This window comes from Carettochelys insculpta, chromosome 11, assembly GCF_033958435.1.
Source record: "Carettochelys insculpta isolate YL-2023 chromosome 11, ASM3395843v1, whole genome shotgun sequence".
Taxonomy (NCBI): Eukaryota; Metazoa; Chordata; order Testudines; family Carettochelyidae; genus Carettochelys; species Carettochelys insculpta.
The window spans coordinates 20,704,887-20,763,638 of record NC_134147.1 but is presented as its reverse complement, the minus strand read 5'-3'; the positions used below and the strand labels follow the sequence as shown (position 1 = coordinate 20,763,638).

Sequence of the window (58,752 nt, the reverse complement as noted above, 5' to 3'; positions counted from 1 at the left end):
CCCGCCCTGCAGCCGGGCGTGGGCAGACTCGGGGTCACGCTGGGCTCTGGCTCTCTGAAGGGGGGTGCGGCGGAAGGAAGACTGAGTCCCCTGCTCTGGCATGCAGCATCCTGGCTGGCAGGAGCCGCCATGCACAGACGTGCAGGCTCCGCGGGGCAGCACCCTGTTGCAGCCCCGCCCCCACCGCGTGCCCCTTCCCACCTGTCCACCGCCCCCCCCACCGCCGTAGAACCCCGTCGGCCACAAATCCGCATGCGCAGCAGTCGACTGCTACACATCCCGCCTTCCAACTTTTCATTGGACCCAGAGTACTGGATTGATACCCCCTAGCCCAATCAGCATCGCGCGTCGTCCAATTCACGTGGGCCGGCGGCCAATCGGAGCCGGGGGGCGTGTGGCCGGGGACGTGGCCGCTGCCGGGTCTGGGGGTCCGCGACTGGGCGCCCGCCGCGTTCGAAGGGAAGCGCCCGGGGACACTCCCCCCTCCCCCCGCCGCTCATCGTTATTCATACCCACAAGGCCGCGCGCGGAGCCCGCCATGGCCTATCCGCAGGGCTACGGGGGGCAAGGTGAGTGCGGGGCGGGCTCCGGCCGGGTCGGCAGCCCCGGGGCAGCGCCCGCTGCGAGCTCCGCTCGGGCCTTCCGCCGGCCCGGCTGCCTCAGGGCCGCCTCCCCTGGCCCGGCGGGGCTAGGCCCCAGCGCTGCCACGCTGTGTCCAGGGGGCGCGGCGCGGCGCGGGGCGTGGCCTGAGGGGCGCCCCCGAGACCCCCCCCCCGGGAGCCGGGGCAGCCTATAGACTCGCAACGTACTTGCTGGGCCAGGAGCTTTGGTGGCCGGCCCAGCCCCACGCCCCGCCTCCCCGCAGCAATGGGGGGTGCATAGCAGGGGCGACCAAAGAAGACGGAAAGGGGGGTCACCTCATTCCAGGAGCCCTGGAAAGAGCAAGGGAGGGGCCCCGGGCTGAGTGCAGGCCGGGCACGGCCCCATCGTGCGCTGGCCGCCCTTGCGGGCTGTGTGGCGAGGGGCACCGAGGAGCTTGACTTGAAGGTGGCGGGAGCCGTTCAGTGGTGGGCAGGTGTGTTGGGTGACGAAAGGGGTGTACACGAGCTGGGCAGGGAGCCTCGCTGTGGCCTTGGGCGGCACCGGGCCCTCCCCGTACCAGAGTGAACAATGGCCCTGCCTGAGCTGGGCATGGGGAGCCCACATCCTGCTCTGTGTGGGGAGGGGGCCAGGCCAGCCCAGCTCCAGTGTTGCACGAGTTACTGTTCTTGTCCCCGTCACTGCCTCTTCTCCCTGTGACTCCTCTGCAAGTGGTACTTGGACGCCGGGAATAAATCACCTCTTGATCTGCTCTTCTGGAAGTTAAACAGCTGGAGCTCTTCGAGTGGGGCAGGGCTGTGTCCCCAAAATGCAGCTAACGCACGCCCCCTGTAAGGTGCACGGTGCCGCTTGATGGCTTCCTGCTGACAACATCAGACCCTCCCCGGCGATGGGCGGTAGCTCTCTTGGCGGGGGACGCTCTCCCCGGCACAGAGGACTGTCCAGACTCCAGCTCTTTATTTCTACAACTTTTCTCAAGTGTGAAGATGTTTTCTCACACCCTGACAAAAGGTTTGATTGTACAAGTGCAGTGTAGACACAGGCTTAGTCTCCAGCCTTCAGTCACTTGGAAGGCTCCTTTCCATGTCCTCTTCAGTTTTTCAGCCTGTTGCCCCAGGACTGGATGCGCTGGTCCAATAAGGGTCTCTCCTGTGTTGTATGCTCCTCTGTACACCTGTCCCAGTTACAGATTGGGTGACTCCATGGGTCTCCTTAGTCCTTTCTGCCACAGCATCACACTGGGGGCTTATCATCAGTTGTTTGTCCACTATGAGTCCTGGATGCTGTCCAGAGTGTCTGCTCTCCAGGAGACAGTCTCAACTCTGAGACTGATCCCTGTTTTCCTAGAAGGTGACTGTATATTTGGCTGGATTACAACATGTTGTGTTGGAATGGGCTCTGCTCCCCGGTCAGTTCAACTCAGTTTCTGTGGCAGCCCTTTCCCAGTCATTTTTTACTAACCCACATGTCATCTGCACATTTGATCAACGTTGATTTCACATGTATTGCAGGCTCCAAGCACCGAGGCCGGGGTCCCCTGGGTCCTCCAGCCCCAGACCCTCACCAGCTCTTTGACGACACCAGTGCTGGCTTCCCGCATGCACAGGGGGCCTCTGCCTCTGGAATTGAAATGGGCTTCAATTCCCTCCTGACTGACCCAATGGCCAATGTGGCTGTGGCTTATGGGTCATCCATTGCCAGCCAGGGAAAGGATATTGTCCATAAGGAGGTAAAAGGTAGAGGTGGGTGGGATGACCACAGAACCGAGACCCCTGCATTCCACAAGGCTAGAATGGGGGCTAGGGCAGGGCAGATTAGGGGGTGCTGAATGCTGTGCAGTCTATGAATTCTGCATACCCTGTGCCTTGATTGTGGGGAGATGCCTCGTCTACTCTGGCAGCTCCCCTTTGCAGGGTAGAGGCAACTTGAGTCTACGTGGCCCTTTCACAAAAGGGAGCACACTCGACGAGTTAAAATGAGTGGTCTCGGAGTCAGGACTCCTTGGCTCCCTCGCTGTCTCTTTGCCTCAGTTTCTTTATAAATTGGATCAGGCCTGCACTGGAGAATGTCGCTAATTGACCGAGGGGCTTTGTTTGTCAGGACGCACTCCCCACAACGCAGTAAGCCCCTGTCACACACGTTTAATTTTGCTCAGTGCAGTAGCCCCCTGGTGCAAGCCCCCACCCAGTACAATACTCCCATATATGATAGCGTGATATGCCTCACAGCGCAACCCCCTGCTCTTCCTGGCGAGTAGCTTCTGAGCCCCCTTTCCAGTGCCATAACCCCATCGTTCTCCCTGCACAGATCCACAGGTTCATGTCTGTCAACAAGCTCAAGTATTTCTTTGCCGTGGACACTGCCTACGTGACCAAGAAGCTGGTTCTGCTGCTCTTCCCCTATGCACACCAGGTACATCCTCATGTGCAAGCTATGTGGGGTTGAGAGCCATGACCTCTGGGTTCCATCCCCAGCTCTGGGAGTCGTGTGGGATCTAGTGGGGTAGTGAGAGGAGGCTGAGAGCCAGGACTTGTGGACGCTGTTTGCAGTTCTGGGAGGTGATTATGATTTAATGGGCTTGTTGCGGGGGCTGCCGGGGGTGGCGGGGGTTGTCTAAGTAGCCATGACTCCTAGATTCCACCATTGGCTTGGTTCCATGATGATGCTTTTGTCTTTGCTTCAGTTTCACCTGTTTCTTCAGTAAGGATCGCCAGTCCATATCCGATCACTCTCCCTTCTCTTGTAGAACTGGGAGGTTCAGTATAGCAGGGACGTGCCCCTCACACCCCGGCAAGACGTCAATGCACCCGACCTGTACATCCCCAGTGAGTACAATCAAACAGAAGAATCTGCAAATAGTGATGGGGAGGGGCCTCTGCTTCAAGCCCAGGTTAGTTAGGTCTGAGGTCCTCTGCTCTCAGGCCAACCACCCACTTGCAGCTCCAGAAGCAAGATCCCGATGACCCTTCTTCAAGGACTGGTAGCCCAAGGATCCCCTCTTTCTGTCTGTATTGACGCGAGAGAGAGCAGTTGGTGGATGTGAGTGGGAGCATGTATGGGAATGAACAGATGAGGGATGAGTGAACTGGGATGCCTGGGTGATGGTAGGTGGACGGACTGCTCAGTCACTTAGGCCACAGGTTGTCAAACAGGGGGTTGGAACCCCTTGGGGTTATGATGTTATTACATGGGGGCGGGGATCACAAGCTATCAGCTTCCACCCCAGCCCCCACTTCACCTCCAGAATTTGTAGTAGTGTTAAATATTTAAAAGGTGGCTTTAATGTACAAGGGGGGTGTCACACTCAGACGTGCAGCGTGAAAGGGATCACTAGTGCAAAAGTGCGAGTAAAATGTCCCTGAGTTAGGCAGACAGACGTTACTAGAATTGCACCCGGGAGGTTGATCCCCGCCCTACCCATTCCCTACCCTGCCTATGGGCCTTGTCCTGCCCTCAGTGAAAGCCCTCGCTCCCACCTCAGCTGTGTGTTTGTTTCAGGCATGGCTTTTATCACCTACATTCTGCTGGCTGGCATGGCCCTTGGCCTGCAGCAAAGGTGAGTCCTACGTCTTTGGAACCCCATAACCTCTGAGGCCACCGTTGCCCCTCTGGCTTTCTCAGGGGCACTCGCCTCGTGCCGGCAATGCTGACTCCAGTGCCCTAGCGTGGTGGGGCCTTGTCCTGGTGATTCCCAGGTATGTAGGAGCCCGTTTTTTTCCCCCAAAAGCTTAAGTGTGAACCCAGGTGTCCCCTTGGCTAAGTTCCAGGTTGGGAGATTCTCCTTGTCTGTAAATCCCTACTACTGTTTCTGTCAGTTGCAGGTTTTGCCCTCATTTCCCCACAAACTCAGGGTAGCTTTGCTGTGTGCTGGTAAACAGCTCCCGTGCCCCACCCCTGAGCTGGCTGTGTCAGCCACCCGGCAAGGGATCCCTGTCTAAATAGCCTCTGCACCCCACGCCAGCGGCAGAAAATATAAGGCTGGCTTGCTGTTGTGGTTTGTTGGCAGGTTCTCTCCGGAGGTGCTGGGCATGTGTGCCAGCACCGCCTTTGTGTGGGTCGTTATTGAAGTCCTCGCCCTGCTGCTGAGTCTCTACCTAGTGACAGTGCAGAGTGACCTCACACCCTTCGACCTGCTGGCCTACAGTGGGTACAAATACGTGGGGTGAGTCTGCACGCGGGGCAGCCCTGCCGCAAGCCAGCTGTGGGGACAGCAGCCCCATGCAGCTTCCCGGGGAGGGGAGAGCAAGGTTACAAAGATGGGGCCGGGGTAACAGAAAACTAGGTGGAAATGAAAATAATGGAATGGAACCAAAAACAAGTTATCCATTTTTTTTAATGGAAAATTTGGTTTTGGGCAAAAATTGCAATTGTGGTCGTGTTTCAGTTTTGCTCAAAATTTATTTGGGAGTAGCTGCTGCAGGGAATCATGGGAGTCGTGGCCCAGAAGCCTCAAGTCGCCTTGTCCACTGTGTGCCAGTGTGTCCCCTGCTCAGACTTTGTATCCCAGGATGCACCAGTGGGTTGGGCCTGGGAGGCTTGCTGGAATGTGGGGGTCTGGATGGCGTGATGCTGGGATGGGGATGCTGCCACGATTGGAATGGCCGGGTGAGATGAAGCTGAGGCTGGGTGGGGTGACACCAAGGTGAGTCTGAGGAGTCCCATGAGAATGAGGGAGCAGGCTGGATGGCGTGATGGTGGAGCAGGGGTGGCTGGTGCCTCTGTTCAGGGAGGGGAAATGTGGGGAATCCCCCCTCACTGCTTTCACCTAATTTCTGTATCCTCCAGGATGATCCTGGCTGTACTGGGGGGGCTGCTTTTTGGCAGTGATGGGTACTACGTGGCCTTTGCCTGGACTTCCTGTGCTCTCATGTACTTCCTGGTGAGTGCTGGGCCCTAAAGGGGCAGCTACAGCCTCTGTAACCCCTAGGAACAGCCCCTATAGAGGTACCTAGAGCCCCAGGAATGGGGGTGGCCTCTGGGCAGCAGCTGTAGCCCCTGTAAGCTGACAGGTGGGAGGTGTGGGAGTGCAGCTAAGGGAAGAGCCTCAGAAGTGGGTGAGAACCTGCTGCTTCTGGCCCCACACCCCCCCCCACGGCCATCCCATGGGCTTGTCTCTAATGCCTGATCCCCACGTGGTGGTATCTGCCAGTCTCAGATGCAGGGAGGTGGGGACACTAGTCTTTGAACATGGAGCATCAGCCCGAAGGTATCATGGGACTTGGTAATGGCTCCTTCAGCCACTGTAGCTACAATGTTCAACTGGCCCTATCAGGGCAGCCCACTGCCCACAACCCTTGGAGGAAAAGGAATGGAGGTGGGTGGTTACCAGTTCATTCCCCATGTCTAATGATGTCTCCCCACAGGTGAGGTGGGGGCAGGGAGCAGAGACAGCAGGTGGAGTTACCGGGCCAGACTTCCCCCTACAGTAAACCCTTGAAATGGCAGCACCAAGTTGTGTGTGACTCACTTTAACGTGAGTTAAGCACCACTTGAAACTGCTCTGTGGCCTCTTCCCCCGGTTGTGGGGCTGTCAGGCTGACAGCCCCTGGGCTGGAGGAAGGCAGGGGGAAGGCTTTTAGCTTGCGTACCTGCCCACAGCTGCAGGCAGCTAGGCAAGCTAAATGCCTTCTCCCTGCCTTTCTCCAGCAGGGTGGTTGTCAGGCTGACACCTGCACGGCTGAAGGAGGGTGGGAGAAGCAGCCAGGAAATTGACGAGACCTGGTGGGCTGTTCAGTTCCCTGGCCTTGCAAGCAGAGGCGAGCTGGGAATCAAGTGGCAGCCTGGTTCCCAGGTGCCCTGCGCTGGCAGAACCAGGAAACTAACCAGCCGTGGGATGGTCAATTTCCCAGGTCCCACAAGCAGGAGGGAGACAGGAACCAGGCTGCCCCCTGGTTCCCAGCTGCCTGCCACTCTGGGAGCCAGGAAAATTACCAGCTCTGTTGGGCTGTTCGGTTTCCTGGCTCCCGCAAGCCCAGAGGAGCTGGGAACCGGCTGCCACCTGTTCCATCTTCCCCCCCAGCTTGTGTAGAAATTTGAGTTACACAGGGGTTGTGTTGTTTGAGGTTTTCCTGTATAGCTAATGTCTTCCCCCAGGCACGCTCCCTGCGGATGAAGCTACACCCGTCACTGGCACCAGATGGGATGGGGCATCCCCGCAGCAGTGGGCGTGGCCAGACCTACGTCACCCTGGGGGCTGCTGCCTGCCAGCCACTCATTGTCTACTGGCTGACCTTCCACCTTGTCCGCTGAGCTGTCTGTCCCAGAAAGATGGATTCCTGGGACCTCCCCAGACACCGAGGCACGCAGGACTCTACCAGCCAGTGCACAGCTGCCTGAGACCACACGCATACCCAGACACCTCAGAGCCCTGTCTGGAGGCAAGCAGCCAGAACTCCTGGGTTCTATCCCCAACTGGCTGGGGAACCTGAGTGGCGTACTTTTCTCCTGCCACCTGTGCCTCAGTTTTCTCCTCACTATGAAGGAAGGATGATAACACTAACCAGCTCTCTGGGATTCACCCACCCACATCACCTTAGGGCCCTAACCCGCACTCCCTTTACTGTTGGATATCTGGTCCCCTAGTCCTCTGCACTGGAAAACACCCCCCACAATCAGTATTTCCAGCATATCAGTGTTTTTCTGGAAAATACCCGTCGGAACCCAGTGCTGTGGGAGTAGGGAATAAACAGTCCTGACTAACCCCCGGTCTGTGTGTCAGTGCTGGGCCCTCGGTGCCAGGGGGAGCTGTGCAGCAGGGAGCAGAGCAGTAGCCCAGGAGGAGGCACTTTGCCCTTGCAGCTCTGGCTCCGGTGCTCCGGCATGGCACTAGAGTGGGCCGTGCAGCAGGAAGCAGGGTGGGGACTCAGTACGGGAAAGTTCTACCCTTGTGGGCATTGCTGACCCTTCCCCTCCACACACACGCACGTTGTGCCAGCAGTGCCCCCAGATCCCAGCCTGACACCACTGTGGAGTTTGTCCTATTCATAGAACTGTAGATGATACATCACAGAAGCGTAGACGGGTGGGGCTGGAAGAGACCCCGGGACCAGTCTGCTGATCGGAGGAAGGACTGAGTACACCAGGGATCATCGATCGTTAACTCTGACCCATATGAGACAGGCCAGAGGACTGCCCTGAATTCCTGTTTGAACTAGAGCAGATACTTTGGAGCAGATCCAATCTTGATTTAAAAATTGCCAGTGATGCAGCCTCCACCACAGCGCTCAGGACATCATTCCATAGTTAATTATTAAATGGTTAAAAACCTAGTGTCTTATTTCTAGTCTGAATTTGTTTAACTTCAGCTTGGTGCCTTTAGCTCCCATTAGATCTTTGTCTCTGTTGTCCAAGTGCTGTTCCCCATGTAGGTACTGTTGGAATGAGACCAAGTAACCCTTCAGCTTTCTCTCTGTTAAACTAAGTAGATCAGGTCCTTGGAGTCTCTCACCATGAGGTTCTGTAAGCAGCCCTTAATCATTTTCATGCCTCTTCTTTCGGAGCCCTCCATTTTATCAGCCTCCATCGTGGCCACCAGAACTAGATGCAGGATTTCGGCAGCACTGGCCTAAGTGACATGTACGGAGGTAACACAATCTGCCTTCTCCTGTTCTGCTATATCCTGTTCATACATTCCAGGTTTGCATTAGCCCTTTTGGCCACAGCTTCATGGTGAGAGCTTGGGTTCAGCTGATTACCCACTATGACCTGCAAGACCTTTTCAGAGTCCCCAGCTGCCAGGGTGGAGTCCCCCATCCTGTAAGTGTAACCTGCATTCTTCATTTCTGTATGTACAACTTTACATTTTGCCCTATTAAATCACATATTGGTGGTTTGCACCCAATTTACCAGCTCCTGTATCCCTGACTTGTCCCCTTCATTGTTCACTGCTCTTCCCGTCTTTGCTCTTGTACAAATTTCATCACCAATTATGTTGTGCGTTCTTCCATATCACTACTAAAAATATTATCCAGGATGGGGCCAAGAACCAAGCACTGTAGGACACCAGTGGAAACGTGTGCCCAGGGATGATTCCCTGTTTACAAGTACAGCGTGAGAGGGATCAGTAAGCCAGTTTTAATCCAGTTAATGGTGTGGGCTGTGGTGATTTAGTATTTATCTTATTTCTTAAGCTGTCCTAGCACTCAAAGCATAAGAACAGCCATACCAGCTCAGACCAAAGGTCCCTCCAGCCCAGTGTCCTGTCTGCTGATGGGCCAGTGCCAGATGTCCCAGAGGGAATGAACTGAACAGGTAGTGGTCTCTTCTGCTGTCCATCTCCAGCTTCTGACAGAGGCTAGAGACACCATTCCTTACCCAGCCTGGCTAATAGCCATTAGTGGACCTAACCTCCATGAATTTATATAGTTCTTTTTTAAACCCTGTTATAATCCTTAACAGAAATCTAGGTGTACAACACCAACACTAATCTTTGACTGACAAAAAGAAAAGCAGGTAGTTTGGCAGGCTCTCTTTTCCTGTTGTTTGGCTTCAGTTATATCACACGCCTTCAATTCTAGTACACACTGTGTCAGGTGGTCCATTATTGTGTTCTGGGGAGATGGAGGAGGGAGGTTCTTTAGGATTTGGTATCTTTGCAGTGTGGGGTTGCAGGGGGAGTAGAACCCATGTGGGGGTCAAGTACAGGCAGGCCCTGCTCCCTGCCAGGCGTAAAGTAACCTAAAAAAAGGAAGGAGAGGAGGGATTTCATCTATGATTTTCCATAGCTACAGATGTGACTTCACAGCTGCGTGCCCTCCACTCATGTCCCATTAACTTCACCCCTCCTGCAACTCCCATTTCCTTCTGCTTCCTTGGGGAGGAGCTCTGCAGCAGACTTGATTGGCTGCTTATACCCCAGCAGGAGGGGGTGAGCCGCCCCTCGGAGGGGGTTTCCTCAGACTTGGCTCCAGCAGCCAGTCAGCGTTGCAGCAGTTGTGTGCACGGTAGGGACTGTGCCCCTTTGCCCAGCAGGGGAACCCCTTGCGTCCACTGCAGCCCTGGGCTGGCTCAGCCTGCCTCTAAGGCTGCTGCTGTCATTCTGTCTCTTGCAAGCAGGGGTTGGTGCAAGAGCCAAGCACACAGGACCCTGTGCTCAGGGAGCAAATGGGGGCAGCTGCTATGAGATCGTCACAAACTTTCCTCAACAGAGGCACCCAAACACTGTAACCCCACTGTAGGATGGAAACCCCTTCAGAACAGGTTGCAGCAGCAGGCCCAGCATGTGTGCGCCATGGATGCTCAGGCGCCCCAGGGCTGTTATAGACGGCTGCCCCAGCTCGGCCAGTGCCCCTTAAGCCTGACTCCCAGCCTCCTGCTAGCCTGGCCTCGGGCTGCCCTGCTCTGTTTGTCACCATCCTGCAGCCACGCCCTGCAATAGCAAGTAATGCTGCTCTGCGCGCCTCAGCAGGTGGGCAGGAGACCCCCCCCCCCACATCACCGCCCTTCCTGTGACTCCTCAGTGAGCGGGGCTGGGTGGGGGGCAAGTGAGACAGATAATCTGCACCACCTCCTCCAGCTCCAACCCCCCCCATTCACTTCAATGCTGACAGCTCTGGCAGGCATTAGCGGCTCTCATTATACAAAGGTTTTGAGGGTGGGGGGGGGAGGTGAATGAGGTGTGACCCCCCCCCGCCCCCCCAAGCTGGGAACTGAGACCGAGCCCAACATCCTGGCCCCCAGCTGTGCTCACTGCCATTGCCTCTCCCACAGCGAGAACAAAACCCCAGCATGCCTGACGCCCAGCCCCCGCCCCCCCGGGCCCCTGGGCAAACGCGCCGTAGGGTGTCCAGGCATGGTCACACATTTCCCCCCCTCCCCCCCAACAGCTGTGTGCCCCATGGCCCCACCCCAGTTAGGCTGGGTCCCCTGCCCTGGGGCTCGATTGGCTCTGGCACCCCCCCAGTGGCGGAGGACGGACGGACACACACTCATTTGTGCCCCCCCAACGCAGTCTGAGCTGTCACACAGGAACTGGCTCATTTTGTTAAATGGGGAAATGATTCAAGCACAAACTCACTGGCATGGGGGTGACAGCAGCCCCAGGCTGAGGGACTGGCAGCTGAGGGGGTGGGGGGGGGGAGGTCTGGTGGCTGGAGGTGGAGCCAGCTGGGGCTGGGAGCGTCAGGTGGTAACTCACCTAAGCCAGTGAAATCCATCACTGCCACAAGTCATGGCTAATGGGCAGGAGCAGATAGAGGGTGATGACCCCTGGCCATTACATAGCAGTGCCCAACCCTCGCCTCCCTCTGCAGCCACACCCTCCCAAAGGCTGACTGGGCAAGTCACAGCACCAGGCAGGGCAGGGGAAGCTGTATAACCAGCCCCAGCATGCCACCCCAGAGCCAGCTGCCACTCACTGCCAGGCAAGGGAATCCCTGGATAAACAGCCACCATGCTCCTTGCTCGCGGCAGCTGCAGCGCCGTGCCAGGCCTGGGAGTCCTACCTACATGGCTGCGATGGCGCACGTTCCCAGCAGATCAAAGCCTGGGGGCGGTGGCGCTGCGCCAGGGTAGGGTTCTCGTTCCCGCTCGCATTCGCTCCCTGGCAGCACAGTGACAAATCTGAGCTAAGACAGGAATTTCCCCGCTGAAAAAATGTTGAATAAATGGGCCAGGAAAACAGCAGCTGCTGCTTAGTCTCCAGTGCTTTGCAGCCCTACACCTGCCCCAGGAGAGAATTTTGCTGTGCTCATTACAAAGGAGAATCATGAGCAAAGCGGATAGGACCCAGGAACCCTGCCTGACAGCCCCTTCTGGCATGCTGAACCCCACCCTCCCCCCCGGCCCATTCTTCCAGTGGACTGACAGCGTCCGCACAGGTGTTCCCTGGCCCCGTCTCCCAGCCCTGCCCAGGATCCAGTTGGGGGGGAGGGGACTGTCCCATGCATGGACCCCCGGGGCGGGGGGAGGGGGGGATAGCATTTGTGTGGGTAGTATCGTGTGAGGCTAGTGATGGGGCAGGGTACTGCATGGGCAAGGGCTTGCCCAGGCAAGCCGGGCTGCCAGGCTGAGCTAGTGAGTGGGGGGTGGGGGGAGCACTCCAACAGCAGTGCCCAGCCTTGGGGTAAGGCACACAGCCCACCCTGGAAGGCTTGCAGGTGGGGAGTGGGCCCTTGGGCATGGGGGTGGGGGAGGGGTAGCTGGGACACCGTGCAGCAGGGCTGCCAGCAGGGCCTTAGCACACAGCCCAACCCTTCTCGTGTCAGCACCGTGCAACCAACGCCGGCGGTGCTGAATGCCGTGCAATGTGACGAGCGGCAGCTTCGTGCACGCACAGGGGTGGGGGCAGGGAGGGGGGTGTATGGCGTCTCGCTGCTGCAGGCTCAGTCTGCCATGAGGCACCCGCTTGGGCAGGAGGGCTGGGAAAACAGGCCCTTCCTTTTGGCGCACTAAGTCGGCAGCCCTGGAAGGTGCCTGCGCTCTTGCAGTGCAAAGCAGCTCTCGGTGGTTGGGGGTTTGGGGGTGGGGGGGGGTGCTGAGCCCAGGGCCATGTCCCCAAGCGGCCTTGTGGGGACTGGCTGCCCAGCACCTGCACAGAGCCCGTTACAACATGCTGCTTGCCATTGGGAGGCAATCAGTCTGAGTCTACACAGCCCTTCTCTGATGGCTGCTGGGGCTGGCTTGGGGGGGGCAGGGGACAGAAAGGAGTAGGATGAAGCAGAGGGGAGGGTACTGGCTTGGCACTGAAGCCCCTTTGAGTGGAGGCCTCCTCCTGCCCCCCCCCCCAACCCCCGGAGCAGCTTGGTGCCTGCGTGCCCGGCTGGCCCCATGGTCCATGTGCAGCCACTAGGCGAGGGAGGGCTTTTTTTTGTTTTTTTTGCAAGGTTTTATTTTTGCCACAAAGTTGAGGATGTTTTATCCAACGCTTCATTTACACACAAATGCCCTGTAGGGAGAAGGGGAGGGCCAAGGAGGAGCAATGCCCCCCCAACACCTGTAGCTAGCTCTGCACCTAGGTCCCTTTTGGGGTGCAGCTTACCCCAGATGGTGTGGTGGTGGACTCCCCTTCCTCGAAGACTCCAGGTCCCACTCCCCAGCACCAGCAGCACTAAGCCCAGAACAACTGCCCAAGAGCGCTAATGGGGAACTCTGCACAGGGACCCTGCCCCCAAATCAGGATAACAGGGGGCCCTCAAACATGGTGACCCCCCGACCCCACTTCTCCTGGACCTGAGGCACATGTGAGTGCCCCTCACCTCCCCCCCTGCCAGCTTGGTAATGAGGAGGCAGGGCTGCGGGGTGCCTGACTTTGGGGGCCGGGTGACCTGGTGGTGGTGGGGGGGGTTGTCATTGTTCAGCCTTGATTCCCTCCACCCCGGGGCCTAGATAAGGCACCCCTGGGCCACCAGCCCCCACGCCGGACAATAACTCCTGGTAACGCATTAAACACTACAGACACATAGAAATACCCCTGGCGTGGGTGGGGTTTCAGACCACCCTGGGCTGGGGGGGGCCAGGGACTGTGCCCCAGAAGTGGTGGGAAGAGCCTGGGTGGATTACACCCACCGGATGAGAGGTAACCGTGTCCAACAGAATAACCCCACTGGCCCTGAGCTGGGGCACCACCTTGACAACCTTACCCCCATATCGTGACACTGCAGGGGAGGGGCTCCAGCACCCAGCCCTCCCTGCCCTCTAAAATGGGTGTTCCTGTGCAGCAGGGTGCCCCAGCCCTCAACAAACCGGCTCACAATGGGGAGTGTTGCAGCTGCAGAAAGGGGTCCCACCTGCCCTGGCCCCCACAACAGAAATGGGGAGGGTTTGTCTGGGAGGTGATGCTCCCTTCCTCACGGGCACTGCAGCAGGATACACGGAGTCATTCAAAACGAGGGGTGGCCCTAGAACGTGGGGTCCTGCGAGTCGTCCAGCGATGGGGCGCAGTCGCAAATCCATGGGGGTGGCGCTTCAGGCCCATGGGGGGATTGGGTTTTCAGGGCCTCCCTCCTGCGTTCCCAGCATCTCTTGCACTCGCCTAGGAACAGCCGGTTGGGGACGAACCCAGGAGTCCGGGAGCAGCCACTGAGAGAAATGTAGGGTCCCCCACTCAGTCCTCTTAGAAACTCACCAAAGTATAAACCATACTGGGGAGAGAAAGAGACAGAGACACCCTGAAATGCAGCAGCGCAATGGAGCTGCAGGTCAGGAATGAGGTGCACAGGGGCTCAGCAGCACCCCACCCCACAGACAGTGTATGGGGACAGGGGTCCCTGCATAGCCTCCCCATGTCTCACACCAGAGGAGGCAGCATCTCAGCCCTGGTCAGCACACCCTAGAGACTGTGTCACAGCCCTACCTGTACAAGTAGTAGAAGAAGGACAGCAGATAGAAGGCTAGTTTGCACCATGACTCCTTCTGGCAGTAGTTGAGGATGTCAGCATTCATGATGGAGACAGCATCGTACATCACTTCGGAGCCGTCTGCCGGGCGGTGGAAGTACCTGGGGGGCAGTGGGGCAGGAGTTCACACAGTGTCTTTGTCCTCCCAAACCCCACAGGCAAGGGGGCTTCCTGTAGCATGTGCTTGAGAAAGACCCCCTGCTAGGCCAGCCATGCCCCCAGCTTTGCCACACCCCCCATAGCCCAGCCACGCCCCTGACTCTGCCACTAGCCCAGCCACGCCCCTGACTCTGCCACGCCTCCTTCTAGCCCAGCCATGCCCCCAGCTTTGCCACACCCCCCATAGCCCAGCCACGCCCCTGACTCTGCCACGCCCCCGGCTTTGCCACACCCCCCCATAGCCCAGCCACGCCCCCGACTCTGCCACGCCTCCTTCTAGCCCAGCCATGCCCCCAGCTTTGCCACGCCTCCTTCTAGCCCAGCCACCCCCCCACCCCCTTCAACCTTGTGCAGTCCTGCCCCAGTTCTGTCTATGCCCCTTACTCCCTCCCCCCAAGCTGCCCTCTCCAGTGTTGGCTCCCAGGCCCCAGACCCTGCTCACCTCCAGAGGTGGTAAAAGAGCAGAGGGATGTTGAGGCCCAGAGTGACCCACTCGGCTGCACACAGGAACATGAGGCAGAAGAGCCCGTGGATGGAGTACTCCGGGACCACAAGCTGGAAAGGAGAGCAGGCCCTGGTCAGTGCAGAAACAGAACCCAGGAGCCCTGACCCTGTGGTTGCCAACCCTCAAGGGCTGCCCTGGAGTCTCCAGGAATTTAACATTAATCTGCAGTTAAAGATTGTGTCAGGTAAGGAAACCTCCAGGAACACATCCAGCACAGGCTGGTAACCCTACCAGCCTCCCAGCACCACTGGCGGGTGCTCCCCACAGCAGCCCCATTAGTGTGCTGCAGGTTTGCTAGGGCTGGGCCCTACCACAAGCAACAGCACTGCCTCAGGGGCAGCAGCTCCCATCCGGCCCCAGCATCAGGGAGCTGGCTGGCTCAGGTCAGAAGGGAACAGGGACCTTTGACTGGATGGGGGGGCAGCTCTGATCTGGCCCTAAGGCAGGTGGGGACTGGCTGGAGGAGGGGTGAGGGTTCAGGGGGCCTGTCAGAAGAGTTGTGGGGGCGGTGGGGAAAGGAGCCTATGAGGGGAAGGGGTCAAAGGTGGTCTAGGGTGTCAAAAAGCCATGGGTAGAGGTCAGGGGGAGGTGCAGGGAGCCTAGGAAGGGAGGGGGTGGGAGCAAGTGAACTTGAGTGAGGAGCTCAAGGCCCCAAGGATGGGGGAGGGAGGTAAAAGCAGGTGAGGGGGTTCAGGAGGCTATGGGAAGGGGGCTGTGGGGAGGAAGCGCAGGGGGAGGCTACAGGGAGGAGGTGCAGACCTCCCAAGAGGCTCAGAGAGGTGCAGGCACTGAGGGGGATGGAGGGTGCAGGTGCTGCCAGTTGGCCAATCATTGACTGTTCTGGAGACTGGAGTGGCTAAAATGCAAGAGACAGAGATTATGGGGCCATGGGGACAGGAGGGACACAGAAACAACAGGCAGGGACAGGGACACATGGACGCACCTTTCTCAGGAGGCAGCAAATCCGCTCAATGTTTTTCAATCGCTCTCGCTGCAGGTGGGGAAAGAAACAGGGAATTAGACTCAGAGTGGCACGGGGTGCGGGGGAGAGTGGCGGGAGAATGGAGTGAGGCAGGAACAGAGGGGAGTATCCAAGCAATGTGGGGGAGAAGGTGACCGGGACTCAGGACTCCTGTGCTCCATACCTGGCTCTGGGATAGCGGTGGGAATGTTAAAAAAAAACCCAAGAGTTGTAACCTATTTAGGAAGGATCAAATGGGCAAAAGGGCAAGGGGTGTGTCACAGCTGGGATTACGCTGGTCTGGGTCACCCACAGCTCTGAAGGAAATTAACTACAATGCTTCAGGATCAATGTTCTAGCCATACAGCAACTGATCGTGTTCTAGATGGTGTCTTCTCTGTGCCACCACACCCAGTAGGGAACAGGGTGTCTGGTTCCCGCCACAGCTCTTTTTAATTAGTAAAGGGGGAGTAAACGGTATGCTCAATGAGGGTGTCGGTCTGAGTGACATATCCTGCAGGTCTCCTGCTGTCAGTGCTAAATCATCCTTTGCATTTCTGTGTTATAAATGACAATTTCCTAACTCAGCATGTTGCATCCAACATGAGGGAATTCCATGTGAGACCTCATTGGGACTGATAAAGAGGAACTGAGCACAGAACTAAAAATTTGTTGTTGCATAGATGCAAGCAATCATGACTTGTTCACATCTGTTATGTATAAACAGAATAGACTCCAAATGACCAATGTATTCACTTAAGCTTTAAAAGGTCTAGTTTCACAAGGCTGAAAGCTAAAAGGAACCAAATCAGCTGGGAGGAAGAATTTAATGAGCAGAATGTGAATACTAATTAGGAGTCGTTCATGAGCGTTTTACTAGAAGCCCAAAAAGCCACAATCAAGAATGAACCCACCTATCTAACAGATGAAAGGAGGGCAGCTGTACAACAAATGAATTAGACAGATAGAAATGAGAAAGAAGGGAAATCAATAGCAATGAACCTAGGAAGCTAGGAACCGTGGAAGATTAATAAGGGAAGCAAAAGGACACAAGGAGTGATGTTTGGTCAGCAGAATTAAGGACAAAGAGAAGGAATTATTTTCAATAATATTGGGGGAAAAAACAATGGCATTGGTCCATTACTAAATGGAAACGGCAGAATTGTCAATAATAGTGCAGAAGAGGCAAATGCAGCCAGTAAATATTTCTGTTCTGTTTTTGAGGAAAAGCCAGATAATGTGTTCATATCCCATTATGAAGATGATGGAGATGAAACACTTTTTGTTCCAATAAAAAACACAAGAAGACTAACAGATATTTTGGAACATAAGCTTTCATGAGCAAAGACACACCACGAAAGCTTACGCTCTAAAATACCCATTAGTCTATAAGGTGCCACAGGACTTCTTTGTTTTTGCAGATACAGACTAACACAGCTACCCCTCTGATACTTTGTTCTGATAGTAATTCAGAGGATGTTAAACAGCATCTTAATGAAATTAGACCTATCTCATTCAGCAAGTCTCCATAACTTTCAACCACGTGCATTAAAAGAGCTGACTGAGGAGCTATCTGGACCATTAGGGTTGGTGTTTTTCAATACAATTTGGAGCAATGGGGCAGGGCCTGGGGACAGGCATTACACTACTGTTGTGCCAATATTTAAAACATGTATACAGGATGGACTTGTGTAATTTTAGGCTTGTCAGCGTGACAGCAATCCCAGGCAAGATGTAGGGCAACAGATGATGGGAGCCAAGTAATAACGGATGATTGGAATGTGATACAATTAACGCCATTCAGTGTGGGTTTATAGAAAACAGATCCTGTCAAACTAATCGGGTATATTTTTTTTTATGACGGTCCAAGATCGGTTGATAAACATAATACATTGCAGGAAATTCCTGGAAGGTATTTGACTCGGTGCTGCCTGACTTTGAGAAAAGTCTCAGCGGGATGGCTGTGTTAATCTGTATCTGAAAAAGCAACAAGAAGGCCTGTAGCACCTTGCAGACAAATGGATTTATTAGGGCATAAGCTTTTGTGATATAATCCCCACTTCATCAGATGAACTGGAGTGGAAATACAAAGGCCAGGATATCTGTAAGAGAATGACTGTAAAAGAAAGACATTTACCAATGCTTTTTTTGTAATAAGCCTGCTCCCTGCCCTCTCTCCTCTACCAATCCCACGGCTGGGCTGCTGAGGTGCCTGTACTCAGTACCAGCAAGTATCAGCACTTAAAAAGCACTGGCCATTACTATCCATGGTAAATTGGGGTGATCTGTCAAGGCAATTGTAGCTGTTTGAGGGATCTGAATGTGCATTCACGAGAAGATGCCTCTGTAGAGTGTTAACCAATTTACATCTTTTCTGAGGCCTAATCGTATAGTTTTGAATTTGCAAAGGAGGTCTAATTCAGCTGTTTCTCTTCGTAATGGAGTTTTGAAGGTGTTTTATGGAAGGATGGCTGCTTTTAAATCTTTCTCTGCGTGTCCGGGGAGGTTAAAATGTTCCCCTACCGCTGAAATGGAGCTCATTTGCTACTTCAAAACTATACGGTTTTAGATCAATAAAGATTTCAGTTGGTTAACATTCTACAGAGGTACCTTCCCTTTGATGGATATTCACATCTCCACAGCAGCTTCAGGGGTGAGCAAACTTTTTAAGTCCAGCCCAACTTTTCATCCCTGCAATTAGCGGGACCCCCACAACCTGTCTAATGTATGCTAAGCTGATGGAAATTTTGATGATGTGAATATGAAAACAAACAAAAAACACCTCCCTTTTGGCATGTGTAAGAAAATAAGTCTGTAGAAGACAAAAACTGTATTAATTGGTATTTAAATGTGAATATGCAGACATAAGAGAGAGCAACAGATTTCAACATATTTAATGAGATGGATGAGCCTGAGAGCCAGCTCACCCCCTACTTTTTGCACCCCGAGCTACACTGAACGTCCACAGTCACCCTGACTGATCACCCTCATTTACAATGGATAGTAATTCTTCCTTCTGCAGGAATTTTCTTACTTATACACGCGCCTTTGCATTTCCACTCCAGTTCATTTGATAAAGTGGATTTTGCCCACAAAATCTTATGCCCTAATAAATCTGTTGGTCTCTAAGGTACTACCAGACTCTCAGTGGTTCTGCCTGACGTTGTGATGAAAACTCCTGAAAAATACAAACCCAGTATGGCACACATTAAATGGCTTAAGTGCTAGGTAACTGGCCACAGGGTAGTCTCACTGAGTGGGTGTGTTTCGAGTGGGGTCCCGCAGGATCAGCCCTGGGTCCTACACGCATCAATATGTTTATCAGTGACCTGGAAGAAAATGTCAGATCATAGTGATAAATAACAAAGCTAGGTCACTGCTAGCGAGTGATTGGGCTCACATGGTAAGCTGAGCAGGAGCAAATAATGTGGGCTGTAATATGGGCAAATATAAACATACACATCTAGGAATAAAGCCTGCAGGCAATACCTTCAGGAGGGGGATCTCTGACAAAGGCTTGGCGTGCATGCTCAGCTGAACACAAGCTCCCAGGTGCAAAGCTATGACTGAAAGGGAGAAGCTGATCCCTGGAGGCACAAAGAGAAGAGCTCAACTTGGTGAAAGGAGATTCTGTTACCTCCCCATGTGGCACCGGTGCAGCTGCTGTTGGAATCTTGTGTCCAGCGCTGGTGCCCACAATGCAAAAGGGAGGCTCAGACAGTGGAGGGCTCAGAGAAAAGCTCCGAGAGGGACTACAGAGACTCCAGGGGCTCCATGTGTAGCGTAACAAGAGAAGGCCAAGGGGCGACTTGATCACAGGCTAGAAGTGATGGAGAACAGAACTGGGATAACAGCACTTCAGTGGAGCAGCTGAAGGTCTAACAAGAGCCCAGGGCTGGAAGGTGAAGTTGGACAAATTCAGACTGGGGATAAGATACCTGCAGTTTTAACCATTAGACCAATTTACCCAGGACTGTGGCCAGTTCTCTGTTGGTGGCAATGTTTAAATCGCAATGGGCTGGTTTTCTAACAGAGCTCCTCTAGTCTAGCGAGACCTGGAGTTAATGAGCAGAGGTCCTATGGCCTGTGTGTAGCATCATAGCCTAGGGCTGGAATGGTCCTAACACACTCATCTAGGCCACCCAAGGCAGGGCCAGATAAATCTGCCTTATCGCTGCCAGGTGCTTGTCTAATCTGTCTTTAAAAACCTCAGCTGATGGGAATTCCATGACCTCCCACTAACCTGCTCCAGTGCTTTACTAGCCTGTAATTAGACACTGGAACAGGCTATACGCAGGACAGACTACGTGATCACAATTGTCCCTTCGAGCTTTATACTCCAGGATGGTGGTTTTCAACAGTGTGCCATGGCACACAGGTGTGTCATGAGAACTGCCAAGAAATGTCATCAATTTGCCCTCAGGGTGGTGCTTTGCCGAGCCTCCTTGAGGGGAAATGCCAACCCCACAGGACTTTGTTTGCGCCAGGAGGCAGCTGAAATGCTGCTTGCTGGCCCAAACTAGCCGGTGGGATGCCCGCCCCTGTTCTCTGCTGTGAGAGGGAGCTGGGATGCAGCTTAAATGCCATGTCCTGCCTCCAATGGACTGGCGGGGAGGGGAGCTGCTTTCAGTGGTTCCTGCATTACTCAACATCCCTAGCATGGCGCTGAGCAGATTTGAAAATGTGGCTGTGCTTGCAGTCGAAGACAGGGTATTCTGCGGTGGATTTGCAGCATTAATTCATTTGACCTCTATATGCGTGCATTACTATGTTGCAAACCTCTCCAGTAGGACTTTACCTGCGGTACATGTAAGTAAATGTGGTGTTTATGAGCAATCGATTCAGCAGGAAAAAAAGTGGGTGTGCTGTGGAATTGTTTGTCTCACATTACTGGAAAGGCTGGGAACTGCTGCCCTAGGAGCCTTTTGGTGAGAGCAGGATATGGGATAGGAGGGAAGCCAGGACTCCTGGGTTCTAGTCTCATCAGCTCTGAGCGGTGAATGAGGTCTGGTGATTGAGGGAGGGGAGGGCTTACCTGGCTACCCACTCTGGGAATTAGCTTTGTGTGTTGGAGTCTGGCTGGAGAAGAAGTCAGGGATGGGGCGGAAGAAGCTACAAAGACACCCTATATGGGGCTGGAGTTTGCAGAGGCCCCAAAGGGAAGATGGCACTCAAACCTCCAGGGCTTCTGGGGTACCACTTCTTGCCCTCCAAGCCACAGAGAAGGTTCAGGCTCCATCACGCACACTATTTTCTGATACACCGTGCACCTTAGTTAGGGCTTGTACAGTACACCAAGCTCGGGTATTGTAATCCCCAACACACCCAGTGAGAGAAAACCCTCACAAACAGACAAGACACTACCTAAACACCGGGCATGAAAGCCTACACGCGCACCAGAGGAACACAAAGACTCAAGCCCACAACAGACAGAGCTCTCAGGAGAAGCGGCAGCATTTGTCTTTCCGTAGCGGGAAAGGGACTCTTTACGTTTCCAGTTTCTGCAGTGTGGACCCCCAGGTGAGTTGCGACTGGCTTTGAAATCATATGCCACTGGGCTTGTGTTTGTTGGCGTGGTGCCGCGACGTGTTTCCACACCCAGTTTCTCCCCACAAGGGAGAAACTTGCCCGGGGTTTGTATATGGAAGCCATGATTTTCAGAAGATCCCAGGAGCCTGGGAGCTGGATTTAAGGGCCTGGCGACGCTGCAATAAAGCGTGCACGGCTAGGCCACGCCAGCTGACTAGGCTGGAGCGCTCAGGTTGTGAGGCTGTAAAATTGCAGTGTCAGTGTTTGGGCCGAGGCAGGAGCCTGGGCTGTGGAACCCCATGCAGCAGGAGGGAGCCCCAGGAGCTTGAGTCAGATGAGGGGGTCAGTCTGGGAGCCTTGTCGCAGCATAGACACACTGTACCACACGGTCAAACACGGGCAAATGGCAGCTCTGTCCAACAGGGACGCTGCCTAAAGGGAGCTCAACTCTGGAGCCCTGGACACCCTGCTGGTGTCCCTGTGCCGCCCCCACAGCCCCTGCTGGCCTGCTCTGGGCTCCCCACACAGCCCTCACACCCCCAGCCCTGCAACCCCAGCCCTGGGCTTCCCACACAGCCCTGTCAGAGCCCCTCACACCCCCAGACCTGCAACCCCAGCCTGGGGCTCCTCACACAGCCCTGTCAGAGCCCCTCACCCCCACCCCCAGCCCTGGGCTCCCCACACAGCCCTGTCAGAGCCCTTCACACCCCTAGACCTGCAACTCCAGCCTGGGGCTCCCCACACTGCAGCTGACCCTGCAGACAAGAGGAAGCCTCGTGACCTTCATTTGGAGGGACTGAAACCTTAGTGTTTTCTGCCCTTTTGCCACCCAGTGAATCCCAAGTCCTGGCTGGTTCAGTAACAGGGAAGACACTTACAACCAGGACTCCCACCACACGTGCCCTCCGCCTGCTCGACCCCTGCCCCCTCTTGAGCACAGCTGAGCCCCACATTAACCCTGTGGTGACACCCCCAGCTGAGCACAGCCAACCTCCCGACTCCACCCCCCCTCATCCATTTCGCCAGCTCCTCCTCTCGCCTCCTCCTTCATGCCCCAACTCATCCCTTCCAGCCCCAATGGCCTCAAGATCTCTGATCCCCTGGGGTACAGCCCGTCGCCCAGCAATTGCAATAGGTGAGGGCTGGTGGCTGAGCTCAGCTCCCTTATAACCGTAAAGGTGCTGGGGCTCTGCCCTGATGTAAAATGAGCACTGATCCAGCGTCCCCAGCGCTACGGGGCTAGGGACAGCATCTGAGCTGAGGGCCCCAGTAAGTCCAAAGTCACCAGCTCACTGGGATGGGATAAGAGCCCGTCTGATACTGGTTATCAGGGATAAATCCAGTGTCACCCCCTGGCTGCACTGGGGTCAGGGCTGGGGTCTGACATTGAGTGCGGACTGAACTTACTCCCATCAGCCAGTGCTGTTGCTGAAGAGAAAGTGCGGGAGAATGGGAAGAAGTTGGGGAGCAGAGGCTGGGAATCAGGGTTATCCTCAGCTCTGGGGTCAGCAAGGGTCTAACACTAGGGCAGTGGGTCTGGGAGCCAGGACTCCTGGGTTCTATTTCCCTTCCTCAGCCCTGCTCCTTGTGTGATCCTGCCCCCAGCCATGCCTCTGCTTCCCATCTGTGAGGCCGAGGCTGTGGCTGAGGTGGGAAGTGATTGACTCTATCCCTGCTGGGCTCTTGGCTGGGTAGATGGGGAAATCCTGCAGGGAGTTTTTTCTTCACCTGGCCCAGCCGTCTCCTCCAGGGAGCCTGGGCTGGGCGGAGTTATCCCAGAAGCCGAAGGAGCCCCCATGCAGGAGCTGCTACTGGGGGCCATTGCTCCCATTTCATTTCCCTAAGTATAAACAGCACAGTGTGACCTGAATTCCTCTGCCAGCAACTCTGTTCCTGCAGCTGCTGCGCAGGCAGACCACCAGGGCCGGCCAGACACCCCTGCGGACTGCTGGCTTCCAGCCCCGGCTTGGGGGAGGCGGCAGGGGGCTAGCCTGGGGCAGTGGTCTCAGCCTTTTGGGGCTCAGGACTCATTGGTCAATGTTTAAGGCCTGGCGTGTGACCCAGTAAATAGGCTGGGGGTGGAGCCCTTGAGGTGGTTTCGGCGGGATCCTACCCCCAGGAGGTTGGGCGCTGCCTGGCACTCAGCCCACAGCAGCAGGGCTGGCTGGGCTTGGCTCACCATTTTGCAGCCTGCCTCAGTTGTGGACCCACCCACCTGACTGGAGCAAATGTGTGTCTGCCTTGGCTCCTGGGCCACTCACTCAGAGGGGGCCTGCCCAGACCTCCGACACTGGGGTAGAGAGGGGCTGGGAACCCAGAAGGTGGAGCGCCTGGAGCAGGGAAGGCCCAGCCAGCCCCATGGGACAGGAAGTGCTGGAGCTGCCCCACTGCCCTTTAAACCATGCCAGACCCCAGCCCAGGCTAACAAACCCTGGGCGAGGGGGTTCAAGCAGAAGGGGGAGGGGGAATCAGGACACCTGGGTTCTCTTCCTGGCTCTGGGAAAGGAGTGGGATTCTATCCTCTGCTCTGCCACTGACTGTGACCCATGGCACGCCCTGTCCCCTCGTGAGGGCCCAGAGTGCGATCCCTGGGAGGAGGGCACCCTCAGCAACTGGCAGCACCTTGAATTACAGCTCTTCCTTGACACCCTGGCCTGAGCACAGCCAGCCCCCCAGAACCCACCCTCCCCCATGGGCCACATCTGAATGGGGGCTGAGGGTGTGGGCTGGGGCTGAAGAGAATCATCTGAGCTCGGGGGGGCACATGGCCCTGGCCTGCAGGTCAGGACCCTGGGCAATTGGCATGGCTGGAAGGGCGGAGAAGCCCAGGGCTGCCTCCTGGGGGGATGTGGGTTGGCACAGAGGGACAGCAGCGCCGAGAGGTGATTTTTGACTCTCCCAGGCAGCTGGATTGATGTAGACAAGCCAAGACAGCAAAGCAGCAGGCAGCGGGGCCAGGCTGGGGGTGTGCAGAGGAGGGGACAGTAGGGAGGGGCATTTCCAAGTGGGGTGATTCAGAACCCTAGAAGCCCTTTGAAATCTCAGCCCCAGAACAGCACTGACAGCCTGGCAGCCTGCCCCCAGGGGCTGGTGGGAACTTTGGGGACTTTGGAAAAGCCACTGGAACAGCACACACCTCAGAGCAGCCCAACCCAGGCGTCCCAGCTCCCAAACCCCACAACTCCCTCCTGCATGCTAGGAGAGAACCCAGGAGTCCCAGAGCTGATGCCCTAGCTTCCATTCCGCACCCTGAGCCAGGAGAGAGCCAGGCGCCTCGGAGCCCACCCCACACGGTCGCAAACCCAGCCGCTGCCACAGCCCAGGGCGCATGAGCAGACATCACCCTTCCGAAAAACACCACTGAGACAGGCAACGTTGCGGGGAGGGGTGGCCATAAGCCGGGGCAGGGAAGGTGGGACATAGATGGACACAGAGACAGACACACCTCTCCCATCACATCTATTGACTTACTGCCCTCGCCGGGTTCCCCTGGTCAATGGGATTCTTGAAGTCTGTGCGCAGCTCGTCAAAGGCGATGATCTGTATGGGTGGGACAGTAGGGTCAGAGACAGAGCCACGCGGCCTGGCCCTGGGACACGCCGAGCCGGGGTTGGGGCTGAGGGGGGGCGTATAACCAGGGATTCCTTGCCCAGTGGGGCACAGCAGCCATCTACACAGGGAGCCCTCCCCCAGCCTGCTGATGGGGGCTCCTCTTTCACTGGGGGAAGGGCCCAGTGAGATGCAGGGTGAGGGAGTCACGCAAGCCGTGGGGTGGGGCTGGCTGAGAGCATGGCAGGCCCACCTGTGCAATGTCTGGCCTCGTCCCACATGATCTCATTTACATATGCAAATCAGACCCCAGCCTGCCAAGCTGCAGAGGGAAGTAAGAGAGACCTCCCCCCGGCCCCCAGCTGAGTGCTAATGAAACGAGTGAGGGGCACATCACCCCACTTACTGGAGTACCCAGCCCAGCACACACACACCTCTGCTTTCCATTTCTTTCTGGCCCAGGGCTGAGACTGGGACATGGAGCAGTCCCCTCCGGGGTCTCTGGCTCTGATCCAGCCCTAAGGCCAGGGGACTGGCTGGCTCATGGATAGATGTGGGGTGTGGGGAGGGGAGGCCCAGGTGGATCGTTTACTGCTAAGATTCCCTGCTTAATAACCCCCCTTTGCAGGCAAAGCCGAGAGGCACTCACCAGTCTCAGCTGCTTCGCACTTCAGCTTTGAGAATAAAAATTCCAAGGATCAGAGCCGGAGTCTGGCTCCCAGCCCCCATTAACCTGCAGCTGCCCCTTGAGAAGCCTGGATCCGTCCTCCCCTGAGCGTTACCAGGGAAATTAATTCCCAGCAGGATGCAAAGGGACCCTGCTTCCCTTGGGGTGCAGCTCCCTCCCCCGACTCCACATGGCTCTGCCTGGGCTCTTGCCAGCACAGTCGGCTCTGGAACAGCCAGCCCCAGAGCCCCAGCCAAGTGGGGTGACTCAGCCACCGCCTCCCCAAGTTCCGGGGGCTGGGACAGATCCGGTGTGAGACAGTGGGGGGCGGTCCCTGTAGCAAGCCCCTGTCTGGCTCCGAGCCAACCTCCACCCCCTCAACCCGCCGGGAAGGGCCTGTGTCCCACTCCCGGCTTCTCCAAACAGAGCCGTCTGGCTGCTGGGACCTCCAGCAGGTATGTCTGGGAGATTCCTTCCCCCCAGCCCCAAGTCTGACCCCCTCCCTGGGAAGCAGGAGCAGGTTCATCACACTCAGGCCCAATTACCAGCACGCACACAGCTCCCCGGCTCCCTGGCACTGGCCCCAGCCACGCCTGTGCTCAGGTTATAGGGTCTCAGAGCAGAGACACACCCAGTTAACGGGCAGCGACAGACAGCTGTACTGGTGCCCACCTAAACCTGACCTACAGCCCCTGCTAATGCAGCTGTGGGCTCCCCCTGCCCCCACCAGCTCCACAGGTGCCCCCAACCCTGGCTGTAGCTCCCTGCTAACCCAGCTCTATTCTCCCTGCCAGGTCCCCCTATGCTCAGCTAATGCCCCCCCAATCCTGACTCACAGCCCCTGCTAACACAGCTCTGGGCTCCCCCAGCCTCCCAGGTCTTCTAATGCCCCCCAGTCCTGCCCCACAGCCCCCTACTAGCCCACCCCTGGGCTTCTCTCCAGCCACAGTCAGAGCTGAGCTGCACTTGGTACCTGTCAAAGCAACAATGAAAGCTACAGGCACCTGTCAGGGTTGCTTAGCAACCCTCACAAGCGGCTCCTCTGACTGGCAGGGGAGGGTTGCAGCTTCAGCCCCTGTCCCCAGCCGGAGCCCAGGGACCAGCCTGCCAGGCCAGCTGGGACAGCAGGGTGCAAGGAATGGGGTAAAGTAAGGAGATGGCTGGCTGGACCAGTTAACTGCCGCTCCCGTGGTGGGGAGTCTGCCCCCCCATGTAATGACATTGAGACCCTACACATTCGTCTCACTCACCAGCACCTAGACAGGAGCCAACCCCCCCCCTCACTTGAGCTGTGACCAGCACAAACTGGTGACAGGCATTGGGCCGGGGGGAGATTAGGTGTCTGTGTGTGATGGGAGGGAGGCAGGGAAGGGAATCTCAGGGCTGGGATAGCAGATATGTGGGCATGAGGGGCACTGGCAGAGCGGGGAGCTGTGGGTCAGGGCTGAGGGGCACTGGCAGAGCTGGGGGCTGTGGGTCAGGACTGAGGGGCACTGGCAGAGCTGTGGGTCGGGGCTGAGGGATATTGACAGAGCTGGGGGCTGTGGGTCAGGGCTGAGAGGCACTGGCAGAGCTGTGGGTCAGGGCTGAGGGGCGCTGGCAGAGCTGTGGGTCAGGGCTGAGGGGCGCTGGCAGAGCTGGGGTTCAGCGCTGTGGGGTGTTGGCAGAGCTGGGGGATGTGGGTCAGGGCTGAGAGGCGCTGGTGGGGCTGGGAGCTAGGACTGAGGGGCACTGGCAGAGCTGTGGGTCAGGGCTGAGGGGTATTGGCAGAGCTGGGGGCTGTGGGTCAGGGCTGAGGGGCACTGGCAGAGCTGTGGGTCAGTGCTGAGGGGCACTGGTAGAGCTGTGGGTCAGGGCTGAGGGGCACTGGCAGAACTGTGGGTCAAGGCTGAGAGGCACTTCTGGGGCTGGGGGCTAGGACTGAGGGGCACCAGCAGAGCTGTAGGTCAGGGCTGAGGGGCACCAGCAGAGCTGTGGGTCAGGGCAGAGGGGCACTGGCAGAGCTGTGGGTCAGGGCAGAGGGGCACTGGCAGAGCTGTGGGTTGGAGCTGAGGGGCACTGGCAGAGCTGTGGGTCAGGGCTGAGGGGTGCTGGCAGAGCTGGGGGCTGTGGGTCAGGGCTGAGGGCCACTGGCAGAGCTGTGGGTTGGAGCTGAGGGGCACTGGCAGAGCTGTGGGTCAGGGCTGAGGGGTGCTGGCAGAGCTGGGGGCTGTGGGTCAGGGCTGAGGGCCACTGGCAGAGCTGTGGGTTGGAGCTGAGGGGCACTGGCAGAGCTGTGGGTCAGGGCTGAGGGGTGCTGGCAGAGCTGGGGGCTGTGGGTCAGGGCTGAGGGCCACTGGCAGAGCTGTGGGTTGGAGCTGAGGGGCACTGGCAGAGCTGTGGGTCAGGGCTGAGGGGTGCTGGCAGAGCTGGGGGCTGTGGGTCAGGGCTGAGGGGTGCTGGCAGAGTTTGGGGCCATGGGTTAGGGCTGAGGGGTGCCAGCTTTGCATGGCTACAAACGCCACCCCCTTCATTTCCCCATGGGTGGCAGGTGACTGGCAGGGCCTGACTGGTGCCAGGCAGGAGACGCTCCCACCCAGCCCTTTGGTGCCACACAACCCTGACGCCTCCGTGCCCAGCACCTGCCCGGAACGGGAGTGAGAGAACCCAGCGTGCGACCCGCTCACCATTGGCCGCCTGGGAGCTGGTCGCCAGGGCAACGGGATGGTTTCCAGTGGGAGGGGGGAGCCACAGGAGGAACTGTCACTGCTGCTCCCAGGGGTCAGGCACAGAGATCCCACATCGCCTGGGCTCTGAGTCTGGGGCCGGGGGGGCCTGTGGCTGGCAGATACAGCCAGAGTAAATCACTCCTATGAAGAGCAGGTCCCTGGCTGGGGAGCTCCCCTGGCCCTCCCCACAGGACTCCCCCAGCACAGACGCAGAATTCGTATCCACATCCACAGCTGTATCTGCAAAGACGAGCCATGGAGCTCCGCAGTGAGATCTGCGGCCATACCTGGGGATGTAGAGCAGACACCCTTGTATTTGCTGGGCTCTACCCTGCAGGACTCCCTCTCACCTTTGAAGACCCCTTAAGCCCCAGGGCTTCCTGCTGGCCAGAGGGCTGCCTACCGCTGGGGGCCTAAGGTGGCCCATCCCTGTCAGGAGCTCAGCTGAGACCTGCCCATGCAATGTGCAGAAACCTGGGCTCATCCAGGCCTACCAATATGGGGGCAGGGGGCACCAAAGGGAGCATTTGTCCAGGGCCCAATGATTCAAAAGGGCTCAGGGCTCCCAGCTGCAGCCACCGATAATAGATGAAGCCTTTTAAATTGCTGCTGGAGTGCTGGGCAGAGCACTCGAGGGGGCAGTGCTAAGAGCTGGGGGGAGGGGCAGGGCACACGCCCGGTGGTATTGAGGACTGGCTGCCCCAGCCCCACCCCTTCTACCCAAGGCCCTGTCTCAGAGCCAGGCTCGCACCTGCCTTGTCCAGGGGTCCAGCTAGCGTGTCAGCTCCTGCACAGGCAAAGCCCTGCTGTCAGGGGAGTGGGAGCCCCAGGCTGGTGCTGAGGTCACTTGGGTTCTGTTCCCAGCTCCCCTGCACAAGTCTTTGCCCCCCCTCGCCTCCATTTAACCTCTAGAGCTGGAGCTGTAGGGCTCCCCAGTGGGGGATGAGGGAATGGGACAAGCCCCACGCAGGACAGGGTGGAAAGGTCACTGACGGACGGGGTGATGGAGCTAAATGAAACCCCCACCCCCCCCAGCAGAGAACAGAAGGGGAGCTCCACAGTGAGCACCCCCTTGGCCCATCCTGGGGCTGCTGGGCTGGATGGGCCATTGTGTGGCCTTGGAGCAGTGGGCGGAAGACAGTTTGTGGCTGGGGAGGGCAGGGACCAGTGAGTAATTTGTAATGGAAAAGGTGCTGGGCTCAAGCAATTTCTTTACATTCAGAACTGAGGCAGCAAGTCCAGAGATGCCCAGCTAGGAACTGCCTGGACCACAGATACCCAGCTAGGAACTACCCCTCCCAGAGATGCCCAGCTAGGAACTTCCCGGCCCAGAGATGCCCAACTAGGAACTGCCCGGCCCAGAGGTGCCCGGCCCAGAGATGCCCAGCTAGGAACTGCCTGGACCAGAGGTGCCTGGCTAGGAACTGCCCAGCCCAGAGATGCCCGGCTAGGAACTGCCCCTCCCAGAGATGCCCAAATAGGAACTGCCTGGCTCAGAGGTGCCGTGGTTCAGCTCTGGCACAAAGTGAGCACTGGCAGACTTGACAGTGACACAGTTTTACCAGCTGGACCCCTGGGGGGCAAGACAGAGGGGCCAGTAAGCCCCAGAACAGCCTGTACCTCTAGCTCCACAGCCATCTGGGGTAGCCACTACCAGGGCTCAGTGCCCACTATTGCACTCCCTGAGCACCCCACTGCTGTGCACCGGAAAGGCATCAGTAAGGGATGTTGGGCTGAAGGGCTCAGGGCAGGGACTCAATGGCCGGGGGGTGGGCAACGTCCTCCTTGCAGCCATTGCTGACCCCACTGCAGAAGTGTTCGGGCACGGGGCAGGGCAGAGGGCTCAGCAGAGGGTGCTGGGCTGCATGGAGCAGGGCAGAGGGGCAGGGGGGTGCTGTGATTCTGGTAGCAGAACAGGACAAAACTCTGGCATGTCAGTGGCTCTCTTTCTGTTTGGTACAGTCCCTTTTCCTTCTGAATGGAGCTGAGTTTTCGTCCCATTGGTTCTTGATTGAAAAATGCCCTTGCTGTCCAAACCTGAACCGCCTGGTTGCTCGAGTTTGGACGAAATGCTTTGGCGTTTGATTGATTTTTTCAGCACAAAATCCACTGGATCTCGGATAGAAAAGCATTAAAAGTTGGCTGGTAACAGACGTCTTCATGTTAGTCTGTACTCCAAGCAAGAGCAGAAACGTAGCACTTGAAAGACTAACCAAATGATTTCTTTGGTGGAAAAGGTTGAATGAGAACTGAACGCAGATGCCTTTGCGGGCACCGGGGAACGTTTTCTTTTGCGGGCAATTTCAAAACATTTTGCTGCTGGTCCAGAAGAAATGTTGCGTTAGTGGAATTTGCCATGAAAGAGGAAATGCAACTCACACCCAGCTCTTCTCCTGGGTCCACCTAGGGCGCTCTTCAGCCAGACTGGATTCTGCTGCACTGTCTCTCTTAAACTGTTGTGTGTCCCTCTGCTGTTATCGCCCAGGCTGCTGCCTCTCAGTGCCAGCCAAGGGATTGCTGTACGCATGGCCCCGATGCACCACCCCAGAGCTGGATGCATCTCAGCACCAGAGGAGGGATCTCTGTACAAACAGCTGGCAGCTCCCAGGGCCACCTGAATCGTTGTCACTGCTGGAGCCCCTCCCTCTTGCCCCACAGTCTCCTGCTAGCCCAGCCCTGGGCTTGCCCCACCCCACAGCCCTGCTGCTGCCCCTCACGCTCAACACCCACAACCACACTTTCACCCTTGACTACTGGAAAGATCATTGCCCCAGACTGCTATGGTCAGAGGCCTCCCGTGGCAGAAGAAGGTGCCCCTGGGAGGAGGGGGGTGGCACAGCTATACCGGGAGGCCCATGTAGTGGCTGTGATGTGGAGAACAGGAGAGACAGGGCCTGGCTCTCTCTATGCAGTGGAAGCCAAACCAGACCAGTGGGGGGAGGGCCAGGCTGAGAGCGCAGGGGGCTGCAGGACTATGGGGCAGGGAGACAGGGTGGAGGCGGGGGCACTGGGTTGCAGGGCCATCAAGGGCAGCCATGAGGATCCCTCCCCCAGACCCCGAGGAGTTACCCACCACCCAGCTGGTGATACCCAGAGCCCATCTTGTAAACAGATGTAGTTCCCATGGCAACCAGCGCCAGGTTCCCTAGCTACGGCTGAGAGAAGGGGGGCTACATCGCGGGAAGCCCGGGAGATGCAGCAGCCGAGGAACAAAGGGGGGGGGATTCAGCGGAGGGCATTTGGGGGATCCACAGGGGATCCGGCTGGGAAAAGTGGGGGTCCTTGCACGGCAAGGGGCTGGGACAGAGGGATCCAGTGGGGGGGGTGCAATTTGGGGAAGCCCCGGCTGAGAGGGGGCGGGAGACAGTCGGGAAGAGCCGGGGGGTGGGACACAGTGGGAGCCGCGACTGAGGGGGGCTGGGGCAGCGCCGCCAGCGGCCCCCCCCCAACCTCGAGTTTCTTAGCTACGTCGGCTCCAAGCCCCCCCCCCACACCGCACACGGAGACTGACGGGAGCTCCGCTCCGGCCCAGCGCCTCCCGCCAGCGCGGGCTCGGGAGCAACCCCCGGCTGGTGCCGGACAGCCCGCGGGCAGCGGCCGGGGGGCAGAGCCCGGGGACGGGGGGCGCTGCGGGGGGGCTGAGCGGAACGGTCGGTTGCTCTGTGCTTAGCGGGGATGGCTGGCGAGGCAGGCACAGCCGGGCGCGGGGGTGCGGGAGCAGGGAGCCAGCCGAGCCCGAACCCCACGAAGGGGGCAGAACCAATAGGGTGAAGGCCCCCCTCGGCCGATCTACGGGGGGGGGCCTGGCAGGGGAACACGTTAGCCCCCGACCCCCCACTTCCGCGGCCGGACCCCCCATCCCATCCCATCCCCCCCTCCCGCGCCCGGACCCCCCATCCCATCCCCCCTCCTGCAGCCCGGACCCCCCGCTCCCGTCCCCCCTCCCGCGGCCGGACCACCCCATACCGGACCCCCCGCTCCCGTCCCCCGTCCCGCAGCCCGGAGCCCCCGCTCCCGGCCCCCCTCCCGCGCCGGACCCCCGTGCGCCCCCACTCACATGCCAGATGACGAAGAAGATGAGCGAGGCGCACAGCACCAGGGTGAGCATGTAGCAGAAGGCGGCGAAGGTGAACGCCATGGTGCCAGGACGCCTGGGTCCCTCCGAGCCCGTCCCGCGGGGGGTCTCAGCCCGGGCGGCCGCCCATGAGCCCGGGGCGCCGCCGAGAGGAATCGGGGGGGACCCGCCCGCCTAGGAGCGCTGCGGAACCCGGGCCCCCATCGCTCCGGCGCCCGCTCCGCTCCCAGCCCCGGTCCTTCCGCCGCGGCTGGCAGCCCCGGCCCCGCTCGCAACTCGCCGGGAGGAGGAGCCGGGGCGCAAGCGCAACCGCGTGTGAGTGTGGCAGAGGGGTGTGATGGGGAGCCGGGGAGCGGGAGCGGGAGGGGCGGGGACGGGCGCGAGGGGCTGCCCGTGTGAGACGGGGAGGGCGTGAGTCCCAGACGATGGAGGGGGCGCGTGGGTGAGACGCGGAGGGGTGGGTGTGTGAGACGGGGATGGGGGAGAGACGAGGGGGTGAGTGTGAGGGGTGGGAGTGTGAGACAGGGACGGGCTTAAGCAGAGACAATGGATGGTGTGCACGGGTGAGACGTGGAGGTGTAGGTGTGTGAGACAGAAAGGGATGAGTGTGTGAGACAGGGAGCGGGGTGAGTACGAGGGGTGGGAGTGTGAGACAAGGAAGGTGTGAGCCAGAGGCAATGGGTGGTGGGCATGGGTGAGACAGCAGATGTAGTGTGTGAGAAATAGGGAAAGGTGAGTGTGCACGAGGCAGAGAGGGGTGAGTGTGTCAGACAGGGAGGGGTGTGGGTATGAGGGGTAGGAGTGTGAGCCAGGATGGTCTTAAGACAGACAATGGATGGCGGGCATGGGTGAGGCAGGAGGCGTAGCACGTGAGAAATAGGGAAAGGTGAGTGTGTGTGAGGCAGAGGGGCAAGTGTGTCAGAAAGGGAGGCGTGTGACATCTGGGAGGTGTGAGACAGGGAGGGGTGTGAGTGTGAGGGGCAGGAGTGTGAGCCAGCAAGGGCTTACAACAGAGGGCATGGATAGTGTGCATGGGTGAGCCGTGGAGCTCTAGTGTGTGAGACAGGGAGGGGTGTGTGAGTGCAACACAGGAGGTGTGAGGCAGAGATGACGACGGTGTGTGAAACAGTCAAGTGTGAGATAAAGAATGAGGGGACTGTGACTAGTGGAGGACAGGGTGGGGGCATGCTAGAGACAGCGAGCGAGCCAAAGGGGCTGCGTGACAGAGACAATGGGCATGGTGGTGGGGAGGGAGACAAAGGGTGTGAGGGTGCACAAGACAGAGGGGTGCTCCAGAGCGTGTGTCAGAGACAAAGGGTGGTGAGAGGGAGTAGGTGTGTGTGAGGGAGAGAAAGGGGGTGTGTCAGATAGGATGTTTGCACTTGTGAGGGAGACCAGTGTGTTTGAGTGTGAGAGAGAGGCGGGTGTGTTTGGGGGAGGGGGCAGGTGTGATGGGTGTGTGTGTGAAACACAGAGACAGGTGGGGAGTGTGCACAAAGGGGTCGCTTTAGAAAACCTTCAGTTACCTGCCTCCCTTCCTATTCACATCCACCCATCCATAGGGCCTCCTGCCACTCCACAGAGAGAGGTGGCGGGGAGGGGAACCCTATCTGGGGGGCACCTACAGACTGTGTCTGTGCTGGGTTGTGTGGGGGTGTGCGTCTCTTCCGTGTGTTGGGGGGTGTCTCCCTGCTCGGTGCTGTCAGGGTTTGGCCTATCCTTCACCAGTGGGAGCCTCTGTCCATTCATTAATAGCTTTGGTTTTGGAGGAGGCACAGGAATGGGGGAGGGCATCCTCAAGGGATGGGTGGGGGGTGTGGGGGGTTGAGAGGGGGTTCCCGTGGATCCTCAGGGGACAGCAATAGTGGGGTGGAAAGGAAGCGAGGGGAAGTCACAGGGGGGTGAAGTGGGAGTTACTGGGATTGACTTCGGAACCTGGCTGCATTGCAGAGGAAGCCAACTGTGGGGGGGTTTTCACACCAAATTGCCCCCTCCAGACACGCTCAGCCCCACCACCCCTCCCCTCTGTATGAACTGTACACACACACACTACTGATACACAGGCACACGCTGCAAGTGAAAAGTGCTCCATGTAGGCACACAGAACATAGGCCATCCTGACAGGCTGGGGGCCTCCATCCTGCAGTTAGGGACTTGGAAAAAGACTTGGGGTCATGGAAGCCAATTAGCTGAACATGACCACCCAGTGCAATGTTGGACTCAGTGGTAGGAACAAGGATATCTCAGTGGCAGAAGAAGAACTGCATTTCCCCTGCATGTGGCACCATTGTGAACATCACTGGGGTTCTGGTGCCCACAAATGAGGTAGAAGATTGATAACTTGAAGAGGAGAGCCCACAGGTTCAGAGATAACCAAGAAACTGATTAAAGAGCTGGTAAATTTATAGCCAGAGACTCAGGCAGCTCAGTCTATTAAGCTTAACAAAGGAAGGTGAAGGAATGACTTGATCGCAATCTGTAGGTACCTCCAGGGAAGCAGAAATTTGATAATGGGCTCTTAGATCTCATAGACAAAGGCAGAACAATAGGCCAGGGTTGGAAATAGAAGCTGGACAAAGTCAGACTAAAAATAAGACCCCCACTTTTACCAGTGAGGGAGAGTTACCATGGAACAGTTTACATGGGTGGCAGAAGAATCAACCTCGCTGGCAGCCTTTAAATCAAGACCCAATGTTTTTCCATGAAAGATCTGCTGTAGTTCATCCAGGAACTGGCTCAGAGCAGCCTTTGGCTTGTTGTATAGGAGGTCAGACTAGATGATCACAGTGGTCCCTGCTGGCCTTGAAAGCTAAGAATGTGTACATGTGCACACCTCCTACGAAAACCCTTGTACTCAAATGCACACAAGCACTGTCCGCACATATGTGCAACACCTCACTGCAAATCCCCCTAGCGTAGCTAAACACACAACTGTCTGTGAAGTAGCACCCCCAACACAACCCTCCCCTATACAGACATATGGTGCACTGGCACATAGCCAAACACAACACCCTCAATGCACCCCTCCTTCCACTCCTCACTGGGGAGACAGGGCAGGGAGCTAGGCCACTGCTGTGCTGGGAGGCGCACAAACACCCCAATGAAATATACACACCACTCATACCATAATCTTTACAACTACAGCCCACGAATATAGACGTGTGCCCTGTACACCCTCCCCAGCCGTAGCCACAAGCACGCATCTCTCTCCCTTTGTGCGCATCTGTGTTGCAGAGCACCAGGCCTGGCCTCATTGCTCCATGCCCCTGGAGCCTGGAGGGGCACTGTCAGAGCTAGGGCATGCAGCCTCAGGGAGCTTGGACTCAGGGCTGAGGACATGGGCTGAGCTGTGGGCTGGGGTTAGGGAGCACTGGCAGAGATGAGGGAGCCCAGCACTGAGCTATCCAGGCTGTACGAAGGGACGTAAGGTCATGGGCACCACATCACCGCCGAAAGCTGTCAGGCCTCTGGAGATGAGAAATGTCCCTTATATGGAGCTGGGGTGCTCGTTTGCAGATTTCTGAGCATGTTTTTGGATTAATTAAATATTCATAATCTGCTGTAATTACATGATGATTCATATGAGCAATACTTTTAATTGGAATGAAATGTATTATTCAAGGTCTGGTTTACTTTACACCCAGTGCCCGCTTGGGTGGCTGCCTTCCCCTCCACAGCATGGCACAGAACAGTCTGTGACTGTGAGAGAGAGACTGCCCCCCCCATCTGATGGGGCACAGGAGTGCCGAGAAGACTGGGACTCCCAACTGTGACCCATAGCCACCATCTAGCCCAGCCCTGCCCACCCCCAGCTCTGTTGGTGCCTCTCCATCTCAACACCCAGCTGACAGCTAGCCCAGCCCAGGCCTCAGGGGTGCCCTCAAGCTTGATGCCCAGCTCTCTGCTACCCCAGCCCTGAGCCCCTCCCTGTACATACACACCCACCTCCACCATCCCCGCCCCTCCTGCTCAGCTTGGCTGACGCTTCTTAAATGTTTGCAGGGTTCCAAGCCAGGGCACAAGAATCTTGTGTACAGGGGTTGTGCTGGAAGCCATTCATCAAAACTAAACCCTCTGTGTGACAAACAACTTCACACCAGAGGGTGCAGCCACCCCCACAGCACCCCCCTACTTCCAGGGCCTCACTTCCTCCTGGGTACAGAGGGCAGGGAGCTAGGCCAGGCCCTTCAAAACTCCTGGCCTTCCAGCATCACACCACAAGCTTTAGCACAGGCTTTCTGCACTCCAGTGTGGAAACTGACCCTCCTCTGGTTGTGCCTCATTAGTGGTAGAAGTTGGTGGGTGAGCAGCAAATTAGGCAGGGATTGAAGGGAGAGAAAGGTGGCTCTCATGATTAAGGCAGCAGAATTGGAGTCTACCCTTGCCTCTGAAGCACCGTCAGGTCACTGAGGGCAAAACGCTCACTGCAGTTGTATGTGCTACCAAGAGCCCACGGGACTGGCTTGCAGAAGCGCTCACCACTGCAAGTGGATACACAGGAGGAGGCTACTGCAGCAGTCAGGCTGTGTGGTCTGCAGGGCAGAGATTGAATCCTGCGTCTGCCAGGGCTTACTGTGTGGCCTTGGCTGAGTCACTGCCTCAGGCACCTTTGTGTAAAACAGGGATCGTGCTACTCTTCTGGGAGAGTAACTGGAAGCAGGACAGCAGAGTGGGTAGAGTGTCTGCCTTAGGATCTGGCTATAAATCCCTGGGCTGCCCGTTTCTGCATCTCAACTTCCCATTGCTAAGATTCAGCACAGAGCCTTTCTTAACAGCGTGCGACTAGATGTGAGGAGGCCTGAGATGCCATGCCGAGGGGCCTCCCCCAGCAAGGGACCCAGCGCAAGGAGGCAATTGGTAGCCCTGAACTGGGGGTTGAGGGAAATGCCGCAGAAACAGAATAGGAAATTTGCTCATTTTCCATTTTGCCAGGTTGGAAAATGATGAAAACAAGCCCTTTCAAATCAAACACATCATTGCTCTCGGGGCTGACAAAGGGAAAATGCTATTTCTGCTAAAAGATTTGGTAAACGTGGTAGGAAAAAAAAACATTTGAAAAACAAGAAGCATTTGTGTGTGTGTACGCAGGTGAGAAATATCACCCCCAGCCCCAACCCTGAAACGTCAAGCAACTTCCTGGGAGATTCCTGAGCCTGGACCTGCCAGGGAGTCTAAGAGCTGCAAGGGTACAGATTGGGAACATACAGGGTAGAGAGAGGAACACACTCCTTCATTCCAGCCTTCGCAAGCAATGACCGAGGCAGGGTCCTGGGGCAACCACTGAGCGATGCTCAGGATTCTGTCCCTAATCTCTACTTGGCACATTTCCTAGACACAGCGCCAGCAGAGAGAACGTCAGCTGGCAAAGCGTAAAAGGTTCTACAGGAGAAGTGTTTACAGCCATGACCCTGAAAGGTTCAGGGAGTTCGAGGAAAGAGATGGTGCATGAGCACCATCAGTAACCATATGGTAAAAGCTGGATCCCAACGCATTGGCACAGGCAGGCAGACCTCAGAGTAAAGGGGGCAGCTGCCACTGTGGCATTTCTAAACTGAGGTTTGGAGTTCCCAGCCTAGCTCACGTGTCTTTAGTGGTGTGGGGGTAGGCTACATCCCAGATTTTTCTTTTTGAAAGGAAAAAATAAGTTGCCACCTACAAGCGCACACTGCTCACTGGGCGCTTCCCTGGGACGTCACCCAGCCTGTTACCATTTGAACTAGCAGTCAGGGAAGGCTGTTATCCCCCACCTCCAGCAAATAGTACCACCTTCCTCTTCCCGGGCAGAGCTGATCCCAATGCTCTGGTATGGAGCTAGAGGACACTACTGCTAGGAGAGGGGGAGGGGCTCCCCAATGTAGTGCTGGATTTGATACCCCAGCACAGTGGTAGGGGGTGCTTTGCCCAAAGCTATGGCAGGGAAGTTCAGATGGAATTAGGGTCTGGGTACTGCTCGTAGATTGTGTAGCCCTATGGCAGGTCCTTAACAACAAGTATCTGTGCTTTGTGCTCTTTGCACAAAGCACATAGCATGAAGGACACACGAGGACCCCCTGAATCTAGAGCACCCAATTTACTAACTGCACACATCATGTCAAGCTTAGCTCCAGGCGCAGCTTGTCTGTTGAGGGTCTGAAACAAGACTTAGGGAGCTTAGGAAAGAACTTACCAGCTATTTAAAGAGATACTACCCCCTGCCTCATGCTGAACTAGCAGCTGTGAAGGGCACAGGATTATTAAAAGCAATCAATAAGCAATTCCAGTATGGCAGGTTCCCAGCCCAGCACCAAGTCCCCTGGGCCCTTTGCATATCAGCCAGTGCAGCTGTCTTCTACCCAGGGTCAGAGGGGAGGTGCTACAGGAGAGGCTCCAGGCACAACTGATGAATACTGTCCAACTGTTGTTGCTAAAATCCTGCCAGACCAAGCAGCCATACATAGGACATGGCCACATCGAGCCACTTACAACTCAGCCAGCCATCAGTTTCTAAGAAACACCACAAGGTGCATCCTCAGCCCTGGGGCTACCCCACCCCATTTCGAAGTCCACAGGAGAACCTTCCAAAAACGCCACTGGAATTTCTTTAGCAAAGGATCCCACAGGCTGGCTGTGGAAACACCACCTCCACCAAGTGGCACTGCCGTCAGCCACTTCCACAGCAAGCCCTTCCATTTTCCAAAGCTTTTGGTAGGCTTTTTCTAGAGGGATCCTTCACTTGATGCTGAAATACAGCCAATGCTGGGTGAGCATGGGGTCATTGAGGCAGAAAATCTTCACCCAACCCTGCTGCAGCTGCCTCCAGGTAGGGTGGAGGGCTGGTCATACAAATGCTCATTGGCCACTGAAAATGCAGCTGCCCAGAGGGTGGGGGAAAGACACCACCACTCCAGAGTCCTTCTGCAGTGTTCCTGCACCTACTGCAGGGATGCAGCTAGCAGGTGTTGGGTCACACCCCACCCAGCTCATGCTGCTGTTTTACCTCCCCTCACCACAATCTTATTTCTTGACAGCCAAAGGCTTAAAATAGTGGATTGTTCTTGGCAACAGGACACAATAGCTCATCCTGAGCAGCAGGAATGTGCTTCACCTTTCCTCCTCCCTCACCTTGCAGCCACAGACTAGGGCTGCACTGAATAAAGCCTTGCTATTTCCTCTGCAGGCCAGGGCTGGGGGCAAGGAAAGGGAGCCTGATGCACCCCCTTGGCAGAGAGAGGGGATTAAGAGCACCCTTGCAGCTGCAGTGAACTGCACTCCCCTACCCAGCTGCTAGACCCCCCCCTGCAGGTAAGGAGCCTCCCCACCCCACCCCCAGTAAATACTGCAGGGTCCTGCCTGGCTGTGGGTTCCTCTAAGGGGACTGAGGTAAGGAGGAGGGGTTCCCAGGCAGGCTGCACCCCTGCCCCTCCCTTCAGGTGGTGCCTAATTCCCCAACCCCACATGCTCCCAGCCTGGGGCTGGTAGGAGTTGCACATGCTGATTCCAGCTCCAAGCGTGCTTGTGGGATCAGCCCACTCTGCCCAGGCCGGAAGCAGGGTGCAGCCCACAGCTCCCCTGGAGAGAAGAGCAGCAATTGAGATGCTTGTTTTCCAGCCCCCAGCCAGTAGTGAGCACAGGTCCAGCACCTGGTTGATTTGAGGGCAGCTGGTACCTTGCGCCTCTCCCCGCCCACCATCCCATGTTAGCCATGCACAGCCCAGCAGAGCTGCTCCAAGAAGAAGGGTGCAGGCTGCGGGAGCCTCCCCACAGAGGCACTCACTTCATTTATTTTTCATTTTTAAATAATGTCACTGGTGGAAAAAAAAAGCCAACAAATGAACCGTCCTGCTGGCTCCTCCCACTGCACTAAGCACAGCCACGGCCAGGCCCCGGGGGAGGGTGGTAGTGGCCAGGCACAGCCAAGGGACATATGTTCAGGCCTCCAGATTCTTGCCGGACAGGGGAGGTGCTCATGCTGGATGGGCCAAACACTGCAGAAGGGTGAGATGAGCGGCAGTGGACAGCCCTCGGTCTGTCCCACACACCCGCCCCACAGAAAGTGCAAGAGTGGGGGCCCCCCCCCGGCAGGAAGAAGACAGCTGCTCAGTGTATTAGCCCCTGAGAGCTGAGGTGTTCAGGGATCCTGAGCCAGGAGGAGACCGGAAGAAGGGGCTGTAAAGGGAGCCCATCGGCCCTTATCTATGCTACTCTGAATACATTCAGTGAGCCTGGCATGGGGTGGCCTAGGGCCCTTGGCTGGGAGACAGCTTCAGCAGGGCAAGGTGAGGAAACTGAGGGCCCAAAGAGGGACACAGATGGTGGCAGAGAGGCAGCAGGCTCTGCTCAGCCTTCCAGGCTGAGCCTGTAGCACAGCCATGCTGCAGCACCCTGGGAGAGGCTGCAGAAGGGGTATAAATAGTAAACTAGAGCAAGGCAGGAGCATGAAGGGGGACCCCAAGCTGCAGCAGAGGGAATTAAACAGAAGGCTGCACTGCTTGGAGCAAAAGGAATGAGAAGAGATGGGGAACAAGGACAATACAGACCCCCTGAGCGGAGGCAGGGCCACAACCCACAGATGAGCAGCTCAGAGGCCTAGAGCCCGAGCTCCATTATTTCAGAGACAAGTGACTGCCCCCTGGAGGCCAGACAGCAGAACAGCTCCACCCAGCCCAGGTTCCAGCTTAACCGCCCATGGAGTTTCCTAGGATAAGATGGGGTTGGTAACAGGCTCAGCCCTGAGTCCTCCCACCACCACACCCAGCACTGGAAGAAGGGGGCTGCAGGCAACAGAAGAGCAGAGGCTAGGGGGGGCAGAGGTAGGGGCAGCCCCATAAAACCAGCAGGAAGGGGAGGGGAGGTGCAGCAGCAGAGAACCCATGAGAGAGAGCCAGGAATCCTGCCAGGCATTGGGCCCAAGGACTGGGGTAAGGGGGAAGTTCTCATGGGTGGGAGTGCACCCCTTGCAGGTCTGTCCCCACCACACACGCACCAAGGGTCATTAACACAGGCAGAGAACCCAAATCATCACCCCACAGGAGAGGTCCCGTCCCCCTGCATGGCATCATCCGGGAAAGTTGCTACTCCACAGGAGGGTGGTGCTAGACAGCACCAGGTTGGACGGTCCCCTCCCCTTCCCACCCCATCCTTCAGTCCTGGGCCTCAGCAGCAGCCTCCGCCCGCTGGTTTGACTGGAGTGCTGTCGATTCTGAGGTTGGGTCTGTCCCCACCAGTGGTGGCGCCGGGACCCATGCGCTTCTTGATCTCTGCTGCCATGGTCATGAATGACTGCTCCACATTGGTGGCATTTTTGGCGCTGGTCTCCAAGAAGGGGATGCCCAAGGAATCTGCAAATTCCTGCACAGCGGCAAGGAAAGGAGAGAAGGTTACAGGCAGGCAAGGCTCCTTCTGTGGAGCAGAGGTGGGGCTGTCGTTCCTTCCCAGGAGTCACCTACCCAGGAGAACTTCAGCACTGTGCCAGGTAGACACTGACTGTTCAGATACAGCTCCCAGGAAGGAGATCTGGTCAGTCAGCCCCCTCTGTAGATAGAGGAACAGAAAGCCCATGCCTGGCTTTAGCTCAGGAGAAGGGGAGGAGCAGCTGAAAAAGGACAAGTGCAGACCCCAAGTGGTGCTACCTGGTACTGCACAAATATGCTGCATTAGGGACAACCAGGCCTTTGCCTTGTGAAGCTGATCAGCAGCAACTCACTTTGGGCTCTGTCTGCATCTGCCAGACACAGCAGATGCCAGAGCCAGAAGGGGCAGTGCTGCTCAGGCCTGTGGGGCCCACTGTACCCTGCTCACCTTGGCAGTGGTGTAATCCACTACTTTCTTGGTGGTGAGGTCACACTTGTTGCCCACCAGCAGCTTGTTGACATTCTCACTGGCGTAGCGCTCGATCTCTTGCAGCCACTGCTTCACATTGCTGTAGGACTCCTGCAATGGGGGTTGTGGGTTCAGTCACACAAAAGCAGAACCCCAGTCCTACTGACAGCAACACCTGCTAGGGAGCGGGTCCCCAGTACCCCTCAGCAAGGATTCATCTCCACTGCAGAGGCAGGAAACGGAGAAGAGGGAAGCAACTGGCACAAAGTCACGGTGAGTCGGCAGCACAGCTAATAGAGAACCCCTGAGACTTACTCCCTGTACTTGCTCTACCACCACAGCCCTTCCCCCATTCAGCACCTGTTCTTCAATACAGTTATTATGGATGTTCTTCCCACCTACTGCTTCTGAAGCTGTCCCATTCCCTAGTCAAAGTGAACATGGCAATGAAGGCAGCACAGTCCCCTGGGCCTGGCTTTCCAGCCTGCTCTTGGGACCAGTCATGGGTACGCCAGTTGCTGCCACAGCTGTTTGATGCCCACGTAATGCTTGGGGCAGATGCAGAAGGAATGCAACGCTCTATGTTTCAGGAAGGGGCAGTGCCCACCACAAAAAGGTGCAGGAATGGTTGGTCACTGGTCCTGAGCAGTGCTTGCCACTCTTCTAACAACCTTCCATGTCCACCAGCCTGTAAAGAACCAACAGCTCTGGGAGCATGGTCTGGTTTCCACTGGTGCCACAAAGCAGGCAGCATCTGGTGACCAGTGAAACACACTTACAGCATTACTCTAACCACAAGACTTCCCTCCTGTAACCAGAGCATAATGCAGGAGTCCTGACTCCAGAGGTGCCCAGTAGGAGGCCAAATGCCTGAACCTGCAGTGGTCCTGGATGCAGGGACATCAGGGACCTGCCTGAGGACCTGCAGAACCAGAATGCCTAGGGGTCACATTACCTGATCTGTTACATCATACACCACAATGATGCCATGTGCCCCTCTGTAGTAGCTGGAGGTGATGGTCCGGAACCGCTCCTGACCAGCAGTATCCCACTGCAAGAGACAGGAGAAGAGGTGTTGGACCTTGCCATTATTCTCTTCCAGGGACAAACAGCACCCCCCGGAAGGTAAAGTCCCATATTCCATTCCCCAGGCTCCAGAGCTAGCCAGTCCCCACTCTGGGGTAGGATAGGAGCTGGCACTCCCAAAGGGGAAAGGCCCTGTACCCCATTCCCTGCTCTCCAGAGCCAGTCCCCCGAGATCAATGGAGCAGCACTGGGGGCAGGAACCAGATACTCACAATCTGTAGTTTGATCGTTTTTCCATCCAGCTCAATGGTCCGGATTTTGAAATCCACCCCAATGGTGCTGATGTAGCTCTCTGTGTAGGTGTCATCCTGGAGGGTGCAGAATGAGGCAGTTAGCCAGCACCTGGCGGTCAGGGCTCCTAACACTGACACAGGGGACTCTTCTTCCTCACTTAATTCTAATGGCGGAGGCCTGATGCCCTGGATCTAAAGGCATTAACAGCCACCACTTAAAGGTGGACAGATGCCAGCCTAGTGCTGGGCAGAACAAGGTTTGGGATTCCTTTACTGGGGCAGAGGAGGGGGATTAAGTCATTTGATAGTTGGGAGATCCTGGTCAGGAGAGCTTAGCTTCCAGGAAGGTTCAGCAATTAAAAAAAAAACCTGCTTCAGTGAATTGTCATTCCAGCAAGACACTCCTTGGTAACTGGACATAGCCAAAGGGCATGCGGCAACAGCCATTCAGCAACAGCCATTCAGCTGCCCTGTAATGCTTGGTACCTATAGGCCAAAAATGTTTCATTGACAGATACAGACTATATGCAGCCAAACTCTGGGAACACTAGGCCGCACATGACAATGATAGCTAAGTTTAGGACAGAAAGTGAGGCCTATAACCAGATGTGGAGTTAGAGGTGACCAAATATGATCACTCAAGATGGAAACTGACCAGGACACACAAGCAATTATTAAGCCTCATGGCACAATGTCAAGGATGCTGACTGACCCCAAAGGGCTCAGGGCCCTAGCTTTAAGTCTTACTTCTATTAGCAACATCTTCTTGCATTGCATTGGGGCAGCACTGACTGAGGGCACACAGAGATCCCTACTGAACTTTCCCTGCAGCTTAGCACCTTCCTTTCCAGCATAATGGGGCACTGGGGTCAGACTGAGGGAAGATGGCAGCCTATTATATCTCTGCTGTTCTCTGGAGCATGAGTGTGTGTGTGTGGGGGGGGGGGGGGGGGGTGGTTCCCAGCCAAGCACTAAGAGGCTTCAACCTCCTGATCTGGCAAATTTGACTAGGACACTGCAGGATGGTAAGATTTCATAAAAATGCTCTGGAGTGATAGACCAAGTAAACACATCTCAGACACCACACCCTCACTGCACCAGTTCTGGCAGAGCTGTGGCCAGCCTGCCACTCTATGGCTAGCTAGGATCCCGTGGACAGCTGAAGGCTCTGCACAGGGTAGGGACACTCACAGCAAATCGCAGCAGGAGACAGGACTTCCCTACACCAGAGTCTCCAATCAGCAGCAGCTTGAACAGGTAATCGCTGAAACAGACAGATGAAGAATGAGGGCAGAAGAGCAACTCTGGACTTTTCTAGTATTATGGACAACTTGAGACCTCTCCCCTGCTCGGAGAGGGAATGATTCCAGTGGAAGAGTAGAGGGTCACGCTCCCACCCCCCAGCAGGAAAGGCCCGGAGTACCTCCAGTGGGGATAAGCATACATGGTAGCAAAACTCTAATGTAAGGAATGGGGGCTCTTTATATATAGCCCCTTAGTCAGTCCCAGAGATCTGAGCAGTCAGGACTGTTCATTGCCACCCACAGCATTCCCAAGAGACAGCATCAGATGCTCCCCAGGGGAATTAGTTAGAATTCATGACCCTTGACTCTTGGCCCTCCTGCTCACTACACTAGAGCTCAAGTCCCCTCCCAGAGCCCTAATTCTAACCCTCCCCCTTGCTCGTGTGCAGCACTGATCCCTACATTTGGCCCAGGCAAATAGGACTTGCTCACAATAGCAGTATCTTACACGGCATGGTCACTCTCCTGCCAAGCCTCCAGAGGACACCATAGGGAATGGGATGCCAGAAATACAGGGGAGCAGGGAGAACAGCATAGAGTGCTTGGATTTGCTCCTTTGCCTGCTGCATGAGCAGGGGCAAACTTTGTCTTGTGGGTCTCATACAGATCTTGTTGGGGTGGGGTGGGGAGGGGAGGGCGCTTAAGAGACCCCAGAGATTAAGAAATTAAACAGCCATTTGGAGCTGGACACCAGAAAGGCCTGTTCTGACCAGCCAAAATCCCAGAGCCTTTCAGCTAGACCAAGCCTAAAGGTCTTCACACAGCCCCTGAAACGCAGCCATGCCATGTGATTAGAGAGTCAAAAGCCCACCGTCACAACAGGTTTTCAATCCCCACACAGCCACGAAAGTGCCCCCATGTACCAGCTAGGGCTGTTGGCTCTGCTGGGATTGGAGTCACCACCCCAGGTCACATTGCAGCCTGTGGGGGGGGGAGGAGAGTGGAGTCTGAGGGCTGGGGCTATTCTCAAAAGCTCCTGAGCAGACAGGGCCTGGGTATTTAAATATTTAGGATCCCACTTGGTTGTGACCAGCCTCTGGCCTGCACAGCTCTGGGAAACTGCTGCAGAGCACAGATCCCATAGGGGAATGTCACAACTCCAGAAAGGGGGAAGGAAGAGGTCTTTTTCCGAGAGTCCTGCATGCATGGTATATCACCACGCAAAGCTGAGCTGGCCTCTAGGGCTGGCCATTTACAGGATGCAGTTGCTCTAGGACACTAAAACATCAGCCCTGCCAATGCTAGGGAGCTGGGCACCTACCCTAGACTCACAATGCGGTTACATTTACTTCCGAGGTCAGTGGTGACCCTAAGCAAAGGGACAGCTAGGGTAAGGCGGGCAAGCACGGAAAGTCTCCAAGCTGGTTTAAAGCTCCCTTCGGGTGAGGCAGAGAGAGATCAGACATGGAGGCTTGACTGAGAAGTGAGCGAGCCAGCCATTCCCCACTTCACGCCTGGCCCTCTGGGTGGGTTATGGACTGCTCTGTTACCCCATCACTCAGAACAGCTTCAAGCCCTCAAGTTCCAACTGGCGAGCTCAAGTCTAGTCAGTTTCTCTGCTTCCCTCAACATACTGAGGCAGCGAACACAGCCACAGCAAGGGAAAATACCCATTTGTACAGTCACTGCACATGTAATCACCACGCCAATACATTGCCATGGCAATGCCACATGCAATGAAGCTGGCACCACCCATTCTGCCCAGCACAGCAGCAATTCACTCTCAGCCACTGAGGTCCTACACAGCTGCAAAACCTCCCATATGGTGATAGTGACGCAAGGGTGATCAAGGAGAGGTTACAATGCCCAGTCTGACCACAGACCATGTGAACAGACAGGCCAAGTGGCATGTCCTTAAAATAAAGGCAGCTTAGCCCCAGCTGGAGACCCTCTCCACTCCCTACTCCTGCAATGGGGGTACTGGCAGTAAGTAAATCCCTCAAATGAAGAAACCCATGAGACATTCATAACAGCCTCAGCCAATTCCAAGCTCTCAGACAAATTGTCCCTTGCTCCAAAACACCAGAGCCCCTAATGGGGTTAAAGAGCCAGAGTTCAGATGGCCTGGAAGTTAGAAGCTGTAGGGCACTGTGGTAAGTCAGAACATGGATCTAGTGGTCACAGCAGGGAGCTGGGACTCTGGAACTCCCCTCTCAAGTCCTAGATGATGGGACAATAAGAGTCCCTATTCTGGGCCTTGGGCTGCTTTAGCCACTAGATCCCAGTTTTTCCACCAGAACTGGGGAAAGAACTGAGGAGTCTTGGGTGCCAGCCCTCGGTTCAGGTCCATCCTGGATACCAGTAGAACAGCTCTCATCCATGCAGAGGCTCCGATTTACCACAGAGAAGGATAACCTGCTTTAAGGTGTCATTCAGCCCTTTCCAACCTGTCTGAGGTCCTGGCCATTGAACACCACTAACAACCCAGCACAGAACGCCACCAGCAGTCATAGGTATCCTCACTTGCTTTCCATCCACCCCACAAGCCAGGAGGAACTGAGCTGAGAGGTCTCTGCATAGGCCTTTGTTATATTACAGAGGCATGACAGCACCCTTCCCAAGTAGGAACCTAAAATCCTGTTTCGTTTAATTGGTTAAACCTAGTGGTTAACCAGTTGAATGTTGGGGGGCACCTGGGGAGGCTGCTGCAGCCCATACTGGTGAACTAACTGGTAAGCCTCCTCCGTTTAGGGTAAGGCTCACCAGTTATACTTTAAACATCCCTCATCTCAAGTACAGGCCCACCTCCACCTCTCTGGCCAGCTAAGCAATGCAGCTCAGCGCAGTTGCAAAGCCAGCATGCAATGCTTATGCACAGCACCCTTCATTCCAGAGCAGGGTGCAGAACGACACCACAGTAGCAAGCTGTTTACATAGCAGCCATGGCCTGGTCCTTGCTCAGTGTTGCATGACAACATGGACAGAAGCTAAGGTTAATCAACACCCCCCACCCCCTTAGAGCACAGCACCAGGCCACTAGATTCAGTGCCAGTTCACAGGCAGCATGCCCCCTACAGAACCACCATTATCCCATTGGCAGCCTAGGTTTTCCGTGGGGGGTCACCCCTCCTATCCAAGCAGTCACCCTGCCCAGCCCCACTTTGCTCTGCTGCTGCACCACACTACTGTAGTTTAAATCCATGCTGTAGCCACCTCACAAGCAGTAGAAATATGAGATGCTGAGTGCTCCCAACTCTCACCTCACACTCCTGGTGGGGATCTGGCACTCCCCCAGAGAAGCTGCATAGCTATTGGGCACACCGGCTATGCTCAACTCCTGCTTTACAAGTGCAAAGCTTTTCTAAAAAGCTCATTAAGAGCCAACGCAGGGTAGCCCTGAATACACATCAGGCTTGGCATAGCCAGCCACCCCCGCAGCTCACCACAAAGCCCAATTAACACCAGCCCCTGTCAAGCCTCAAGGTCTCGCAAATACTCAAGCTGGGCTATCAAGGTACCCTTGTGTAGTAGCTATTTGCCACAGGACTTCTTGTTATTGGGGGGGGGGGGGGGGGGGGGGGGGAAGTGAGCCCTGAAGCTCTGGTGCTGGCAACAGGAGAGAGAGCAAGATCCAGGGAATCAGTTGCCAGTAAACTGGAGTCTGATCTCCAGACTCAACTCCTCAACCATGAAAGCAGTTTACACCAGTTAGAGACCAATGCTATGTGCCAGGTGCTGTACAAACAACAAGGTCCAGATCCAGGGATTCTCCCCCATCAAAAACTAAAGCAAAATGTCTGTAGTGGGATTTGCACCAGAGTAGTAGCTGCTTAAACTGCTGGAAGTTAGAGCCAAGTAAATTAACACTGGAAATAAAGAGGCTCGCGCAGAAGTCAATATTTTTCCCCTCAGTTTTCATTTAAGACTTCTCCTGCTCAAAGCTGCAAGGGATGGGTTACCAAAGTGCTGGCAAGTATCAGAGAGGTAGCTGAGTTAGTCTGCATCTTCAAAAACAACAAGAAGTCCTGTGGCACCTTATAGGCTAACATATTTTGGAGCATAAGCGTTTATGGACAAAGACCTGCTTCATCAGATGAAGTGCTGGCAGGAGGGCTGCAAGGAGTTCACTCTGTGGCCAAGGGAAACAATAATGGGAGACTGCAGTCCTGGCCCAGCAGCAGACCCCAGTTGTGGGAGAGCCTATCCCACCAGTAAACAGCTTCTGTCTAGAGACAACTCCCATATTCTTGGCTGGTGATATTCAGTCCCTGCAGGCACGAGACTGGTGGATGCCTGAAGTCATGGCAGGGCAGATAAGAAACCACAGGCTAGAGCTTTAAGGAGCTTGTGCCCAACTCTGGTGGAGGTCACCCTACCATTGAATGGTTCTTGCCTGGGATGACTGGTTCTATGACTGGAAACACCTTCTCCCATTCCTTTGACCTGCAGGGACGGGGCATCACCAACCCCGCTCACTCATTCACTAGTCAGGAGCACAGGAATCATCCCCTGGAAGGACCTTTACAGCCAGGGGGTCTCCCTGCACAAATGAGGGTTTAGCTTCCTCCAGGACTGCTACATGGAAGCCCTCTGTTCCACTGGTCTAGCAGCACTGAAGCCTCCCCAGCCTTTGCAGCTGCAGAAATTGGGAATCCCTGGCCCTGTGGAAGCAGAGCTTGGTTGTCACACCTCAGCTCATTTCACTCCTGTGACAGCAGGGATGCAGAAGGTACCACATGGGAACAAATACTCAAAGGCACATCAGCTTATTTATCAATTCCAGTTTGTCAGCTGAAAGATGTCAGTTCTAGATTTTGGGGGGAAAAACCACACGCACAAACCACCAAGTCCTGCCAAACCTAGAAATAAGGCACCAGTTTTTTTTTTTTCCCTTTTAAAAGCCAAAGGAGCTTTTAAATCCAGATTGGATGCTTCTCTGGAAGACACTTTGCCAAACCCAAATGACAGTCACCCAGTAATCCATGTATTAAATCCAATCTCTGGCCAGTGACACAATAGACCGACAAGAGGATCTAGTTGTCCCTTTGGGACTTAAGCTCTGATTTTTATGTTTGGCTCAGTCAGTGAGCCATCAGCTAAAACCAGATTGTGGTCCCTTCTCTCCAGCTGCTCAAGCCCCCTGGGGTGACATAAGGATCAGACAACCCATGCAAGGGTTGATGCTGGCCAAACAAAGCTAGCTTAAGTTTGTTAATAAAGATACACATCTCATAGAACTGGAAGAGACCTTGGGAGGTCAGAGTCCAGTCCCCTGCTCTCTTGGCAGGACCAAGCACCAACCCTTCCTCCCCCCGCCCCAAGCTATTTGGCCCAGATCCCTAAATGGTCCCATCAGGGGCTGAACTCTCAATCCTGGGTTTACCAGGCCAATATTCAAACGAATGAGCTATGCCTCCCCCCAACACATGGTTCACAAATAGTGATGGGACCACACTTTAATGGTGTGGTCAGGGTCAGCAATAGACTTGCTGGGATCAATGGCTAAAGCCAAAGCCTGGTAGTTCCAGCCTGGGGCAGTGAGCATCAGGTCCTGCCTTCCCACCTCACCTGATGGCATGTAGTAATTTGTCAGAAGGGGATTGCAATGCAGTGAAGTCTGAGAACAGCTGTGTTAAACTGATGCAGCATCTACAGCAGCAGTGCCCATGTAGCAAAAGTGCAAACATAAAACGAGGCCCACTGTGAGTAGCACAACAAATCACTGCCAGGAACAGGACAATTTTATAAGCAGATGCCTCGGAGAAAGAGCTGGGCTGAGGGCCCCACTTCACTGCAGAGTTAGCTTGACTTCCAAGGCAAGGGCAGTCCCTAATTTGAGCCCTGTTCAAACACAGACCCCTTCCATCAAGCATGGAAGTAGTTTCAACTTAGTCTGTCTTGGGCTACAGCTCAGGTAAGCACAACTCAGCAGCTAATAACTCAACCACCCTGCAGCATGGGTGCAGCCTAGCTCCACTGGAGTGCAACAAGTTCTCCAGAACCTTGTCACTATTCCCTATGTCTTGCCCTAGATAGGACAGACCGGTTTTCCCACAAGGCTCAGCTGACTCCAGTGCTAAGACCCATGGGATATGCCCCAAGAATTTGATAAGTGGTCAAAGGACATACTGTTCTATAATATTAATGGAGGGGCTGTGGGGCCTGGAATGGAGATGGGGTGCAGGAATAGATTCTGAACTGTGGGGGGGTGCAGAAAGGGATGCAGAGGGTTTGGGTTGTGAACTGTGGCAGGAGGGGGTTGTCCCAGAATCCTAGGGCTGGAAGGGACCTCAGGAGGTCATCTAGTCCAGCCCCCTGCTTCAGGCAGGATCAACCCCAACTAAGTCATCCCAGCCAGCACCTTGTCAAGCTGGGACTTAACCTTGAGGGATGGAGAGTCCACCACCTCTCTAGGCAGTGCATTCCAGTGCTTCACCACCCTCCTGGTGAAACAGTTTTTCCTAATGTCCTACCTACACCTCTCTCTCTCTCTCTCCAGAGCATTACTCCTTGTTCTGCCACCACTGAGAACAGCTTATTACCCTCTTCTTTAGAGCCACCCCACCCCCCACAAAGTTGAAGGCTGCTATTAAATCACCTTTAAGTCTTATCTTCTGTAAGCTAAACAAGGCCAAATCCCTCACCCTATCCTCTTAGGTCTTGTGCTCCAGCCCCTCCATCATTTTTGTTGCCCTCCCCTGAACCTGCTCCAGCACATCCACACCCTTTTCATACCGGGGGCATGCCCTGGGGCATGGGAGTGAGTGTTAGAGTGGGGTGTCAGGCACAGGATTTGGCTAGGAGGTGTTCAACCTAAGCAGCTCCTGGCTGGTGACCCAGTGGGACCCTCAGGAAGGTTCCCTGCCTGTTGTGTTCCTACAAGCCCCTCAAAGCAGCCAACTGCTGAGTCCAATGTGTACGTCTGTGCATCATACTGCCCTTAAGGGAAGTGGGGGAGGAACTTCCACATGCTTCCCACCCCTACACAAAAACAATCCTCACAGCTTCCATTAGCCTGAAACTGGCCAATGGGAGCTGCCTGAGCCATGGTTGCAAGCACAAGTAGCTCTGGGAGACCCCCACAGCATGCACTGAGTGGAGATTCACAATCTGGCCTCAGCAGCCTGCCACTCTGAGCAGCATTCGGAGGCTTGCAGGCAGGGAACATGCTTCAAGGGTCCTGCTGGGCATAGGACCTTGGTGGACCAGAGGATCATGGTTGGCCAGATCTTGCCTGTGGGGCTGTATTTTACTTACCCCTGCCCAAGTCCTCTGTCCCATACACTGTACAAATATGAGTGGCAGATCTCCAGGGCTCTATGCAGCTGAATGAAGGCCCAGTGGATGAGGCCCCTGACAGCATCTCTCCTGCTTCCCACAGCCCCCACACAGGGACCGGGGGAAGGGAGAAGTGGTGTCTGCTTCATGAAAACAGTTTGCTTCCCAGCCTAAACACTGGAGGCCCCCACTTCACAGCTGACTCACCAGGGTGCACGAACAGACATTTCATCAAAAAGCTGGGAGTCAGGACACTCTAGCTCTCCCTAGCTCTGGGGGGCACAGCAGGCAAGAAATCAGGACTCTGCCTGTCTCCCTGAAGAGCACTGTTTAGGGGTTAACAGAATCCCTGGGTTCTATTCCTAGCACTTCACCCAAGGCTGCACAATTGTGGGCAGGGTCCTTGCCTCCCTACTTCAGTTTCCCCACCTACAGAAAGGTGCTAATTCTCCTTAATAGCAGTGAAGATTGCAGGATCCTTTGATAACAAGGGTGGGTGTTGTACATCACAGCAGCTCCTGTCTCACTTCTTAGAGAAACACCTAGCTTCCCTAGCATCTGTTGTCTGCACTTGCAGCCTGATTGTTCCAGCTGATTTGAGGTGAACTGGTGTCCTACTGCTGCTGCCCCCGCCAGCTGCGGGCAACAAGGGCCGCTTCCCCCACAGGTTGGCAGAGGCAGAACTGTTTGCGAGCAGACCTGAGGCATAACCTGGGCAGCATTTCCACAGGCAGATCTTTGCTGCACAACTGCTTCTCTGCCTCTCCCTGCAGGCCTGCCACAGACATCCAAGGTTTGTCTTCTGAAACACCTGTCAGTTGGAACAGGCTCCCAGGCTTACCTCAAAACTATACCCCGGCCACTCCACAGATCCATGCCAAGCTGGGTTCTGTTGCAGCAACTAGCCTACTTTGTGAGTTTACAAAGCACCACAATAACCCATAACAAATGTTGATGGGAAGAGGTGCAGAGAGTGACAAAGACTGAGTCAGTCCAAATGAGGAGTTGTGCTGATTTAACTAAAATGGAGTTAGAGGCTGGATAACAAGTGAACCAAAACTGGTGTCAGAAATTAGAACTACAGTATTTGATGGACAAAGTAATGAAGGGTATTCCACTCATCACTCCCTTTTGGGGTCCTAAAAGGAGATTTTTTGGGGGGAAGCTAGAGAAGGCTACCATGATGCTGGCTGACTAAAGGACAAGAGAAAAGGAACAAGCAAACTTCAGTGTCTTGGCTGCCAAACTCACTATCCCCAAGGTCTTCCGGCCTCAATCCTAGTCTAGGAGCAGTCCAGAGATAAAACTCAAACACTGCCACCCCTACTATGTATTAATTGAATCTCAAACACCAACAGGAATGTGTTACTTAAGAGTCTCATCACTCCTTATGCCCTTTGCCTTTCCTACTTTCTTCTGCTCCTTTTGCCCTCTATTTAAGACTGTCTCAGATGGCCAAAACTGTGTATTTCACAGCACTGCTGTAAGCTTGTGGCCAGAAACAGGCAGCTAAAAGCAATGCCCTCGCATCTTGATGCTTGCAAAAATTAGCCAGCAACATGGGGTGGGGAACCTTTTTAGGGTTGAGGGCCACTGACCCACAGGGAAAGAAAAAGCCAATCAGGACCACACAAAAGTTAGGAAAAAAATTCCCCCTCACTGATGCAGGCCCACTCACACCTCATTCCTCTTGTGCTCCTGCCCCAGGGAGCACAGGAGAAAGAGGACAGAAATACAGCGCTTCACCCAGGCCATATTAATTCTCCTGGGGTAGCAGATTTTACAGCCCCCCCCCCCCCCAAGCTATGGGGTAGGGCCAAAAGTGAGGGGTTCAGTGTGCAGGAGGGAGCTGCAGGTGCAGAGTCTGGGCAGGAGGAGTATGGGAGGAGAACGGGGGACCCTTACGGCTCTACAGTCACTCCTATTGGCTTGAACCATAGCCAATGGGATCAGTGGAAGAGAAACCTCCAGGCAAGCAGATCAGTGGGGGAGAAACCTCCAGCACTTCCCTGTGCTACCATTCTCCCAGCCTTGGGGGACAGATTCCTCATTCTTCACTAAGCCCATGTGCTGTGCCTGTGTTTCTGCAGCACAGGCTACAAGCGAAAAGTCAGCTGAGATAGAAGCTACATTTTCTAACTTCTGTTCTTCTCTCCCTTCTTACGTGTCTTGTTTCGTCTCCTGGGACACAGGATCAGGCTTTAACTTTTCTTTTGCACAAAGGGCAGTCACTCCCATCTTTAATACCACATAGGAGACTCACCTCCATAGATGGAGAAAGAACAAGGGATGTTGTTAAAGTGTTGAAAACCCTTTAGCATTTGAAGTATCAACAGATTTTCCTTTTTCTGCATTTGTAATGTGTTTAGGAATGGTGGTTGTGTTTACACCATCGTACTAAGCAGGCTGAGGTCTTCATATGCCTAATCCCCATACTTGTTTACCACTGTTTAAGGATGGACAGTGACTGGGTTAACACCCTTAGACCACATATTTCATCCAAACCGAGGCAACAATTCTGCTCTGCTCCCCAGCTACAGCAAGACAAATCCTCCTCTCATCCTCCACTGCCATCTAGTGTCCTGGGGCAACCCCTCTGTTTTTGATGGATCCTCTCAGTACTGCGCAGGCAAGCAGGGGTTTACCCTGCACATTTCAAGCAGGCAAGCCAGGAGAGAACCCAGCACCAACAGCTGCCTGGGGTGCTTTGCTTTTCTTGGTAAATAGCAGGCATGGGGAACGGCTAAGACTACTAAAGGCCATAGAGGGCAGGACAGGCAAAGATTCACAGATGAAGTGGTGGGCAGACTTTCCTCACAAGCAAAGGGAGTGGTTTTCAACACAATCACCATGCGATCTCACTCAGAGCTGCCACAGGTCCACAGACAGAGGAGGAAGCCCCACCTGCTGGGGATGTTAAAACCCCACCGGGGTGAGGGCCACCCTGCTTCGTTGGGACCCAGATGTACCACTGTTCCTTTGGACAGTTGATATGAAGTTAATATACATGCCCAGCTAGAACAGAAACTTTGAACAACAGAGACAGGACTTTGAGAAGCTCCAAGCCATGCCCACACCAAAGAACAAAAGACAAGTGAGAAGGAAGAAGAGGCCTAATGGAGTTGAGGATTCATTCTCCCAGCACTGTGCTCACCAAAGCCCTCCACGTGTGCGGAGATGACACTGCTTTCTCAAGAGCACAGGGACTGAGTGACTGCCATTGTTGTGCAGGGCTGGAATTTGACACGGGAAGAGCCCATTACCTCATCCAGCCCATGCAGAATGGCTCCTTAGTGTTTGACATAGTGCAGCATTAGCCACTGGGGTGCAAAGCAGCCCTTGGAGATTGCTCCCCACAACTCAGGACCCCTGGGTTCTAGCCTCCATTCTGCCAGTTGCCCCCTCTGCAATATAGGAACAATAATTGACCAAACTTAAGTCACCAAGTGTTTGTTCCACCTATATGTAGCCCTTAATCCTATGGGAAATCCAGACTCTGGGAGCTCTCAAGTCAATACCCCAGCAACATTCAGTTGCCATCATGGAGTGAGTGTGCTCAGCTGCTTCTGCCCAGAGCATCAGCACCACCATAATGGCAAGACTTAAAGTCAATCCCAAGCAGTCTGTCAGCAGCTACCATGTAGTCTCTCCCCTCCATCAAATCCTGCTCCTGCCTCTCATCCCACCCTGCCTCTTATAAGTATCAAGCTATCGGTACACACTTAGTTCCCTGCACAACACAGGCAGGAATGAGCACTGATCCACTGTCACCAGTCCACTGGAAATAGAGCTTGGAAACTTCTTTGGAACTAAATACAACTGTTGCTGATACAATGACCACTTGCCCAGAACTGACAATCAGCTGCCTGTGAGCTAGGTTGCAGGGTACCTTTCTCCCAGTGTTAAGTTTCAGCTGCACTTACAGCAGGGGAAAGTAATGGAAGCTCTTATGGAAAAGCCCTCCAGGATGGTTAAATGCAATGGCAGCCCTGTGTGGGCCCTACCTGAGCCCAACTAGGTCCAAAGAGGCAAAGGCAGAGCCAATACTGCAGTTTCATGGTGGGATTCCAGGCACAAGGCTTTGAGCATTAAGCCCAGCTACAGCTAGTGGGTACTTAACAGACATCATCATCCCCAGCTTGATGCTGCTGCAAGATGACAGCAAGACCTTTCTTGGACTGCACCAGGACACATGCAGAATGCTCCCTGCCCCACACAAATGTTTTTGCTCTAAATGGCCCTAGAGTCCTCTACGTCATCCACATGCTACTTCCGGGGACAAACACATAGGGATCAGCACCATGAATTAAAAAAGACATTTGATTGCTTCTGGCACTGGAGGTTTGTTACATCTGGTATGTCAAACCAATGGGTCAGCACAGTCTTATATACTGTCTGTATCCTCCCTCATTAGCCCAGGGACACAGTCAAGTTCAACTGGCAGCAAGCAACATAAGCACCATTTCCTGAGTGCATTTTGCTGGTGGTGAAGGGACAGGAAGCCCTGACTCATGCTAGCTCCTGTTGCTTTCCCTTTGATTCAACATGAACACAGATATTTTGAGGGTGGCACCAACCCTAGATTTCAGTATGGGAGCTTGACTAGCTATTCAAGACGACATACCTAAGGGTAACACATTCAGCAATAAAACAGCGCTCACAACCTGAGATTGCCCCAAACTCCCTCTGCCTGCCCTTATTTCTCAGGTCCACATGCTCCTCATGCCTTTCACACCATAGCCATCTCCATGGATTTCAAACACTATGCTGTTTAAAAGCCATAGATACAAGAAAGAGAGAATTCTGTATCCACTTTAAGCTGCAGGGAGAGGGGCTTAAAGGTAGCAAAGTGGAATAGGTCCAAAAGGGCTAGGAAAAGAAAGAGCACTGGGCTCCAAGAGGAAAGTATGTGTGCTAAGTCTCATATGAAAGTCAAAAATCACAGGACTTGCCTATCAGTGCCACATCTTGGCTCTGACATACAGCTATGAAGAGTTACACAGTTCAGTTTAGAAAACCAGCCAACACCTTTTCCAGAAAGCCTCTCACCACAAAGCCACCTGTCATTGGTACTAACCGACTGCTCTGAGAGGCCAAACTCCTAGCTATTCTGATCAGAGAGAGACCTCCAGAGCTATCTGAGCTGCCACTGCTTGGTCTTCTCCACAGTCCTGCCTACAGCCAGCAAGGCTGCAGCTTCCCTACCTGCACACCTAGGTGGTGATCTCTGTAGAGCACCATCCCGGCTTCCTCAAGCATCTCAGAGCTACAGTCACCTACAAGCTCTGGAAGCTGTCAGTGCTTGGTCAGTCTCCTAAGGAGGGGCACTCCATATCCCTTGCCGTGGAAGCATCAGTGGAGAACTTTAAACAGGCCTATGACACACACAACCAGATTCTTCCCTTGAGCTCTCAAACAGCTGCAATAATTAGCAGTGGGACACCTTTATTCAGCCAAGATATTGAAGAGCAGAGCCTCGTGGGGTAAGGCTCCAATCCTAGAGACCTGCACGGCAATGTAACAGTTTTAAGGGGCCCAGCTGTCGTTGGGGATGGACTCTAGGGCCTCCTTCTGCAGGTCACCGGCTCTAGCCAGCCCGCGTGATGGAAAGCTCACCCCCCGCCCCCACGGTCACAGGGGGGCCACCGCCGACACGGCCCAGCCCCACCCCCATGGGCACCAACAGCCCCTCGATGCAATCCTCGGCCCAGGCTCGAAAGGGGCCGCAGCCGGAAGTCCCCTCGGGCCTCAGGGGCAAGGCCGCTCGGGCGCCGACCTGGGCGTGGGGGCCCGGGTGCGGCTCCCCCAGACTCTCTGAGCAGTGGCGGGCCAGGGGCTCATCTCCGCCCGCTGCCCACCCTGTGGAGCCCAGGCGGCCCGCAGCGGGGAGATTCAGCTCAGAACAGCCCCCCCGGCCGGGCAGCGGCTCAGCACCAGGACCCGGGTACGAACCCGCCCACCCCCAGGCAACCCCCCACAGGCCCTCAGCCGCCCGGGACGCGCTGAGGCGGCCCCAGGGCCCGCCCGGGAGTGAGGGAAGGCGGAGGGGCCCGGGCCGGGGCACCAGTGGGAGCCGCCCCGCGGTCACGGAAGGGTGGCAGGGGCGGAGCCAGGGGCTGTAAGGCCCGGGCGGGCAGGGCCCAGCGGGGCGCGCTCGGAGCCGCGGCCCTAGCCAGGGTGAGGAGCTTCAGCCCCCGCTCGGCAAGGGGATCCCGCTCCCGCCCTTGCCCGCATACTCACTACTCGGGGTTCATGGCGGCGCCCCCGCGGTGGTTTCGGCTCCTCCTCACTCACAAGATGGCGGCAACCTGCAGCTCCCCCCCTCGGTCCTCCCCCCAGGGGTGGCTTTCTCAGTGCGCAGGTGTGGAGTCCACCCCCGGGGCACCCTGGGATATGTAGTGTCTCCGCTCGGGCTTGGCCACGCCCCTGAGACGAAGCGCGTATGCGCGAAGGGCGCATGACGTCATAGGATGCATAATTCCTCGAGCGCTCTATGCCCAGATACCGCCGCCCCTTGCGCGGGAGGGCGGGGCTGGACACGCAATCCCTCATGGGATATGTAGTTTTTCTTGGACTCCGCGACTCCCCGTCTCCCGGACTTAGCCCGCAGCCGCAAGGGCGGCACGGGGGAGCTTATACACCAGGTCAAGCTAAACTCAGAACCCATGAGATTCGCCAGAGCACAGGGGAGGAGTGAGTGCAATGTCCCCCCTAATCTTTTGCAGCCATGTGCAGATTTTTTTCCATCTGTGTGCAGAATAAATTTTATGTGCACTGAGGCATGTGCGAATGTGCACCACCGGCAGTAACAAAACAACCGAGCTGTGAATGCTCTGCTAATCAGCTGGGCAGCTTGTGAATCTCTTCTTGGTGAGTACGTAACTTATAAGGAATACTGGGTGGGAGCCAGAACTTTTGGGTTCTAGCCTCAGTTCTGGGAGGGGAAGGAGGGGGAAATCTGTTGGTTAGAACCAGGGTCCGGGACCCTGACGTCAGGGCCCTGGGGCTCTCGTTCTGTAGCAGAGG

At 55.6% G+C, this 58,752-nt stretch overlaps 3 protein-coding genes across 5 annotated transcripts; 1 reads left to right on the top strand and 2 right to left on the bottom strand.

Annotated features, from left to right (window-relative positions):
• The first annotated feature begins 414 nt into the window (after positions 1-414).
• YIF1A (Yip1 interacting factor homolog A, membrane trafficking protein) lies at positions 415-8,434 on the top strand. 2 transcript variants are annotated; one of them, XM_075005737.1, is made up of 8 exons: positions 415-569; positions 2,112-2,329; positions 2,908-3,012; positions 3,347-3,425; positions 4,099-4,156; positions 4,607-4,762; positions 5,386-5,479; positions 6,694-8,434. In XM_075005737.1, exons 1-8 carry the CDS (start codon positions 539-541, stop codon positions 6,847-6,849), a joined length of 897 nt encoding a protein of 298 aa, XP_074861838.1. In that variant the 5' UTR covers positions 415-538; the 3' UTR covers positions 6,850-8,434. The 2 variants fall into 2 exon arrangements, with proteins under 2 accessions (XP_074861838.1, XP_074861837.1); XM_075005736.1 differs by lacking the exon at positions 415-569 and having other exon boundaries at positions 581-2,329.
• A 4,008-nt stretch (positions 8,435-12,442) lies between these two features.
• Positions 12,443-32,385, bottom strand: CNIH2 (cornichon family AMPA receptor auxiliary protein 2). 2 transcript variants are annotated; one of them, XM_075005423.1, is made up of 6 exons: positions 32,070-32,385; positions 24,560-24,628; positions 15,542-15,589; positions 14,536-14,648; positions 13,892-14,035; positions 12,443-13,679 (listed from the first exon to the last, which is right to left on the bottom strand). In XM_075005423.1, exons 1-6 carry the CDS (start codon positions 32,148-32,150, stop codon positions 13,652-13,654), a joined length of 483 nt encoding a protein of 160 aa, XP_074861524.1. In that variant the 5' UTR covers positions 32,151-32,385; the 3' UTR covers positions 12,443-13,651. The 2 variants fall into 2 exon arrangements, with proteins under 2 accessions (XP_074861524.1, XP_074861525.1); XM_075005424.1 differs by lacking the exon at positions 24,560-24,628.
• A 7,446-nt stretch (positions 32,386-39,831) lies between these two features.
• On the bottom strand, positions 39,832-58,059 carry RAB1B (RAB1B, member RAS oncogene family). The gene is made up of 6 exons (XM_075005398.1): positions 57,967-58,059; positions 44,396-44,468; positions 43,184-43,279; positions 42,841-42,936; positions 41,865-41,996; positions 39,832-41,414 (listed from the first exon to the last, which is right to left on the bottom strand). Exons 1-6 carry the CDS (start codon positions 57,978-57,980, stop codon positions 41,220-41,222), a joined length of 606 nt encoding a protein of 201 aa, XP_074861499.1. The 5' UTR covers positions 57,981-58,059; the 3' UTR covers positions 39,832-41,219.
• Between the last annotated feature and the right edge of the window lie 693 nt (positions 58,060-58,752).

Excerpts from the sequence above, each read along its gene's own strand:
- YIF1A (XM_075005736.1), top strand. The coding sequence starts at position 1,979 with ATGTTGTGTTGGAATGGGCTCTGCTCCCCGGTCAGTTCAACTCAGTTT. Across the intron at positions 3,426-4,098 it reads ACCCGACCTGTACATCCCCA|GCATGGCTTTTATCACCTAC; the intron begins GTGAGTACAATC and ends TGTTTGTTTCAG. Across the intron at positions 4,157-4,606 it reads GCCCTTGGCCTGCAGCAAAG|GTTCTCTCCGGAGGTGCTGG; the intron begins GTGAGTCCTACG and ends GTTTGTTGGCAG.
- CNIH2 (XM_075005423.1), bottom strand. The coding sequence starts at position 32,150 with ATGGCGTTCACCTTCGCCGCCTTCTGCTACATGCTCACCCTGGTGCTG. Across the intron at positions 14,036-14,535 it reads CTCTTTTACCACCTCTGGAG|GTACTTCCACCGCCCGGCAG; the intron begins GTGAGCAGGGTC and ends ACTGCCCCCCAG. Across the intron at positions 13,680-13,891 it reads TTCTTCTACTACTTGTACAG|TATGGTTTATACTTTGGTGA; the intron begins GTAGGGCTGTGA and ends TTCTCTCCCCAG.
- RAB1B (XM_075005398.1), bottom strand. Across the intron at positions 43,280-44,395 it reads GTCTCCTGCTGCGATTTGCT|GATGACACCTACACAGAGAG; the intron begins GTGAGTGTCCCT and ends TGCACCCTCCAG. Across the intron at positions 42,937-43,183 it reads AAACGATCAAACTACAGATT|TGGGATACTGCTGGTCAGGA; the intron begins GTGAGTATCTGG and ends TGTCTCTTGCAG.